The following is a 56,675-nucleotide window of genomic DNA, read 5'->3' on the forward strand; positions in this document are numbered from 1 at the left end:
CCCTCTCATCTCAGTTTTACATTTGTTGCCTTTTAAATTTCTAATGGCGTTCCTTCTGGTCTTACAGGGCAGGGGCATTAGGAGCCCATGTGGCCTTCTCTACCCCATCCATGTTTATATTATAGTCTTGTGTGCTGCATTAGAGGCCTCAGCCACCTCAGGCCCAGGGGGTTGTCGCTGTACGGACACGCAGGAAGAGACTGGCCTAGGCTCGGTCGCTCTCCTCTCACCTTGTTTGGAAGAGCGGGAGATTCTGGTCCCCGACTTCTGCTCCCAATTCCGTTCTCTGGGGACTCCTTCGATCCGAGTTCCAAGGTGCTGGGTCTGGCTGGAGCAACAGCAACGGGGGAGCTGCGCCCTTCAAATCCTGCCCCCACAGCTTGGCTCTCCAACGTAGGGGCTGCTGAAGCGTCTGCAAAGATCAAACCGGTCAGGGGGACGCCAACACCTCTGAGCCACGTGGCGATTTGTATTTCACTTGCACGGAGAGGTCAGACAACGGGTTAAAAATTTAGGGCCAGATCCCCCGCTGGCCCCACTAAAGCCTTTATTCTGTAACACGAGCGCCATTCCAGGTGTTCAAGCCCAGAGGTTTGCAAGGGGCCTACGCTTTAAGGCTTGAAGCACAGTATGGCCGATGCCACATTTTACCCGATCACTGTAGTCTCAACCCACATCCCCCACCCCATGGCCATGCAAACCAAACAAGCTCTGCGGGGAAGCTGGCCCTCCAGGATCAATGTTACCACGTGCTCTGCATGTGCCCTACGCGGAGTGCCTTTGCACATATCACGCAGTGGATAATCTCTCAGGAGATCGCCAAGGGCTCTGGGAACCTGAGTCAATGAAAGTTTCAGAAGAGCCCTGCAAGGAGGGTACTATCAGCACTGTTTTGCACATGGGGAAACTGAGGCACGGAGCTGTTAAGGGACCTGCTTAAAGTCGTACAGTGAGTCAGCAGCCAAGCCAAGAAGAGACGCCAGATGCCCAGGCCTCCGCTCTAAGCAGTAGGCAGCACTCTTTAGACCTGCCCTGACTCTAGTCGGCTTGGTCCCTTTCCTGACTTACTTATATTACAGTAGCACAAAGAGGATCAGATCGGGCCTCAAATGTGCATGGCGCTGTACGGGAGGCAGACAGAGTGTCTGGGGCAGGGACCATTTATAACAGGAGTCCCAGTCACAGGGGCTGACATTTTTCCCTGGTGGGTGCTCCATCCCCGCTCCGGCCTCAGGTCCCGCCTCTTCTCCATCCCTCCCACCCCCACCCAAGGCACCCCCTCCCTCTCCCAGCTGCTCCCTGCTCTGCTGGCAGCACTGGGGCCCTGCCGAACAGCTGTGGCTGGTGGGTGCTGAGCACCCCCTATTTCCCCCTCCCCCCCACGCGTGCTTGAGCCTCAGAACACCCACGGAGTCAGCACCTATGGTCCCGGTGTTGCTCTGCACAGGACTCTCAGCCAAGTATCTGCCCACAATCCCGTCCCACTAGCCTGCAACAAGCAGAGCTCACCCCAGCGTGGAAAGCCTTTCAGAGGAGGGCTTGCTGCTTTCCACAGGATGCAGAGGGCATCTGCTCTCTCCTACCTTCAGTGGGGAGTCGCTGTAGGAAGTCCCTGGTCTCCTCTCCAGGGTGGCTTGAGTCGAACGCCTCCTCTTCGTCAGTGGCGAGATCCAGCGCAGAGTCCAGCCCGGCGATCACGCTTCAGGGGAGGAGAAACCTTTAACTAGCACTTGACAGCAAACTAACCCTGTAGCATTTTTGCTATTCAGCAGGATCGCGCCGCCCTGCAAGCCCCAGCGTTGTGTGTGGGTGGGAGCGTTTCATCAGAGTTCAGTTCAGCAAAGAAACGCCTGTCAGTGCTGGTCACGTGGGCTGTTTTTACCTTTGGCACCACACGTGTGATCTAGGAGCTGATTCTGCATCGTTTTCCTCTCCCACGCAAAACGTTACTTCATGGAAAAGTCAGTGGGGCAAAACAAGTGTGAGGCTCCAGACAGGGGTGGCTCCAGGCACCAGCGCAGCAAGCCGCGGGGGGCGGCGTGCCTGCGGGAGGTCCGCCGGTCCCACGGCTTTGGTGGTAATTCGGCGGCGGGGGACACTGAAGGCATGGCATCGGCGGACCTCCTGCAGGCATGCCGCCGAAAGCCGCCTGACTGCCGTGCTTGGGGCAGCAAAAACCATAGAGCCACCCCTGGCTCTAGATAAAAATTGAATAAATACTGCCTAGATCTTCCATAGATCTCAAAGCACTTCATAAATTATCCCCATTTTCCAGATGGGGAAACTGAGGCACAGACTGATTTAAAAAAAAAAAAAGTGATTTGTCCAAGGTCACCTAGCAGGCCAGCGGCCAAGCCAGGAATAAAACTCAAGTCTCCAGAGTTGAAGTCCAGGGCTCTATCCATGAGGCAATCACTGCCTAGCAAGGCCACAACACCACTGTGAGGAAGGGACATCTCCTCCTCCTTTTCCAGATGGGGAAACTGAGGCATGGAGGTGCTGTGACTTGCCCAGGTGACATAGCAAATTTATGACAGAACTGGGAATGGAACCCAGAGTCCCAACTCCCAGTGTCTGATCCAAAAAAACTAGACCACATTTCCTCCCTGGAAACAGGAACCTTTGCATTTGGGGAAGAATGGGATGAGGAGGAGAGAGGAGAGATGTTTTTAATCTTTTCTACCTCCCCACCCCTCCCCCCAGAAGATCCTTAAGGAAACAAGTAGTTTTGCTTATAACTAATTCACAACAACGTAAAAAAATTTCCCTGGCATGTGAGGTTGAAAACAGGAACCTTGCTCTGGTGACCGTGATCTTATCAGATCTACCGTCTACCTGAGCAAACCTACAGAAGCAGGGTCTTTGACTTGCCCGGCCTACGAATTGGGCCTGTTTAGTCTAGAGAAGACAAGGCTAATGGGGACATGATAACAGAGTTCAAACACCTGAAAGGGTGTGACAAAGAGGACCGCGCTCAATTGTTTTCCAAGTCCACTGAGAGTAGGACAAGAAGTAATTTGGTTTGTAGCAGGGGAGATTTAGGTTAGATATTAGGAAAAGCTATCGAACTTGGAACACAATAGTCTAGGTCAGGGGTTCACCGGACAAATGTTTTGATGGCCTCAGAGTGCGGCCACCAACTCTTGCTGGTGGCCACTCTCACACTTTTTCCTAAAATACTTAATTAGCTTTAGGAAAAACAAATAAATATGCACATAGACACGTCCAAATCATTGTACTAGATTTACTGCTAGCTAGTAAGTGTGTTGTGAAAAGTGAAATTAACAAACGCACAAGTATCACTTTTCACAGTAGACGTACTCAGCCCTGCCAAACCTGGGGACAAATTAAACCCTGGATGAGGGGCTGGGGGTGGCAGCGGGGGGCTAGAGTCTGGGGCCTGCTGCCTTGCAGCTGGAGCCTGGGACTGGAGGCCAAAGCCCCACTGCCAGCCCACCGCCCCAGGGCGGAAGCCCAAAGCCTGAGCCCCACCGCCCCGGGGAAGGTGGGGAACTCACCGGCTGCCGGCTCCTCCAGCGTTGTGCCCCAGGTGTTTCCAGAGGGGGACAGGGCTCAACCCCTGCTGGGGGCCCCAGCAACCAACAACAAGGTGGTGCATCCAGGAGCAACAGGGAGAGGGAGGGGCTGTTACTTCCCCCCCTTAGGTTGTGGCCGCAAGAAAAGCTCCTGGTGGCCACATCTGAGAAACGCTGGTTCTAGGTTTACTTACTTCTGCCTCAGCACGGGGGGCTGGACTAGTCCTCTGAGGTCCCTGCCTGCCCGCCCCACCTTTCTGTGGGTAACAGACAATGACTAGACACTCCTCCCAACACAGCGGCAAGGGCAGAGAAGACAAGCAACAGGAAGCCACTTCAGATTAAGGTTCTGGGCTCTTACCTGGAAGGCAGGGAGACCAAGCTTATTGGAGAGTCATTGTTTTCCAAGCCAGGAGATTCTGCAGCATCCGAGAAGTTTCCAGGTGCCTATAAAACAGCCAGCGAATTTCCATCCTGCGCACCACTGGAGCTCAATAGACACACAGCAGAGCAGGGGTCACCTTACTACCGCCCTTCTATGCTGCTGGGACAATGCCTTCAGCACGGAGTCAGACCAGACTCCGGGCACTTCACAAAAGCATTGACACGAGATAAGGACTGGAGTGAAAGGGAAGCTGCAGAACTGCTCAGCCCCAGAAAGGAGCCTCCAGCCACCACAAGGAGGATTTGGGAGCACACTGGGTGGGGATGGGAACTGGTGCCCCCGCCAAAAGACACCAATGCAGCTACAGCTAGCCCTGGGGACCAGGCAAAGACGGCCATGTGATCCATCTCCGAACGCATGCGCTGAGCCCAGCGCAACTGGGTTCCTAGCCAGTCACTGCCTATTCGGCACAGCAAGTGAAGGTTCAGTTCTCATGCTGGGGGTGTGCGGGTACCGGGTCCTGCTTACCTGATGGCACGGAGACCTGGGGGAACACGGGGACTCCACAGAGGTTAGTGGAATCTTCTTCAGCACCAACGTCACCTGGTTTGGCTTTTCGAGTATTTTCTTCACTAGATTCACTCGAGTCCAACCCACCTACGCATGGGATTAGCAGATCAGTGCTCATCGCCAGCACAGGCCGAATTGCACTGAATGGGTTGTTTGAAACAGGCAACTCCGCAGGTCATTCTACTCTGTTACACGGCTCCGTCAGCTGGCAAGGCCACGAGCACCACTACCACAGGATTTCAGAAAGGGGATGTTTCTCTCCCTGGGCACCTGGTACAATCGATGGTCAGGGTTTAGACACCTGCCTTGATTACAGCTCCATGGTGCGCAAGGGAATCTATAGTCACCAGAACCACGATTCGGCAACCGCGCACTTCACAAGACATCCAGCTAGCCGGCAGCAATCCCACCGTGCCTCCTTATTACTTATTACTACCGCCCAGTAACCAGGGATTCCACACAATGCTACCAACCAGTTAAACACCTGGCCATCAATGCAGTTTCGTAAGCTAGTCATCCACACCCTTCTCGTTTCACTGTCCATTTCTGCAGCACCACCGGCCAGGCAGAGACACGTTCAGCTAATAGCCTGCAGCCAGCCAGCTGGCCATCCTCCCTGTCAAAGGGTCGGCAGGATGCTCACACCTTCTTGTCAACTGTTTGAAATGGGCCATCTTGATTATCACTACAACATTTTTTTTTCTCCTGCTGATAATAGCCCACCTTAATCAATTAGTCTCATTAGAGTTGGTATGGCAACACCTATTTTTTCATGTTCTCTGTGTATCTATCTTCCTTCTGTATTTTCCACTGCACGCATCCGATGAAGTGGGCTTTAGCCCATGAAAGCTTATGCTCAAATAAATTTGTTAGTCGCTAAGGTGCCACAAGTACTCCTGTTCTTTTTGCTGATACAGACTAACACGGCTACCACTCTGAAACCTGTCCCCAGGAAAACTGGTTTTCAGTGGAACAATTTTTACACTAAGTATCGGATTTCTGTGGAAATCGGTTTTATTGTTGCTGCAAACCTGAATGCCCATAAAGAGTTCAGGTTTTGTTCAAATACTGAAACATTTCATTTTGGATAGACCTTCGTGGTGCCTCATGGGAGTTGTAGTCCAGCTTCTTCATCTCCCTGTTCTCCTCTATAAGCTGGGCTTTCCAGCCAGACTACATATCCCATGCTGCATCACACCCAGGGACGCTCATCAGGCACCATCTGCTCTCCCCAAGAGGTGAGACTGGTGCATCATGGGAGCTACAGTCCAGCCAGGGAGCCCAGTTAGAGGAGAATGGGAGCATGAGCACCCAAACGACAACTCCCAGGAGGTACCGCAGCACCATTGCTGAACCCAGTTATTTCAGGTTTTGATTTTTTTGCTGAAAAGTCAACCTTTCTTCCCACAGGGAAAGACCCATTTTCCGACCAGCTCGAGCAAACAGTCGCCCACCTAACCAGATGCTTCACTGTCAAGTGGAGAGAATGATTCTGACCCCACTTGGGTGGGCAGTCGAGATTTTATGAGGCTAAATTAACTGATGGTTGTAAGCGCGTGGAGAGCTGAGACAGAGCCTGAAACCCTCCTTTCCTCCCCCTCTCTTCTGGTTTCAGTCTGTCGAGCATGTGGTTCGACAGAGTCAGGGCAGAAACACCCGGGTTCCTTACAGCGATTCTACCTGTTTCCTGGGCGTGGCCATGTGCTTGTGTTTAGAAAGGGGGGTGAGGGGGTGGAAGCCAGGCTTTGGTGGCGTTTGCTTCTCCTCCATGCAGGATGTGAGTCAAAGAGCAAAGAGGGGACGGAGGAAAGAGAAAAGAGCTAGCACCAGGCTAGCCATGCTAGCATCCCAGCGGCATCTGGGTCATACAGACTCCAGCAGCCAAGAGGGTCCAGAGCGATTAAGTGGGAACCAGCCAGTCTTAGTAAACATGAGTAGGGATACGTTGCATTGTCATCCCAGGACCTCAGAGCCCTTTATAAAGGGGGAGCCAGCATGATCCCCTTGTCAGGAGGCCCAGAGTCTAAGTGAGTTTTAGCCTGATCCCTTCGGGGCAGGGAATCACACCTTCTATTGGGAAAGAGCCTTGCACGTGGGGAGCCCCACCAGACCCAGAGAGAACGAAAGTGACTTGCCAAAGGTGACACAGCGAGTCAGGACTAAAACCCAAAGCCCCCACTCTAACCAGAGGTCATGCCGCACCCTCTACCGAGTGTGACGTTCTTCCCCAGGGCAGACCATACACATCAGCCATGATCGCAGCTACATTCAGAGGCCTCCCTTCCTGGTAGGATTTTGGCTGTCCCAAGAGACCAGCATGCTAACGGGAGCGAGGAAGGGGCCATACTTACCACCACCTGCCCGTTGACTTGAACGATCTCATCCCCCGGCAGGATCTGGCTGCAGTGGTCAGCTGGAGACTAGGAGGAGAGGCAAGGAAAAGACCGAGCGGAGTCAGAACCGTGCTTGCTGGGAAGCTGAGAAAGGCAGCAGCGCAAGTGGCTTGAGCCTAATCAGAGTTAAGCAGCTCTCAGGCTGATGTAAGTCAGAGGGGCTCAGGAAAGGGGGATTAACCATTAACTTGCAGGCCTGATCTTTTGGGTAATTCCTGTTGGATCACAGGCATGAGGAGACAACTGAAGCCTTGGCCAAGGTTAGTGTGACACACGGCCACAAGTCAGCGGAGTTGGAAGGACTCAGCCAAGTCCCGTGTCCTAGAGCTGGTTCAGGAAGAGGGTTTAGCACCTTAACAAGCCCAGGGGGTTCTGATACTCAAACTAGATTTTGCTCATCATGGGCCAGCGTAGGACGGTTTAAGAAGGGGGATACGTTGGGACACCAGTTCTGAGCCGTCTCCCTGCACCTGCAGGCTGGAAAGACCAAATCAGAAGCCATCTCCCCCTCCCCCAAATCTCTCACCTCAGTGGCGGTTCCCGCTATGAAGTGGAGGCAGGAGTTGGTGGATTTGATCTCGATGCCCTGCAGAGAGGGAGAGACAGAGTTTGGAAGCGTCAAACGAGTCCCCAGCGTGAGCCAGAGGCAGAGGCGAGGATTGTGGCGGAGAAGCGGACTCACCAGACTGTCCTCTGGCTCGGTGGGCACAAGGTCCACGCTCTCCAAGATGGCGGTCTGGTTCAGCAGGGCTGCCGGGCTGCAGCTCGAGATGTTCTCACAGATCCCCGCGAGGTGCCTGCACTGAAGGACAGCGGGAGAGACTCATTCCGCCAAGTCCTCACGGCTTCTACAGAAGGGCAGCAGCGACCTCAGGCAAACCCCAATATGTGTTCTTCTGCACTGAATCCACACACACACACACACACACACACACACACACACACACACACACACGTACTTACAATCAGCAGGATCTGGTTCTCTCTCTCAGACACTGTGCAGTCCTAGAAGAACAAGAGACACGCGATAAATTAGGCTGATCCAGCTTCACATGGATGGGGGAATCACGTAACACAGCCCCAGTAGTGGTGCTGGTGGCTCCTCTCCCAATGCCCCCGCCCTGTGCTAGGGGGTGCCGTGCCGCCGGCCTCCAGGTGAGACGTAAGGTTGAGGCTGTGCAGTCATGAAAGACTCCTCAGCCCTGGTTTTTAAGCGCAGTAGCAGGATTAACCCCGGCGCCCTGGCCAGCTTCCAGAGCAGGTTGTTACATTCCACCAGCCTCAACTCCTCCAGCTGTCTCCAATGGAGACGCCATTCTTCACTCCTTCCCGTCAGCGCCGCCTGGCTCCTCCCAGAGAGCGGCTGCATGTGGCAGGGAAGCCGGTGTTTGGGGGAGGGAAGGCCTGGCCGATCACATCTAGGCCTAGAGAGCACATTGGGATCCTTGAGGCCAGGCGCTGTGGAGAGGCACTATCACCCCTTCCTCTACAGACAGGGGGATTGGGCCCTGCAGGTCGGCTGACGGTGCTCACGCTCCCAGAGACGGGTACTCTGCCAGAGCACAACCGTCCCAGGCAGCACATGACTCCCCGACACAGTCAGTCTGGGGAGTCACTGAGCCCTCACACGACCCCGTACAGCAATGGAGAAAGGATCCAGGAGCAGAGGAGCGGGCAGTGCTGTCGGAGGGACTCCTCGCTCGAAGGACAGACCTTTGAGAGACGACTTTCGGCTTCCAGGGGCTTTGGATGAGGCCCCGAGGCCACAACTCCAGCCTCTTCTTGTGAATTTCACTAGAAAGTCAGAGAGACTCAACAAGAGGAGAATGCCAGGGGATGGGAGTGGGGAAAACACCCTGGGCATGGGAAACAAGCCAGGCCGCACACACGGCTAGAATGTGGGGCAGCCACTGGGTTAGGCACACAGGGGTATCTGTCCACAGGGCAGTCGGTGTTTGGAAGGCTCTGCCCCCTCCCGAAGGGAGAAGAATCCATTGTTATGGGATGGGGAACGGGGGTAATGGGCGAGAGATGCCTTACGGAGGCCATTCTTGCTCACACACAGAGTTACACCAATCTCCGGAGCTGGGATCAGAAAGGAATCCACCCCCCAGGGCACAATGGCAGGGACCTCTCTGCTTAGCATGGCAGAGGAAGGGGTGAACCGCAGCAAGTTAGCACAGCCTCGGCATTGAGCTCCCTTCTGTTGCAGGGCTGGCACTGGTGGATCGTGGCTCTACTTTTAGGTTATTAGTAGGGTCAGTTTCTTCCTGCCCCACAGCCCTACACCCACCACCTCCGGTCCCTGCCCCCCCCAGACCCTGGCCCCCCAGACCCTGGCCCCCGGCCCTCTGCCCCCTCTCCTGCCCCCGCTCCCCCAGACCCTGTCCCCAGGAGAGCCGCCAGCTTTTCTGCCGCCCTAGGCGGCAGAAGGTCCCGCCCCCGAAATACTGCCGCGGTCGCCGCCCCGCAAATTGTAGCGCCCTAAGCGACCACCTAAGTCGCCTAATGGGTTGTGCCGGCCCTGCCTATCCCCTGGCCCTCCACCCCCTCTCCTGCCCCATCTCCCTAGACCCTGCCCCTGGCTCTCCACCCCCTCTCCTGCCCCTGCCTCCCCAGACCCTGTCCCCCAGCCCTCCGCCCCCTCTCCTGCCCCCGCTCCCCCAGATCCTGTCCCCCGGCCCCCCGCCCCCTCTCCTGCCCCTGCCCCCCCAAACCCTGTCCCCTTGCCCTCCACCCCCCATTTACAAACCATTAAGGTTTCCCTGAGCCTCCTTTCCCATCTCTCTCCATGTCACAGTCTCCCCTCCCCCATCTCACAACTACCCTTCCCTTCCTCGCTTCCAGACCCTGTTTCCAAAGCCGGAGAAGCCTCCCCCAGAGCCCATTCCAGACACGCCCTCTCCTGCCGCATTCCCCCCTGAGCAGGCCAGGATCTTCAGGGAATTATTAGCTCCCAGTACCTGTGGCTCAGCCGAGCAGCCTCCCCCGAATCTCTGGCTCAGCCTGTTAGTCTCTCTCCTCCCTTTCGCTCAGCTGAGTCTCATGGACAACTGAGCTCCCCCCAGCCCGGAACCTGATCCCAAAGGGTGAATCACAGGGTTATATAAAGAACAGTTCCCCACCCCCCCTTTGATGTTGTTTATCTCCTGGTCCCTTCCCTGCTCACACTCTGGTCATTTTCTCTTTCCCTTCCCCTCTTTGCAGCTGACTGAACTGTGCCAAGCCAAGGGTCCGATCGCGGATGCACCCATCCATGGCTCTCATCTCCTATTGCCCTTGTCCCCCTGGGCAGTACCTCAGAGGCACCGAGCCTTCCCCGGGCAAGTCAGGTACTCGCGCCCCTTCGGCCAGCTTTGAATCACTGCCATAACCTCTCTGTAAAGCGAGGCCGTTCCCGAGATAGATACCGACGCGGGCTCAGGTGACCAGATCGCATACACTCCAGGCAAAGCGCGGTCTCTCCACTTCCAGACCTCTCTCCAGGAAGCCTTCACAGCGTGCTTGCAACACTAAAACCTACAGTCCCTCCCTGACCCTTCCTTGATGGGCTCCCCAGGGTCCCCATGGACTTGCCCCTAAATTGGGTTCTTGAAGGCAAGGCGCATGCCTAGGATTTGAACGGGCAGCACTGGTACCTCTTGCTGGTAACTTTCTACTCTAGCTGGAGAGCCCTGCTGGGGTCCAAGGAGTTGTTAGAGGAGTCAAAACATACTTGGGACACCATTGGGCCCTGTGGACTACAAAGGCATTGCTGGCTAGAAGGCATGCCGAGACCCGAGTCTGCTTTTACCCTCTCGCAACCTGCGAATCCAAGATGAAGGAGCACTGCAGAAGACTAGCGAACAGAGGAGAACTGGAGGATGAAGGTAGTTAACAGCACTCCTTCCCATGACCCAAATACCACCCCTCCGACCCCCCCCCCACAGCAGCGACTTGCTTATAGACATGACTCTAGTGGTTAGAGCAGGAGACTAGGAGCCAGGATTCAGGCATTTTAGCTCTGACACATTGTGTAAGTCAGTTCATCTCCGTGCCTCAGTTTCCCCATATACACGTGTGGGTGACCCTGACTTATTTAATAGGGCTTCATTCGTGTTTGTAAAGCACTTTGAGAACTGTAGGGAAAAGGTGCTATTGAAAGGCAGGGTATGGTTATCTGTTCCATCAGCTGACAGTTTATTATCTCCAGTCAGATTCCTTCTTTTAAACAGTCTCCATCCTTCCACCAATATCCATTCATCTAACTCAGCTACCCGCTAGCCCATCCCTGCCTGAGGGGACAGTGCCCCGCATCTGATAAAAACACTTTGGAAGGACAAATCGTTTGCCTATGAAATGAACCATATTGCACGAATACAAATCATAATGCAGAAGGATATGGTTGGGTTCCTCTATAAGCGACAAGCTCCAAATTGGACATTGGGCTAGTCTATCAATACACTCAGCTTTATCCCTGAAAAATATACTGTAGAACCAGTGCAAGGTTCACTTGTCTGTTCAGAAGTGGCCCAACGATTAGATGTCTGGACACACTAAGAGCAACAGGAAGGTCTCCAGTCTAGATTTAAATTGTAATGAAAACACACATTATTAAACAACAACATCTGCCTGAAGCATTCCTCACAAAACACTGCAGCAGGGGACTGCCCCAAAATGCAACTGACTTTGAAACAAACGTGAAACAGACACGAGCAATTTTCAGTCTCTGAGCTGAGGGAGATGCACAAACAAAGAGGGACAAATTAGAGTATGGGAAAGAAAAGCTTTAAAATCCAAGGGGCTAATAACACAGTTTTAACACAATGGTTAAATGGACAGCGGCCAGGATATTTGCTGCTCAAGCAGGGTGCCGAGACAACGAGAAAATGTTTTGAATTGAAATAAGAACAAATAAATAGATTCGCCAGTCCCGCTAGGAGCTCACACTCTCCTGGGATATGGGGGTATTCATCAGCCAAGGAGGAACATTCTGGATGGAGATCCCTGATGAAGTTTTGGGAAACATCTCACTGATTGTTTGCTAGTGAGAAAAAAGCGTGTGTGGCATGTGAGTGTCGGTCAGTCCTTACATTGTGCCCATCACCATGGTATCTGGACAGCCATCCTTTTCTGCCCCTCCTACTCTCACTTCCTAGGTCCTGAGACATCCCGGCATGACATGAGTACTGAAGAGACGTCGCCCTTATCTGCACATCTCAGGGGTAACACACAAACACGCCAACCCTGCCACAGTCTGGCTTTGGTTTCTTGGGATTTTTAAAACCCTCGTTACTGACCTTCTGTAGGATCTGGGCCAGCTCTCCGCAGAGCGAGACAATGTCCCGGCTGGCTGAGTAATCATTCAGGTGAGAGAAGAGATACCTGTGAGGTGCGGGAGTGAGACAGTCGTCAGGTCAAAGAAAGGCAGGAAAGGAGAGGGCCCAATGAGCCTCAAGTTAATCGAGGCACCGTCCTCCCCGTGGGCCAGGGGCTTAACACAAGCGAGGAAGCTTCCAGGGTTTTATGGTGCTTTCTGAAGGGGTCCCAATTGACCACAGAGCTAATCGCCTGCAGTGGGCAGCTGCCGGGCGCTCAATGGCCTGCGTGGAACAAGGTGGGAGTCTCAATCTTGTCCACACCCCATAGAGCCACCTCAGCAAAGGAGCGAGCAGGCTGTGGAGACGGAACTCCCCTCTGGCTGCAAGAGGGGGTCCCTCCAGGGCAGAGGCACATGGGCAGGGGATCCTTGTCCAGCCACTGCCCATGCTGTGCCCGTTCTCTGCACAGAAGGCTCCGGGCTGGCATGCTGCTGTTTTCACCATCACCAAGAATAGTGTGGTCACAGCACCGCCCTCCCGTCCCCAGTCCCTGAATGGAGCCTCGTCCCTCTGGGCTAACAGACCATCCTCCTCTGGCCAGGGAGACTGGCTGCCTTGCATCCAGTCCTGGCAGCATTGGTCCGGCGTCCCTTTCCGCCTCTGTAAAGAGTGTGTGTGCAAACCCCACAGACACAGAAGGCCTGTAGCTTGCGCCCTGTGCCATTCGGCGATACCCTTCCTCATCATGTGGGATCCCTCCTTACATGGCCCTGGCCTTCCAGCCTCCCCAGGTGCTTTCCCTGGCCTCTGCAGACTGGGGGAGCAAGTACCTGTTGAGCCAGGAGAAGAGCCCCTTGGCCGCCGTGATCAGCTCAGCGACGCAGGCCAGGAGGTCCGGGGAGGGCGTCTCGATGGCCTCTCCATCATACGCGGTCACCTTCCTGCGGCTCAGGATGAGGGTCTGGGTGGTCCGAGCGACTTGCTGCAGCTTCTCCGTCAGTGTCCCCAGGCTGGTGGTCTCCAGCTCGTAGTTCTGGAGAACAATCCAAACGAGCTCACCCTGGAGCGGCTCAGAACGAAGGCTGTGGATGGCAGACCCCCCAACTCTGTGCTGCTCCCTGATACTGCCTGGGGGGGGGGCAGGATCCCCCACCCCCCCCTCCCCCGAAACCCCGAGCTCCCCCCCTCTGGGAAGCAAGACTGCAGGTCAGACGCCGGGAGGGAACCCTCACACCGTCGCTCACCGCAGATCGGGAGAGGGCCTCACTCCAGCCTCACAGCCTCACTCACCAGCGCGCACAGCTGCTCCACAGCTTCCAGAATGAGCTCCTGATGGCCAACACGCCTCAGGCCCAGTTCCTCCAAGCGCCGATAGGACAGCTGCAGCAAATCGTTCCCGCTCAGGGACCACGTCTCAAAGGGATACTGCTGCAGCGCCTTGTCCAGGCCTGAAAGGGGCAAAGGCAGCTGCTCCCAGATCGCCCATGTCCAGACCTCAGCCTGGATTCCCCCTCTGCTGACAGCTCTGCCAGGCCTTCCTGTCCTCTCGCCTTCACCTGGGCTTAAGCCCTGAAGCATGACTTTTAACAGCCCTTCCAGAATAGCATTAACTCGTCTAACTCCAGACATTTCTTGTTATCCACCAAATGCATCCAAACCCCTTTGGAGTCTTGCTAAGGTTTTGGCCTCAGACGCATCCTGTGGCAAGGAGTTCCACCGTCTAGCTACGTGCTGTGTGAAAAAATATTTCCTTGCGTCGGTTTTGAGTTTGTCCTCTTTCTGTTTCACTGATTGGCCCCTTGTCCTCGTGTCAGGAGACTGGGAGAACAGAACCTCCGATCTACCTTCTTCCCCATCCCACCAAGTGTGTAACACCAGTTACCTTCCCTGGCTGCCAGATCTGCTTCCTCCCTACTGGCAGGTCCCCATGGGGCTGCATATCCACCCCGCCAGTATGTGCACCTCCCTGCATTGGACTGTATATCCTCCCCCAGGAACGTCTCTCCTCCCCCAGGGCAGGGATCCGGGCCGTGCCCAGCCACGCCATGCCAGCAGGAGTGTAACCCGCCTCTGCCAGAGCCCCCAGAAGGTTTCAGTCGCTCCTGCTCCCAGCAGCACTTGCACAGCTCCTCCTGCCAGCGCAGACTCTGCCCTGGGAGCGGGCAGCCGCCTGCCTGCCCGAGGGGCTGGAGTGCACCCCCTGGCCATAGGTGCTGGAACTAGGGGTGCTACCACACCCCCTGGCTTGAAGTGGTTTCCATCATACACAGGGTTTACGTTACAGTTTGGTTCAATGGCTCTCAGCACCCCCCCCCCCATACAAACTTTGCCAGCCCTGGACCTGCCACCCCGCCCCACTCACCTCTCAGCCACTGCACCACCTGCACAGGGCTCCAGGCGCCGATGGGCTCCATGCCCAGCTCTGCTCCCCAGCTGGGACTTCCCTGTTCCCGGAAAGTCTGTCCAGGGGCAGGACTCCCGGACACACCTGAGCTGAGGCAGCCCCACCAGGTAACTCCCAGCCGGCTCTGGGGTTGGTGCAGCTGCCTGTCGCTCAGCAGGGAGAGGCCCGCCCCCTCTGGAGGACCCTTGCTCCCCTCCCCACGGGGAATTCCAAGCTCTTAGCAACCCAGCTCAGAGCTCTGCCCAGCCTCCAACCCCCCAGTCTCACTGATTCAACAGGCTTACACACCCTGTTCCCCCAGGCTGTCTCCTGACTCTCTTAAAGGCACAGACCCACAGTAGGTTGTTTACCTCGGCCCTGGCCACTGAGGGAGTGTTCCCTAGTGGGCAGAGGGCAGGACTGGGTGCTAGGAGCTCCAAGTGCCATCAGATTCCGCATCTGATCATGGGCGAGTCACTAATACAACACCTGCTATCTCGGCTGACGCGCCCGGCACGGAAAGGAGGACTTGCAGAGCAGGAGCGGCTACAAGTTGAGCTAAAGAAGCAAGGTCCCTGAGCAGGGGCTGTCACAGGTAGCCTCTGCAGCTCTGGCATCTGTAACACACGCTCACCATTGACATTCCGTGCCTCGGTTTCCCCACCTGTAAAATGAGAATAAGTACGACTGGCCTACCAGCTCATTGCAGGGGGATCGTGAGAGTTTAAGTCAGTAAAGTGCTTTGAGATCCTTACATGGAATGTGTTGTAAAAGTACAAAGTATTATTACTAACAGAGTGTGGCTAAACATCGCATCCTCACTCTAAATATTAAAGCAAACACTGTCCTTGCTGACTGCATATCCGGGAGCGTGTCCTACTGGTTCACGCAGAGGCTGGCAATCAGAAACTCCTGGATTCTATACCCAGCCACTGTCTCAGTGCGTGACCATGGGCTTCCCTCTCTCTAAAATGGATTCACCTTGGTAAATACTTGGAGATCACAGAATCTTAGAAATGTAGGACTGGAAAGGTCCTCGACTGGTCATCTTGTCCTATCCCCTGCACTGAAGCAGGACTAAGTATCACCTAGACCAGTGGTTCTTAACCTTTACTGCGGTCTGCACCCCTTTGGTTCTCAAAATATGTTCTCGCACCCCTTAAACCTAAAAAATATGTTCTCGCACCCCTTAAACCTAGATATATTTTTGTTTGTATATTACAGTAATCGTTAAAAAATGTATAATGTTAATAAATACATAGGTTTGATGAATCAAAGTAGTTGTACTTATGTGCCTGTGCTTAATTTGTGTTTTCGATGATTTACCTTCTAAAAAAATCTGGCCTGTCTCGCACCCCCAGAAAGGGCATCTCGCACCCCAGGCGAAGAACCCCTGACCTAGACCATCCCTGACAGGTGGTGTCTAACCCAGTGATACTCAGACTGAAGCTCACAAGCTGCAAGTGGCTCTTTAATGTGTCTCCTGCGGCTCTTTGCAGCACATGATATTAAAACACCATGTGATTGAATTATTAACCAATCTAAGTTCTTAACCAATCAGAATGCTTTTACTATGTTATTAACCAATTGTAGGTGATAAAATAATAATACTGGGTCTGTCATTTTGCTGTGAGAATCATATATATATATATATATATAAATACACCTCTATCCCGATATAATGCGACCCGATATAACATGAATTCAGATATAACATGGTAAAGCAGCGCTCCAGGGGGGTGGGGCTGCGCGCTCCAGCGCATCAAAGCAAATTCGATATAACGCGGTTTCACCTATAATGCGGTAAGATTTTTTGGCTCCCGAGGACAGCGTTATATCGGGGTAGAGGTGTAGTAAATGAAACAATGAATTCACACTACTGTGACTCTGAGGTCTGATCACTGGTCTAACCTGTTCTTAAAAACCTCCAGTGACTGAGATTCCACAACCTCCCTAGCTAATTTGTGCCAGGGCTTAACTACCCTGTCAGTAAAGAAGTTTTTCCTACTGTCCAACCTAAACCTCCCTTGCTGTAATTCAAGCCCATTTTTTCTTGGCCTGTCCTCAGTAGATAAGGAGAAAAATTCATCACCCTCCTCTTTATAACAATCTTTTACATACAGGGTGACTGTTATCATGTCCTCCCTCAGTCTTCTCTTCTCCAGACTAAACAATTTTGTCAATATTTCCATGGAGATCATGTTTTCTAGACCTTTCGTAATTTTTGTTGCTCTCCTCTGCACTTTCTCCAATTTGTGGAGGGCGGTGCCCAGACCAGGACACCGTACTCCAGTTGAGGCCTTATCAGCCTGGAGTAGAGCGGAAGCATTACTTCTCGTATCTCGCTTACAACACTCCTGCTCATACAGCCCAGAATGATGTTTGCTTTTTTTGCAACAGTATTACAGTGTTGACTCATATTTAGTTTGTGATCCACTATAATCTCCAGATCCTTTTCTGCAGTACTCCTCCCTAGACAGTCACTTCCCAGTTTGTATTTATGCAATTGATTACGCCGTCCCAAGGGTAGTACTTTGCATTTGTCCTTATTGAATTTCAGCCTGTTTATTTCAGACCATTTCTCCAATTTGTCAAGATCATCAAAACACCTGTCACAAGAGTTAGCAGTGCACATCCCAGATCGTAACAGACAGGGCTGGCTCCAGGCACCAGCCCAGCAAGCAGGTGCTTGGGGTGGCCAAGGGAGAGGGGCGGCACATCCGGCTCTTCGGCCGCAATTCGGCAGCGGGTCCCTCAGTCCCTCTCAGAGCGAAGGACCAGCCGCCGAATTGCTGCCGAAGAGGCGGCGGTAGAGCTGCCGCCGAAGTGCCGCAGATCGCGATCGGGGCCCTTTTTTTTTTTTGCGCTGCTTGGGGCGGCAAAAACCCTGGAGCCGGCCCTGGTAACAGAGTCAGTGTCCTTGTTTTCAGATCCTGTTGCATTATTGCACGTCAAGGGGGTGTTGTTAACGTCCACAGATTAGTCAGCACAGCACAGACATCAGTCAGGGTGTCATTTATGATCTATTTACCTTAGGGTTTTATACGGTTGCCCAACATCATAGTATCTGAGCTTCTTCCACGTAAAATCAATAGCAATAGCAAACTTCATGGAGTCTTTAGCATTTCTCCCTCTTTGGGGTCTAAACTGTGCTTGGTTTGGTTTTTTGGGGGGGAGTTGGTAGATGATCGGGACCAAAAGGGGTGTCTGAATTGTAAGTGTCACTTATGGTGGAATGACTTTCCCAAAGAGCAAGGCTTCCCAACACTTCCTAACTATATATCCCTAAAGATGGTCAGATTCCGGGTTCACCTGATCTCCTCTGGAAGGCTGCACCCTCGCCGGATCCCCTCTCACTAACAACCCCAGGAATGGCTAAGTGTGATCCCTCACGTTGTTGCACACACCCTCACTACAGATCTTCAGAAGCTGGTGAGGTCTCCAGAAAAACTGTCCTCAGTCTGTTCTCAGACTCCGTAGTATCTCATAAATAGAGCTGGAATCCAAGTCGCTACGTACAGCTGCTCCTTCATTAAAATGGTGGGCACAGCGACATGCACAGTCCAGCTCTCCAGGGCCTCTGGCAGGGAAGGAAATAAGCGTTTCACAGAGGAGCATCTGTCGTCTTGTATATAAATCCTCCCCATTTAGTGTGAAGTGCTTTCTAGTGAAGTCTAAGGTTTTTTGCACCAATGTAGCTATGCCAGTGCAAACCCTCAGAGGAGATGTGCCATGCGCAAGCCCCACTTTATACCAATGCTACGCTTCTACACGTGTTCTCTGAAACAAACCAGCCCACGCGCCACACATGGCTAGGGTCAGCTCTCTGTGGAGTTTGCAGCCCTTGCTTGTGCATTGCCTCATTTCGATCAGCTATGCGAAAGGGGCCCAGACCTTCCCCGTCAGCACAGTCCTTCTCCCAGGCAAAGCTGCTCTCATATCCTGCCGTCACTGCAGCCAGCCATGCAACAGGCTTCCCCTTCCCCACCTGGGCACAACCACCCTCCCCTTTCTCTTCTCAATGCAATTATCCAGGCAGGTAACAAGGTCCCAGACCTTCTGCTGGGGTTACTCATGACATCCCCTTCTCCCTAGAGTCAGCCATGCCACGGATTACATTCCCTCTCCCACTACTGCTCTCCCCTCCCCACTATGGGAACATCAGGCGTGAAGAGTCTCACGTCAGGCGTCCAAAATCAGAGGCCACTTCAGAGAACTTTGGCCCAAATCTTCCCATCACAAAAGAAACTCATCGCTCAATGGACAAAAGGCCAATGAAATTCTGCCTCTAACACAAAGCGGCCATGAGGCAGCTGGTGAGGAGAGCAGGTTTGAGTTGGACAGTCCCAAGGACGACCCAACCCAAGGATTCTTGCTCAGACTTAGCGTGACTTTTCCAGATTCCCTGTTGCGGGAGACAGCTCTGGGCTTCCCCTTTGTGTGGAGACAGCTCTGAGGGGCCTGGCTTGCAGACTCTGCTCACACTTCCAGGTCAAACCCTTGATTCTAAAGGAAACAAATGTAACCTGTTTGCTGCTGCTATTCCCTGCCCAGGAGCAAGAGGAGGCCCCTGTAAGGATGCTGGGGCTGGTGCATTTTAAAATGTAAGGTTATCTAAAACCAAAAACACCAGTGAGGAAAGGGGAGGTAGCCTCGTGTAGTGGTTAGGGCACTAGGACTGGTCAACCAGGAGATATGGAGTCTGTTCCTGGCACCATTATGAATTTGGCCAACTCACCGCTCGGTGCCTCAGTTTCCCCATCTATACAACAGGGATAACGACCTTGCCCACCTCACGCGGCGTTGCGAGGAGATGTTCGTATCTGCTTGTAAAGTGTTTTGCAATCCTAGTGAAGCATGACAGCGGAGGACAAAGTAAATGTTAAAGCCACTCTCCAGCTGAAGCACTGGGAAAGACCGGACTCATTTCTGTGGCCATTGTTTGGTTCTGTGGAAGCAGCGCCCCCCGGAGTCCAATTCTCCTGATTGCATTGGGAGTTCCAATTGAAATGGGAGTTCCAACATGGAGCCGAGTGGTGACACTTGGTCTCCAGCCTCCCCTCTGCAGCACAGGTTCGAAGGACTGGCGTGTTACCTCTTTCCTAGTACCCTGGATGGATGCTGCACATTCCCCCCACACACACACCCTCCTTGGCAGTGCACGTAGCCGCCACCTTAATCACCCCTCCCCAGAGCCTCACTGGGTTCTTTGCTCTACAGCCCCCTCGGAGGCAGGATCTCCGCTGAGGAAAGAGGCCTGATCTGAGCATAGGACTGGGTGCCAGGAATGCTAATCCCTGCTCTGACAATGATTTCCTCTTTGACCTTGGGAAAGTCACTCACCCGCTCTGTGCCTCAGTTTCCCCCTCTATAAATGGAGATAATACTTGCCTATTTCCCAGGCGTACAGGCTTCATCCATGTTAGGCCTGGCTGTGCCAGTCAATGACAGTCCCTAGATAATGTCCGCAAAATACTCAACTCTGTTCTCCAGCTCCTCCCCCGCCCCCCCAGTACAAGAACACCCCTCCCCCGTTCGGTCTTGTCAAGTCCTCTCCCACATGCACACACCCGCCCAGTGAGTCCCCTGCCCCCAAGACTGCCTCACCCCCCACACACTCACTCTGCTCTTTGCCCTGGTGGTCTGCAGATCTCTTAGTTACACGGGGGAAGGGGGGGGGAAGCTTTTCCCCTTAGCAGCTCCCCATTCAGGGCTGCTAAGGCCCTGTTCAGGGCTCTTCAGGCCAGCCCAGGAGTCCCACAGAGGAAGGTAGAGTTGCCCACTTTTTCTGTTCTTTTACCCTTCGGAAAACATTGCTGCTCTGCTGAACGAAGGGGCAGGTCAGCTTGCAAGATGCGCCAACAGAGATGCACCTGACCCTGCAAAGCCTCTCCCAGGCAAGTCGACCTTCATCCCCTGAGCAGGCCCCACTGAAGCCAGCTCAGCTCCCCAAAGGTTTTGCAGGATCCGGCTGTTGCAGCCAGGGCCAGTCGCTGACGGGATCCAGGCTGGAAGAGCCACATGACTCCTCTGGGAAGTCATCTACAGACCCCTTGAGCACTCACCCAGCAGTATCTTCCCTCCTGTGCGGTTGGTGGTGCTGCAGATACTGGTCACCCTGCAGGGCAGAGCGCAGACTGTTTGTAGCATGCACGTGGGGTGAGATCTGCAGGGGGAGGAGGAGAGGTTTGCTTGTAGTCAGGCGAGGAACGGAGGAGGGGGTGAAATCGCTGTAAATACCCTCTTGTGGTGGGGGTTCCTCATGGGTAGAGGGCATCAGTTCCCCAGAACAGAAGGATGGTCTTGTAGGTAAGGCCCTGGGCTGGGATTCCGGTTCCCAGCTCTGCCACAGACTCTCCTGCATGACCTTGTCACCTCATCCCTCCATGTCTCGGTTCCCCACCTGTCAAATGGGGCTCACAACACTTTCTTCTATTTCAATGGCAAGCTCTTCGGCGCAGGACTGTCTCTTCCTCCAGGGCGTAGCACAAACAAGCCCTGATCTTGGCCGAGGCTGTTAGGCTCCACTAATACAAACCATGGCAAAGGGAGCCCATTTCACAGATGCTTTAGAACTGCGGCTCTTAGTCCCTTAGGGCCAGATCTTTACGCACCTAAATACCTTTAACAATCTAGCTCCCTAGGAACTAGCCCTGGGACGGAAAACCCCGACATCCCATCGCTACAGGGCATCACACCCTAGGAGCCTCCTGAGGACATGCCGACAGGCGATTTGCTTTCAGCCGCTTTAGCTGCACATTCCTTGCCTTGTTATGGGGAGACACCCGCATTTCTCGCCATTCTGACTCCAGCAGGGAGCTTTACCCCACCCACTCCACTGCAGGCTGGGAGCCCTAGAGCAATTGTTCTGAGCTCAGGTTTTGCATCCGTAGGTGCTTTATTCTGCTTTTGTAAATACAAAGGGAGGATCAGGCAGGGATAGAAGGGGCTGGGCGTCTGGCTGATTGTCCAGCTCCACACTCCAGTATCTGCAGGGGCGTTTTCCAAACCTTTCTAATCAGAGAGGAGGCTTTGGCTGTATTCTTTAGGTTTCTCTTCAGAGTAGCAGCAGCTAAAGCATTAGCCCGGGACTCCAGAGAGGTGAGTTCTATGCCGAGTTCTGCTGCTGGGTGAGTTTGGGCGTCTTTCTGTGCCTCAATTTCCCCATCTATAAAATGGGGCTAATTACACTGGCCTCCTTTGATGAGAAGTACTAGATGTTATTATTAGACGTTCCCCTCAAGTGAAGGTAATGCTGGTGGAAGGTGCAGTACGGACAGGGACGGGTGGCTGATATTGCCTATGCTTGATCGCACTTAAACCTTATATCAGCATAGCTCTGTCAGCCAGGGGGAGTGAAAACCCATACTCCTGACCAGCGTATCTAAAAACCCCAGTGTAGACGCTGCTGTGTCAATGGAAGAGGGCTTTCGGCGCCACAGCTAAGGGCTTTCGGGGAGGTGGTGTCCCTACACCAGCAAAAACCTCCTTCTGTCAGTGCACGCTGAGTCTATGCTATGCTAGGGGGCTATGCCGGTGACATAGCCTATACAGAGCATGGGCACCAGCTTCTCGCACTCTGCCCTGTGGCGTGCCTTGGGCCTGCTCAGGAGCGCCCCCCTCAGGCGGTGAGAGGGGAGTTCAGTCAGTCCTTGGCCTTTCTGCTGCTCGGACCCACAGGGAGCCGCTAGCGCCGGGGGTGGTTGTGAGTTTTGTGACGCAGACACCTGCAGAGCTCTCGCTGCGAGGAAGGCTCACGGCACTACCGTGCGTGCTCTGCAGATCGAGTGACTCGCCCACGGTCACACAGGAAGTCTGTGTCTGAGCTGGGAAGTAGGCGGGGCCCCGTCTGGTGTCCAGTCCATTAGACCACACTTCCTTCCACCCACCCCGGCTCCTACTGTCCTCCTCACCCTTTCCCAGAGCCCTTGGAGCTGTTTGATGGTCTCTCCTTCACGCCCCATGTTCTTTCAATGCTGGGATGCTGACTGATCCTCTCTCGGAAGCCATCCCACCATTGGAAGGACGCAGCTGTCATGGGATGGACGAGGAATTCAGTCTTCAGCTGCTTCCCTCTTCGCTGACAAAGGGGAATTCATTCTTGATGCTCATCCAGTTCTGGACACGCACCTCCCCCAACACATCACCAATGAGCTCTCACCTTGACCTGGAGGTTCCATCCTCTCCTGGGCCTGGAGGGGAAGATGCTCTCTCCACGTTCCTTCAATCCGGGGCTTCCATACACAGCTCCTCCTGCCCTGCAGCAATTGTCTGCCCCTCTTCCCCAGGGAGCGAGGCCGGATTATCAGCATCTGCCACTGGGCTTCTGGATTTCCCGGGCTGACTCAGATTAAGGCTGCTGCTGTCATGAATTTGACCCCAGTCTACTGCTGGGATTGTTTTCATGAGATAATCTCCAGCTGTCTAAACTGATTGGGAATGCAGCAGGGGGTTGGGGCAGGGCGGAAAGCGAGTTTCAGCTTGGTGGCGCGATTAGAAAGTTTCCATGCACTGAGGCCTGGACAGGCATATCCCACCGCAATGGCTCACCATAAGGTTCAGACTTCATGCCAGATCCCTGTTCCCAGGTCCCAGTGCTTTAACCACAGCACCAGTCCATCCTGCATCTCACACCTGCCTTTCCCACAAGGCAGCTGGATCCCAGCCAGGCGAGGGTGCCCCCTGTTGGTACGATAGTGTAAGATGTTTCCATCCTCATCTCTCCAGATCCGTAACCTTCAAGCGAAGCCCCCAGCCGTTCTCTTGTGCCCGGCGTGATTCTTTGCTTCCCTCCTGCGTGGCGCCACGGCCCCTCTTTAGCGGGCACTGGAGGAGATTGCAGAATGATATATACAGTATGAAACGCTTTCGTGCCCGGCAGATGCCTCTCCCTCTCAGCGTCTCTCTCGCACGTGCTCAGCGAAGCAGCGAGCGCTGATCTCTTGTGACAGCTGCTCCCAGGGCTGGCTGTGGTTGGGATCGTCATCAGGGCGGGGGTGTGTGTGTGTGTGTGTGTGTGTAATATTTAAAAGCTCCACAACACAGCTGCCAGGGAGTCTTGCTGCCTGGCACTCAGGGACTGGAGTCTAACACAGGTAAGTGATCAACAATGAAACCCATCCCCATTGCATTGAGAGGAAATTGTTTCTATTGGGGGAAGGACAGGCTGGGGTCCAGGAACTGGTTGAGAGCGGAGGGGAATTTAGACAGGGATTCCCCTCACAAAATGGGGTGCGGGAAACACATGCTCCTCTCACCCCCAGCCTGGGAAAAAGCCATTAGCTGCAGCTTGGGGTATAAATGCCAGTACTGGGGACTGGGAAGGAGCTCTAAGGGGAAACACTAATGACGTGGTTCTAATCCCGGCCTAACGATGGAGCGCTCAGCCATTGGGCTGGGGTGGGGGTGCATTTTGGAAACACTGGGTTGGAGCAGGCTGGGGGACTGAGGGGGGCAGGCTGTTTCCCAGTGATTTCCGTGGGCCAAAGAACACGTCTTTACGGCTGTTCATCTGGATGGAGACTGCTCTCTGCTACCCGGTTCCTGAACACCCTCCCTGATCTTCAGCTCTGCCCATCTTCCTCCTACAGCCGGAGGCAGTCAAGGCAAGTCTGTGAAGCTGCCTGACTACAAGCAGAAGGCAGCACCTGACATCCACCCCTCCTCCTCCTGGGAGCTATGATCATCCGCCTCAGGCACTTAACCCCGGGATACTTCCGCTTGCTCCAGGTAACACCCACCTCCCACTCAGTAGGGCTGTTGGTTTGCTTGGATGCTCCAGCCAGTCCATGAGCCTTTATCGATGCCTCTGTTCCCCCTATTCCTCACTGATCTTCCTGGGATGCAGTTCCAGGGCCTGAACCCTCTCTTGTCCAGTGAGCAGAGCAATCCCGGGGCCTGGGGCGCTTTGTAGTGGAGCTCTGATAGGGTTGATCCCTTTGCTTCTCTCCTCCTGCCTGTCTTGGTGTTTTAGACACGAAGCCGAGAGTTAGTTCTCATCGAGTGCACCAGTCCTCCCTGGCCTGTCCAGGATCAGTATCTGACATCCCCGGAGCCTCTTCTGGGGGAGAGGGAGGCAGCCAATTGCCACACAGCAGTTAGGAGAGGGGAAATTTTAATCAAGGATGTTGGAGCAACTCCCCACTCTTCTGAACAGAGCCTGGGGCATGTTCATGTCCACACGGAATAGCCAGGACTTGACGGGCCCACACCCACTAAACTGCCTCCAACTCCTCTGAGTGAGGAGTTGAGCCTGCTGTGATTTGTGCCTGTGAGTCCGGGGCATTTTAAACATCTCAGCCCTGCTGTTTAGGCTGCTAAGCCACCCCCGGCCCCCAGCTCATAGCTCTGTGAACAACGGTACTTACAGGTACAGGGCTCGCAGCTTTGCCTCAATCACCCAGACTCAGTGGCAATCGCTGCCCAGCTCCGGCAGATCGAAATGTGAGATGCTAATACCTCCCCCGACCCTGCCCCTGCCCCATCAGCTCATCCTGAGCCAGGTCTGGCAACAGGCAGCCTGTCCACGCTGGCTCCATGTGTGCCAGGCACGCTCTGTGCCGCCTGAGCAGTGATGCCCTACATAGGGCACTTTGCGTAGACACACGTGAGCGGAGAGCGAATGTCCCTGCACCACTGATCATGCAGCATCACGCAGGAGAGGGAATTGCTCTCTGCTGTCCATACCAGTGGCTGGGATAAGGCCAGTTTGCCGATTCCTCCTTCAGTCCATCCCAAGCACGCAGCCTTATGCAGCCAGGCAGGCACTGTCACTGTCTTGCCCTGGTTAGTCGCTGCTCCAGCAAGAGAAGACAACTCAGAGCAGCTCAAGAAGTGTGGGCTAGTGGTTAGAGCAGGGGACTGGGAGTCAGCATTCCCGGTCTCCATCCCCCACAGGGGCATCATCGGCGGCGCTGAGCTCTAACTGCCCCTGCTGTCCGGGGGTCTATTGTGTATGATGGCAAGCCCTGCCTTGGGAGGCTATGAGCATGCATGGGGAGGGAAGTGGCAATCACCCACCAGGTGTATGCAGGTTTCAGATCGCTAGCTTCAGGCTAGGAGCGCTGCTGCTTTGCTCACAGGGGCGTTTGCCTAAATGGCTCCATGTAAGGAGCGGTGCTGAGCATTTCAGCTGGTAAAGTGCAGGGTGACGCCTGCCCCACAGGGCATTATTATGGCTTCACTGGCAGTACCTGCAGAGCAGCTGGTTATCGTTCCCGTCATCCCCCATTTGAAAGGGACAGAACCACTCCCGTGAAAACTGTTGTAGGATTTGTCTGCCTGTTCTCCTCCCCGTTGCCACTGACGACACTGCACCACAGAAAGTGTCTCTTTGGAAGAGCTGGTTGACAAAATGGGCAGGTTGCGTTTCAGACCCAGACTCTGTTCTCGGGGCCACAGGGGCCTGGATTCCCCATCCCAAATGGGAACACAGCTGAGAAACAGACCCTCCCACTAGAGCATAAGAGAAACCCTGATCAGCTGTTAATCTGAGGCACAGTCACTAACGAGGGCTGAGAGAATGGTTCTGCACAGAAGGGCAGCGATGCCTAGATATGTTCAGCAACAGGGTTCACTCCGCTAGAGCACAGAGTTGAAGAATTTACAGCCAGCCTCTTGGTCAGAAGTGACAGCACCGGCCGCTCGCACACTAAATCCAGTCATTCAGGGAGCCAGGCATGGAGAATGCTTTCTAAGATTTCCTGGGGTGGCTTTGAATGGACATAACTGGGTATTAGCCAGGAGTCAGCTGGTGTTCCCTGCTGTCTGCATCCCAGGAAAGGTGTCCCCTGGAGCAGGCCCCTAGCTAAAGGAAAGCATGCACTGCACATAGAACTGGAGCCATTTCTAATTGGTGCAGATCACTGAATAGACTCCTGCCATCCACAAGGAATATGGGGTTACTTCAAGTTCACAACCCACAAGGGTTGATGGGGGGCCAGCTTCCCTTGTCCTTCAAGCATTGAGACGATCAAGTCCCTCTCCCCTGAGTCTGCCTCGCCTGTTCTAAAAAGCTGCCTTTTCTCCTCTCATAGATGCAGCTGACCGGGGGGCTGGAGTCCGAACCTAAAGACCGTCTGGTGAATCACTTGGCTCTAGTCCTGGCTATCATGGGGCTAAGTCTGTCCTACTACAGCGTCCGCCAAATGACCGAGCCGGTTAAAACCCCACCAGAACAGTGAGGCTCAGACATGTGGATGGAGTGCTCTAGATCTGAGATTCCAGCAGCTCTGAGGTGGTGGTGGTGGGGACTAGGTCTTGGGTCTGGCATTCACTCTGTGACATCATGCTCGTCCTGCTCTCATACTAGGGTCAGCTACATCCTCCTCCCTTGGTCTGTAGTGGAAGGTTAGTCGCAGGCTTCCCTCGCACTGCTCTCCTGGACCCAGGCTAAGAGTAGCTAGAAGCATCTCCCAACTTGCTTTGTGCTGGCTTGAAAGGGATCGCTCGGTACATGCTCTCTGGCCCGTCCCGCTTTTCCTAGCCTCTCACTGTTGTTGCTGTCCAGGGTCCTTGAGTAGGTGAAGCAAACACACCTGTCACACCCCTTCCAGAGTTTCTCATGGAGTTACACCAGTTTGGGCCAATGGATTTCATTGCGAAGTCCTACCCCATCCACTGACCACCCTAGCACCTGTCCATGCTCCGCCCTTCCACTACATGCAACTAAGCTACTAAATGAAAGGCTAGACCATCTCCCTGCAGCTCCACCAGAGCTCATGACAGAAGGCTGGGGAACCTACTTCCATATGGGAGGCCGGATTCTAAACTTCAGTGGGAAGTCTCCCACTTTACACAGAAGTGAGATCCGACTCGGGCCCTGTCGGAGACAGAAGACAAGACTCATTCCCACAGGTTGGACAGATATATATAAAGTAGGATCTGCAGGAACTGAGGCTGAAAGGGTAGAAGGCATCCTCCCAGGCCAGGGGTAGAATCCACCTTGGCAGCTTACCAGTCACCCTGGCTTATGAGACTTCCAGCAAGAGGTTTCCAGACAGCAATTTCCACCTCACTGGCTGCACTTGTGTGTCCCTCGCTAAACCAGTGCGATGGGGTATGACAGGCGGAATGCGCTGCATTGATAGCAAGAGAGAATTTTACACATGGTTGACTGAGCCCTTTTATCATCTCCTCCCCCCACCCAGCTCAGCCAGGAGCAGTGCATCATAGGACAGCAAAACAAGCTGGAACAAGGTCATTGCCAATTGCTGTTATATAACAGCGCACACAATGAGATGGCTGGGACCTAAATCATGCTGTTAAACTACAGATTAGAAAGGGGGATTTTCAAGAAGTCCAGACTGGCCGACATTGACTACTTAATTGCAGCAATTGCGTGAGGACACTTTCATGGAGCAATTAGTACATGTCTCTCCCCCCCCACCACCACCAGGGACAGGTACACTTCACCTTCTCAGACAGCATCAGGCTAATCTTCACACCCATCACCTCTCTGAAAACTTCTACCGCTGTGGCCCACCTGCTAGGTTTAAGCTGCTAACAGGGAAGTCTAGATGTTAATACAAGACATTTCTAAATTTTGATCATCTATCTCACCCTCCCTTATACCTGGGGAGGGGAGAACAGAGGAAATAATTTGGTGTATGTTAAATAAATCCCTTTATATTAAGTGACCTGCCTTGTCTCATCCTTTTGCCATCCCACCTCCATGTGGCCAGTAGAGTATACACGGTCAGGTGATAAAAACGTTACAAAGATCTGGGGTGGGCTCCCCACCCTTGGGGGAAAAAAAAAAGAAAAGAACTGAAGATGTTTAATCTCCACTGACGCACTGTGGTGGCCGGCATTAGCTGAACTTGCTTTGCAGGGACTTACAGCAGACAGTGGCATTCCCCACATTCCACCCTGCAGACCAAGCGATTATCCTAACACAGGCTATGTGTTTTCTAGAAAGCGCCTCCCTGTTTGAGGGGCTCAATAAAAATGCAATTCAGATGCTCAAGCCAAGTACCCAGCTATGCTGTGGCAGCATATTGGCATGTGCCAGCCAATATTATCCGACATCTGGTGGAACAGGGCTGAATTTGTTAGTCCCCTACTTGTAAAGTGGGTCAGCGCGGACTCTGCCTACCCTCTCTATGAGCAGTGTGTCCCTCCTCTTAGGCAACTGATCTCACCCAAAACAGCTCCCCGGCTGGAAGGAGATCTCCAACAATCAAATGACTCTCAGTGGGTTTTAAACAGTTTCATATGCAATTTGTATCCATCCCTAGGAATGTGATGAGGTTAGGCTCAGCTGGGTTGGGGCAGTCTTTCAGCACACTCCTCTTGATAGAAGAGAAGGGAAGGAGCTTAGTAAGTCATCCTCCCATATCAGGGAAGAGTTAACTAGACGCACGAAGAGGGCAGAAAGGAAATTGTTTGAGATGTTAGAACATCTGCCAAAGGAAATATATTAAGAATAAATATAGTGTGAATTTAGCAGTGACCAAGCTGGAGGCTGCTCAGACCTCTTTTCTAGGCGCCCCACAAACAAGGATAGGCGACTTCAACCAACTAATTCAACCAGTCATAATGAACGATCAAGCTGGTGGGATTAGCCCCAGTCCAGGTAGCTGGTTGGTGAAAGGGCTGTTTTTGCTAACAATTCAGCTCAGCTCATTTTCCAAACTGAGTCCCTACAACTCAATCTGGATCAAACTGGCAAGGAATGTTCTACAGCTCATTCAGCAGCTGCCAGCTTGATTGTTAAAATAGTTTGATGGGTGATTTCAGAGGTCACACTCTGAGCCAAGAGCTGCATCCACTGCTTAAAATACCAACAGAGAGAAAAGACTGTAACAATCAGGTCGCTATCACAGCAGGACGTTCCTCATCCTTTCCCTGGACCTCTGGCTGCACTGTATGTCCATGTTGCCAATGAGAACATAATGCACAATATCTGCCAAAGCAAGAGGGTCCAAAGGTCTCCACTGGTCAGTGCTCTACTCCTTGCTGAAGAATTAATGAGAACAGCTGAGTTAGTTTTTATGCCTTGTTGCAGGGAGAGTGTTTTTAAAGACACTTGCTGAACTCAGAAAAGAAGCTGCCACAAAGTGGGGCTTTAATCAAGGGCACTTTCTACTGGATCAGAGAACAATCTCTGGGCCTCCGTATTCAGCCAGATTCCTCCATCTCAAGCGGTTGAGTCTGTACTTCTATCTTCTTTGGAGGAATGTAGGATCCCATCCCAGCTGCTCTCTCTGCCTCCTCCTGGGTATAAGGCTCCTCACTCAGCTGCTTCAGTCTAAAAGAGAAAGAAGAAACCCGAGAGAGGCACATGGGTTCCGATCTTTAATGTTCCCCCTGTAAGCTGAGCACTTTAAAAAACGATCACAAACCCAAACCAGCTAAAGCCACATTTGACACTGCCAGGACATCCAGACTAAGTCTCAGGTGCTCAAATTTCAGAGTGGGATTGAAGAACAGCAGTGGGAAAGCTATCAATGCTGCACCACCTGTTCTGTGACTGGATGGACACTTTTAGCCACCAGCTGAATTAAACTATCTTTAGAAGACTGGAGGAGCCATGAAGACTGGTGGGGTGGGAAGAAGAGATGGAAAAATAGATTTTTCAAATAACTTTTTGAAGGGAAAAGGGAGTGGAGGGGTTTCTTATTCATAAGAACCCCAAATAAATCAGATTTTTTTCATACTAATAGTCTAAGAAAAATATGCCCTCATAACAGAATTTACATTACCTTTTTTTGTGAACTTTAGATTTGAAATGTTCCTTCATGCTATTCAAATCTACAAAGTATCGCCTGTCGGGAGAGAAGAAAGAAGTTCAGGCAGTTGAAAACAATAGCGCCCTTTCCATGAAAGGGTCAAGTTAAGAACTAAACAGGAGGCTTTGGAGACTCAGACTGAAGAAGACAGGGTTGAAGGCTCAGGATACCAAAGGTCACTATTGACCAAACATTTTTGCTATCAGAAGGTGGGGAAAGGGGCCTGATGAAGTTAAGTATTTGGTCCCGGGCCCCACTGTGTACACATGGGGGAAGGCCGGCTGGGGCGCCTCTTCCCAGTTAGCCCAGCTGGGGCGCCTCTTCCCAGTTTGCCCGGCTGGGGCACCTCTTCCCAGTTCGCCCGGCTGGGGCGCCTCTTCCCAGTTCGCCCAGGGGACTGGGCCCTCTGATTTCAGGTCGGGCCCTGGGAACACTCCCCTCACACCCCACAGGCCGTGGGCGGCCCCTGTGCCTGCTGTGGGGGATGCACTGCAGCTGGGCTCCCATGCCCCCCCACGGGACAGGCGCAGCAGGAGGGGCAGAGGGACCGGGGGGGGGCCTGGAGGGGCCATTGGGACGCCCCCACCCGCCCCCCGTTCACGCGCAATGCCCCCCCCCGCGCGCACACTCTCTCACGCACGCGCAGTGCAGGCAGTAGTGCTGCGCGCTCCCGGGCATGTCGGGGTCCGGCTCCTGGTGCAGCAGCCTGGCCGCGTTGTCCGGCCGCAGGTCTCCGTGGATCTGGTCCAGGTCCCGGCGCCGCCGCTTCGCTTTCCACTGGCGGGCCAGGGAGCGCGCCTTGTGCGAGCCCGTCTGACGAGAGCTCCGCGGCGCCATGGGGAGACTGGGAGAGAAAACGGAACTGCCTCGTCCTCCCCTACTTCCGCTTCCGGCCGGCGCCGGCTTGTGACCTCATCACAGAGCGACCCCCTCCTGGCAGGGGAGCGAGCCCAGTGCGCATGCGGGAAACGCACAGGGCCAGAGTGGGAGCTGAGCTCAGGGCAGACAGACGGAGGCTAGAGACACCATCCCTGCCCATCCTGGCTAATAGCTACAGATGGACCTGTCCTCCATGAACCCTGTTATAGTCTTGGCCTGTACAACATCCTCTGGCAAGGAGTTCCACAGGTTGCCTATGCATTGTGCAAAGAAATACTTCCTTTTGTTTGTTTTAAACCTGATGCCTATTAATTTCATTTGGTGGCCCCTACTTCTTGTGTTATGAGAAGGAGTAAATAGCATTTCCTTATTTACTTTCTCCACACCATTCATGATTATAGACCTCATCATATCCCCCCTTAGCTGTCTCTTTTCCAAGCTGAAAAGTCCCAGTCTTATTAATCTCTCCTCATACAGCAGCTGTTCCATACCTCTAATCATTTTTGTTGCCCTTTTCTGAACCTTGTCCAATTTCAATATATCTTTTTTGAGATGGGCTGACCACATCTGCACACAGTATTCAAGGTGTGGGCATACCAGGGATTTATATAGAGGCAACATGATATTTTCTGTCCTATTATCTATCCCTTTCTTAATTATTCCCAGCATTCTGTTCACCTTTTTGACTGTCACTGCACATTGAGTGGATGTTTTCACAGAACTATCCACAATGACTCCCAAGATCTCGCTCTTGAGTGGTAACAGCTAATTTAGACCCCATCATTTTATATGTATAGTTGGGATTATGCTTTCTAATGTGCATTACTTTGCATTTATCAACATTAAATTTCATCTGCTATTTTGTTGCCCAGTTGCCTAGTCAACCTCCTCTGATTGGCTGCTTTTTCCTTTTCTGCCAATCAGGGCTGCTGTGGGAAGCAGGCTCTGCTCTCTCCCCCGTCCCAGCAGGCCCCATTCTTACAGGAGGCAGGTAAGAGAAGACAGAGTTTGGTGGCTTGCGGCAGTTTTCTACTTCCCTGTCCTCTACTCCTGTGACAAGGGGAGGGCTCTTGTGTCTTCTCCTCTCCCTCCCTGGCCTGTGTGAGGGGGGTGAACTGCAGGAGGAGCAAAGGTCAGCCAAGGTTGTCCCACCTCCATCCCTTTTGACATCTAATGGCACTGTGTTTAAACATGGCAGCGAAGAGACGGAAAGTCGACACCGAGAACCATTCGTTTAAAGCAAAGTGGACCGACACTTACTGTTTTATTTTGCCACAACGTCCAAAGGGTCGACTTTGAGGTAGTTTGTTTAATTTGTACAGAGACTGTGGCTGTTGTAAAATGTGGGAACCTCAAATGGCACTACGAAATGAAGCACATGGATTTTGACCTCAAGTATCCACTGGGCTCCCAATTAAGATCAGACAAGATCGCTTCATTGAAGGATACATATTTTCTGAGCACAAATATTGTTTCAAAGGCTACTTGTGCTTAGGAAAAGGCAACTGAAACGTCACTGAGATATGTGTGGATAACAGCAAAACACAGGAAACTTTTTGCAAATGCAGACCTTATTAAGCAGTGCATGGTTACTACAGTTGAAATCCATTTTGCAGAGAAGAAAGACATTGTTGACGCCTTCAGACAACTGCCGCTTTCAGACACAACAGCTATTAGGCATACTGAGATGATGGCACAAGACATTTTCAAGCAATTGTGTATGAAACTGAAAATTTTCCATGGCAGTGGAAGTGTCCGATGATATCAGGGACACAGCACAGCTAGCATTGTATGTCCGTTTTTTTATGGAGAGAAATTTGGGGAGGAGTTGTTGTCCTTTATACTGCATAACAGTTGCACGGCAGGCAAAGATTTGTTTAATTCTGTTCAAACTATTTTGTCTAATAAAGATCTTGACGTAACTCAGATTGTGTCAGTTGCAACAGATGGCGCTCTTTCCATGATCGGCACTCACAGAGGGCTTGTGAAACGCCTGCAAGATCTGAACCCCAATTTGATTTCCTATCACTGTGTAATTCACCAAACAGAACTTTGTGCGAAGCTTAGCGATGAGTATGCAAATGTATTGTCAATGGTGATTAAAAGTGTCGGCTTCCTTCGGTCCAAGTCATCACTGCAACACAGACAGTTCGAAAGCTTTCTTTCAGAAGTATCTGCCGATTACAATGACCTGTTGGTTCATAATGACATCTGCTGGCTGAGCAGAAGGCAAGTACTAAGAAGGCTACGGGAAATTCGAGTTCATGTGGAAGAATATGTACATAACATTCCAGGGAAAAAGACAGAAGAGGTACATGCATTTTTGAGGGATGCCGCAAGCATGAGTATCCTGGCCTTCCTTGTTGATTTGACAGCCCACTTAAATGATTTCAACTTAAAGCTACCAGGGCAAAATCACAACATAGTGGATCTCCACAGCAGTGTCACCTCATTTCAAAACAAACTGAGTCTCTTCAAAAGTGATTTGGAAACTGGGGAGATGCTGCATTTCCCAACGCTGCTAAGCTGCCGGGACATTGCAGACGTGACTCAGATGGCATCATCTCTGGACAGACTTCTTCAAAACTTCTCACAGAGGGTCCAAGAATTTGAAAGTATTAAAGACATCTTCCTGTTTGTAAGGAACCCATTTGTGGTACAAGAAAATGGCACTTGGGTGTGATCAAGCAAAAGCATCCTTTCCAGATGTTGAAAAAGCAAAACTATAGCTGGAGCTTATTGATTTACAAGCGAATGAAGTGCTTAGGGTGCAGCATGCTGAAAGTACAGCTGAAACTTTCTGGACAACTCTTGTGCTGGACTCCATGTATCCACACTTGCGGAAGGTGGCATTTAACATTTTGACTATGTTTGGCTCGACCTACGTGTGTGAATCAGCATTCTCAACAATGAACAAGATTAAATCCCGTATCGCTCTGTTCTGACTGATAATCATCTGTGCAATTGCCTTCGTCTTGTATTGACTGAACTCACTCCAAACTTCAAGGCCCTTGTGCAGCAAAGGACCTATCACTTTTCCCACCAATGACGATTAGTATAATTATACATTATTCACGCATATTTTATTTTAAATGTGAACCTCTGTATAAAATTACATTTTCAGTAGTAATACTACAGTTTTAACAGGTATTTCAGAGTAATTGTTCATGAGTCTTTTTTAATACATGTGTAAGTGGGTGTGTATTTGTTATTGGAAAGACTTGAATCATAAAAGACAAAGAGTTCATGTGTACTAAGTGTTATTTTCTTTCATACTCTGATACTTATTAAATAAACCACAAAAGTTTCAAAGAGTTTTTCTATCTCTATATATACACATATATGCCTACAATAATCTTATTTGACAAAACACATTCAAAACTTAAAACAGGTGTCTGAAAGTGTTTTAATGCTAATATTTGCCTCTATTTGACATTTTCTCTATGTACTTTCTCAAAGTCTCAGATGTAATTTATTACATCTTTCTTGGAGGTTATTTTTAGGTTATACAGTGGTTTGATTTTATTTTTAATTTAATGCACTCAAAATATAAGCAATAGGCCCCTGGGTATATTATATAGAATTGTATGTGTTCGTTGAACAGTGGCACTTGGTGTAAAAAATGTTTCTCTGAAGTCCGCACCTTGACTGTACCTTGACCAATAAATGTGGACCTTGGCAAAAATAATTGACTACACCTGGTCTAAACACTAAGCACATTGTTATAACTCTGATACCTGTTTTAACAATACTAACACACAGGTGAGCCAGACGAATTCCAGCTATGTATTTGTCGGTGTCCAGGTGAGGCATGATTACCTGTTCTGTTCATTCCCTCTGAAGCATTGGCCACCGTCCGCAGACAGGGTACTAGATGGACCTTTGGTCTGACCCAGTATGGACGTTCTTATGTACTTCACTTTCTGCTTGAAACCATGATGTGCCCTGCCCCTTGCTGTGTATAAACAGCTGTAGCCTCCCACCCCAGAGGTGGGCATGCCTGCATGGTGGACGAATGATCTCTATAAATAAACTCTTTAAGGCAGCTTGGCTGAATGAAAAGTGATACAGACATGTGCAGTTAGTAGGAGTATTGCACCCTTATATTGAATGATCTTGAAAGCCCGAAAAGAAAACCCTGGGAGAGCTAAACACGCTCAGTGAGTCTAACTTTGGCTTTCCATTTCGGTGAAATCAAAAGCAGGCTTTTGTGGGATGGAGGCATAAAGGGCCATCACCAGGTCCTGTCTGACGTGTTTAAAACATTTGGCAGGAAATAAACCTAGAAATGTGGTTGTGGATTTTGATTTTCGGAGGTAATAGTGTTTGATTGGGGTGTGTAAATTCCCCTGCAGTGTCTGCAACCTTCTACTTCCCCCGCAAGGGGAGAATCTGATACTGACTAGAGAACCAGTGATCCAGCGTGTTCTGCTCTCTCTGCCCAAGCAAAGTGAGGGTCAAAAGGTAAACAGCACAAATGGTGAAAGGGTTTTAACCTGCGGGTGACCTTTGGAACGGGGAGGTGCATGGCTGCCACTTGGGGTGAGGTCACCGCTGCACTGAGCGGGGGGGTTCTCAGCATGACTAAACTCCACTGGAGGTGGGTGTCTTAATGGCATGAAGTGTAGCAAACCTGGAGTCGTGCATTTTGGATACACCTGTCAATCCACAACAAAGGAGCGGCCGTCAGTCAGCTAGCCACCCGTGATCACATTACCTCTCTGCTTAGGAATCAATAATACATACAGGCACGTTGCGATGGCAGACAGACCTCTGTCATTAACACAGTGCAGCTCAGGTAGGGTGACTGAACAAAAGACACCCCCATACCAGACATCAGGGTCTTGCCACTCCGGACCACCAGTGGCCGTCTGCCTCCATGTCCCTTCATCTCATGTGTGGCAGGCAAGAAGCCCCTTCCTCGTAGACCGCAGCTAGCTGCCCTGCTTCTACTCCAGCTTCGAGTTCTCCTCCCTTGTTGGCAATTTGCATAGACCCAGCTCCAAAAAGCTTTCGGTCCCTGAGCAGAAACTAAATACGTGAATGAGAAGAGATGGGTTCGCAGGGCCGGCGACTCCTAAGGAATAATTTAGCTGCCGGACGCTATTTTCAGCTGGTTGCTGAGATACTGTGTTCCAGGCGCCCCTTCTCGGAGGGGATCAGTTACAGGCCACAAACAATGAAGGGTAACGCAAGAGCTCAGCCAAGCTGGGATGACACTGTCTGCGGGCCCCGGGAGGGGATGGGAGCTGTGCAAGCACCTCACCCTGGGAGCTGGAAGCCTCTACAGGGGCAGGGGAACAGATAGTAGGCAAGAGAGAGACCTTTGTTGCAAAGGGACATAGATGCTGACTGGCCAGGCATAGACTCGGGGAGTGGGATGGAGAAGGTAGCTGTGGCCCAGGAGAGAGCCCCCTTTGGGAACAAGACAGAGGGGATGGATAAGGGGCTAGAGAGAACCTTTTCTTGGAGGCAAGATCTGTGGGGAGCTGAAGGACAGGGGACAGCCCCTCCAGGATCAGGCAGATAGAACTCCCCACAGGCCCACCGGCCCCATGTCTAGGAGCCCATTGGCATTCTGGGTCAGACCCGGATCAGATTCCTCTTTGTGGTCTGAACTGCATATCGAAGGAGGCCCCTGCAATTTTAATGAAGACACCAGATCCCAGCAAGCACCTGCCGGTGCCAGGCAGGAGTCCAGCATCCCGTCAAGTCCCCGATTCCCCGCAGAGCCCTCGGAGCGCCGGGGGTAACTGTGCAATGGCACCCCACCCCTGCCCTAGGCACGCGGGGCACAGGAGCTGAGCCAAAGGCTGCCAGACACTACACAGACAGAACCGCCTAAGCCACAAGGAGCCTGCTTGTCCGGGCCTCTCCTGCTACCAGCTGTAGGAGCGCGGCTGCCACTGGGCCTCCAGACCAACCTCCCAGCTGCCACCATGACGCAGGGATTCTGGAAAGTCTACAAGTCCAAAGTGCTGCAGAGTCTGGGCAGCGAGGGGCAGGAGGAGGAGTTCAAGGATGAGGTAGGGACGGCCCTGGCAGGGGCCTCTGGTCTCTATCGCTAGCCATAGGGGCAGGCAACGGGTTCCCAGCGCCACCCGCTCTGGTACCCTGCACCCCCGGGATCCCCACCCAGCCCCCAGCTCCACCCGCTCTGGTACCCTGGGATCCCAGCCCAACCCCCAGCTCCACCCGCTCTGGTACCTGCACCCCCGGGATCCCCACCCAGCCCCCAGCTCCACCCGCTCTGGTACCCTGCACCCCCGGGATCCCCACCCAGCCCCCAGCTCCGCCCACTCTGGTACCCTGCGCCCCCGGGATCCCCGCCCAGCCCCCGGCTCCACCCGCTCTGGTACCCTGCGCACCTGGGATCCCCACCCAGCCCCCGGCTCCGCCCGCTCTGGTACCCTGGGATCCCAGCCCAACCCCCAGCTCCACACCCTCAATCCCTTTGGCACCAGCCTCTCCCAAGCCAGGTTGGGGTTTATTCATCGATTCCCAGACTCAGAGAGTCACAGTGCACAGCGCGGCTGCTGCTGCTGCCACGTCTAGTCTCTGGCAGGACAACTGCCGTTGGGGCCCCTGTTGCTGTGGTCACAGCCAGTGCAGCAGCCACCACGCTACCTGCTGCTGCTTTCCTTGTGCTGTTCCTCGCTCTGCTGCTGCTGCTGCAGCCTGTGGCAGCCAGTCCCTCTCTGGCGCCCGGCGTTTGTGCCCCGTGAGCCGCCAGCCACTTCAGACGCTCTGCTTGGCTTGCCCGCCCTACCCCGGTTTTTGGCAGGGCTGCTGGGATCTGCGTTCTGAGCACTGATGAATCATTCAATTAAAAAGAAAAATCACATCCGAGCAATTTGGAGAGTCTCGGGGTGGGGCAAAAGCGTTGGGGTTTGTTCCCTTCAGCGCAGAGAAATCCAAACCCAGCCCTGGCCCTGTGAAGTCAGCACTGCTTGTTACAGAGCAGGGAGAAGGACCAGTAGGGGTGGATACAACTCCAGAGCTGGTGGGTGCTATACAGCTGTGAAATGAGGGAAACCCATTTCTAGGGGTCGCTGAGCTCGGAGCAGAGACAATTCTTTTAGCATGGAGAGACCTCACCTGGTCACTTTATCTTCAGTGTGGCCAAATGGCGTGATCTTTGATGTTTTCCTTAAAGCCCCAGCTCCTGGAGTCATGTGATAACACGAGACTCTCCGCTACCATCTAGTCACATAGGGTGGTTTGAAGCAGGCCCGGATTAGCCAATGTGAACTCAGTGCACTTGCACAAGGCCCCCATCTCAGGGAGGCCCCCCAACCACTGGAAAAAAAATTGGTTATAGTAGAAGTGGGGGAGGATCGAGCGCCACCCACTCAGGTTTGGCCCAGCCCCCCCTAGACAGAACCTGGAGCCCATGGCAGCTGCCTGGTTTGCCCACAGCTCGTCTCTAACTAACTGAACTGTCTAGGTGAAGGCAGGTGGGGAGACCCCCTTTCCATCGTGCGCAGGGCCCCCGAATTCTTTAATCCCGCCCTGGTTTGAGGGCTTGGCCTGATTCTTTGGAGAAGGTGAGCTGCAGAAGGGAGCTTCTGTTCAGTAGGGAATAGACAGGCGATGCCACCACACCGAGCCTGGGTCAAACACTCCGCTAGGACCAGGGCCAAACGACTGAGGAATTCTGGGGGAAGCTCCTTGCACGGGGAATAGTTAGTGCATGGACCAGACCAAGTCCAGAGGCAGCAGCTAGAGGAGGAGGAGGAGAAAAAAAATGACTGGGGGGAGGGGAGTCTAGGGGGTGTGAAATCCTGTTGCTAACTCCACTCACCCAGGGACAGAGCCAGCCAGTCTTTCCAGGTGCTGTCCCTGCAGCTGTTCACGCTGCCCTCCTCAACACGCGCCGCTGCCCCATGGCTGATGCTGTGAGTCTGTTTCAGGGGGATAACCCTGAGCTGGTGGAAACCACAGATGCCCCGGTTCTGATGGAGGAGGGATCGAACCCCATCTCCCAGCTGGCCAGAAGGGTAAGTCCTCCCCTCTTAGGCGCTCCACCTGCCTCCCAGAGCGGCCAGCTCTCTCTTAGCATCAGACCTCTGGCCCCAGTCACCACCCCCCAGCTGAACCAGCCTGGGGCTTCTCTGCTTACTGGGATTGTTTTCAGGAGTCTCTGTAGGTTCCAATCTGCCCTGGAGATTTGCCTGGCTTTCTGTCACCCCCTCGGTGCCACCGCATCGTAGGGTTGCCAACTCTGACTGAAGTTATTCCGGGAGATTTTTCTCCCCCACCAAAGTGATGTAATGTCATTTTCTTAAAATAGCCCATTAAAATCTCCTGGATGGCTTTCAATAGTCACCGTGAGATGGATGCCGATTCCGGGAGACTCCCGGCCAGTCCTGGAGGGCCGGCAACCCTACTGCATCTGTGGCAGCCCAGCACTGCAGCACGGTTTGCCTTGCTGCAGCATGTAACAGGGGCTTTGTCTTCACCGCAGACAAGGGGCAGGTGGGTCCTCCTGTAGTGGAACGAGGCGAGGCCAAACCCTGGGCATGGGGGCTCTTGGGTGGCCCTCACCACAGCCTGGGCCCCATCTCGGGTAGGATGTTACAGCGGAGAGCTCCGCGCTGGGAAGAAGGCAGCGGAGCTGTAGCCCGGCCGAGAGGGCAGTGCTCCAAGGGGAAAGCCGGATGCGGGATTAAGCACACAATAACGTATTGCGGGAGAGCAGCGGAATCAAACCAGGCTATTATAAGGAGGCCTCAAGCCCTCTGGCTCTAATACCAGGGCTCCCCCGGCCGCAGGTTTCTTTAATGAATGTGAATTAGCAGAGACAGGTGCGTTTGATTTGACCGTAGCCTGGTCTTTCTTACACGTGTCCTTAAAGAAACAGACCCCCTCCAAAGGTAGACAGCAAAGCACCAGTGCTAGTGCAGAGCCCGGCCTAAGGCGAAGAGGTCGCAGATAATAGAAAGGGACAGCAGATCTACAACCACAAGTGGGAAAAAAAGTCACTTGAGTGCCCAGATCCCCCTCAGGGGCATTGTGCCTGGCTGCTGGAGGCCCTGATCACTGCCAGGCTTGGGGGATGCTTCCACCCAGTCTGTTGTCAGATCAGAGCCTCAGGTGCTCGGAGAGCACCGAGCACTCTAGAAATTAGGTGCTGTGTTGTGGCCCTGGGTGCCCAGCTGTATCCAGGCACCCGTTACACTATCTTCCCTCCAGCGTCAGCGATCCCCTCCCTGGCCCAGCCGCATTGGCTCTGATCAGTCTCCAGCCAGCCCTGCTCGAGCTGGTCAAACCTTCGCCCCTTTGCCACCCTGATGGCAGAACTCCCCGTGGGAGGCTTCTTGCTGCAGTGGGTGGCAGATGCCCATAAACAGGTGGAGGGGGTGGTTGAGTCTCTTGGGGGACAGGCAGTGTGAGTGTGGAACCTGGTCATGTGCCGTCATAATGTCTGTGCTGTCCTTATAGTACCGAGGTGGCCCAGTCCTGGACCCGGGCCCCATGGCGCCAGGTGCTGTACAAACAGACCAGAAGGCTGGTTCCTGCCCCAAAGAGCCTACACCCAGCCTAACAAAGACGAAGGGCAAACGCCCACTGGCCTGTGGGCTCCCGGGGTCTCTGCCGGCTGTTCCTCACCCACACAACGGCCAGTGAGGTCACTCAAAGGGGGGGCATGGAAAACAAGGGGGCAGTGGGCATGCAAGGGCTGAGCGGGGCAGAGACCCCTCTTCTGAATCTGGTGTCCGTCCCCTGCCTAACCTGGGACGAGGGGCTGGAGTGGAGACAGGCACTGCCCTTTTGGGGGAGGGGGGAGAGAATGCTGAGGGTGACAGAGGAGGACAGTGATGCTTTGTGGGGTGTGTCCGTGAGGCTAGTCTGTGTGTGGAGGAGGAGAAGGCAGAGGAAATACATTCCTGCTGCGTCAGTCCCATAGAGCAAAGCTCTGGGGCCCGTTGACGTTCCCAGGGGCCCACGTGAGCTCGGCCAAACCACACTAGCTCCACTCCTGCCTGGACCTGGGCAGCGTCACTGACCAGTGGTTTCCCTCCCTCTGCTCTGCAGGTCCAGGGAGCTGGCGCCAGAGGCTGGAGGAGCATGTCGTCTCTGTTCAATAGGGAGGATGAGCACAAGCTGCTGACCCCCGAGCCCTGCGCTGACCAGTAAGACTGACGCTCGCGTCTGGGTCGTAGCGTCTCCACTGGGCTCCCGTCCTTCTAGGCAGTGCCTAGCTAGCCAGGGCCCAGCTTATGGTAGGGCTGAGGGTCTGCCACAGGCCTGAGGACCAGGACGAGGGGTGGCTTTGGGGTGAGACTGCAGGCAGCGAGGTACAAGCGTGTCTGGGTTTCGCCCCCCAGAGCAAGGATGCGTGTACGGCCCTGTGACACCTGAGCTCTCAGCCAGGCAAGGGGTCCTCTCAAGTCACAGTGACCCTGTTGTCATTGCCCGGGATTCCAGTGAGGGCTTAGGACTAAACTCAGCCCTGCTGTCCATGGATATCAGTGAGAGCTACACCTGCTTACCCCATGGCTGAGTCTGAACCCGAAACTGTGTCCTACAACAGCCCCCTCGGCTATCTTCCCACCCCTGCTTCTACTAGCCAGGGGACATGATGCACGGGCCACTCAGATGGCCGCAGGTGAAGGCTGAAGGCAAAAGACCCATACCCTGCTGCTGTCTTGTCCTGGTCATGTCCATGTGGAAATCTGTTCCAGTGCTGGATGCAAAGTGTTTAGATCTAGAGGCATTTCCCAGGAGCCGGCGTAGGAGGAGAGAGAAGAAATGACCCGGAGATCCACCAGGTGCCTCAGTCACACTGTAGAAAAGTTACCCAGTTCCCATGTGCTCCTTTGCCTGTGTGGAGACTGTTCTAGCCTCCCACCGGGCGGCCTCAGTTCAGCCCCAAGAGCCGGCAGCTTTGCAATAAGAAGCTGCCTGTCCCACCCCATGGGGCACTACGTGTAGATCCTCCCGGGCTAGGAGAGTTCAAAGTCCCCCGTTCCGAGCATCCGCCAGTCATGTAGGCAGGGTGATCCTTGAGCCCAGCAACCAGCTGTTCATCCCAGTGCCCACATGGCTTCCGCTGTGTCTATAAAACCCAGAGCCGGGCTAGTGCCTGTGTTCTGGCCCTGTGCTAGGAACGGGGGCTGGCGTTCGGGTAGCCCCAGTGCCTTAATGAGAAGCCACCCCGTTCCCAACCAGGCTGGTTCAGTAACATCTGCCGAAGGGAAGCCTGTGGCTCCGGGATTCTTATTAAACTACGGTCACGTCTGTGTGAATCAGCCTCTCTCTCGCGCGCGCTCTAGCAGCCTGACAGACACCAGGACTCGGCCTCCTGTCTCTGCCGCTCCCTGGATCTCCTTGTGTGTCTATCTGTGTCTCCCCTATACAGGCTCAGTCTCTTCCCTGTATGTTGCAATACTGCCCAACTCCCTCTTGCTGCTCATCTCTCCCTTTCTCTCCTTGACGCTCTCCCCCGCAGCATGTGGCGTCTGGTTTTCCTCTCCTGCGAGTGTCCGGATCTTTATGCTCAGACGCTCCCCGCCCCCTAATCTCCCCATCTCTTGCTTCCAGCCCCCTGGCACCGAAGCCAGCGGAGTCGCCCTCTGCAGAGAAGACGACGTCAGGGTTCTGGGATGTCTTTGCCACCAAGTGGCAGCAGGCCTCTGCGCTAGACAAGAAGACGGCCCCGCCTGAGTTCAGCGAGCCAGCGGCCCAGTTCAGCGGGGCGCCAGGGGAGCCCCCGGGAGAGGAGCCCACCTATTCTAACAACGGCAGCGACCTCCGGGAGCCAGAAGAGGGCGCCTTCAAGTGGGGCTTCCTGGTCAGCAAACTGGCTGAGATAAGGAATAAAAATGCCCCCAAGAGTAACTAGAGCGGAAGGACCTTTCCCATCAGCCTCAGCACAGGGCCTCTCACTCACTCGAGAGGAGAGCACCCAGCATTTCAACTCTTTCCATCACTGCAAAGGATCCAGCAGCACCGTCAGCCTAGAACACCCACAGTGTGGCTGCAGTATCCCGCCCCCCACCCCCAGGATCTGTCCCTGTGAGCTAAGGAGCTGGATGGTTCAGTGGCTGATACCCTCTCCCTCTGGGGATCCCAGCCTGCCCTGGGGTGGAGAGAATAGAGCATCTCACCGGCTTTCCCGCTCTCCGAGTTCTGTGGTTCACACGGGGACATTGGTCGCCCTGGGCTTTGCTCACAGTGACACCAGCTGGGCCTTAGAACGTGGCTGGGCCCAGGGAATCCAGGGTTAGCCTGTCCTGGAGCCTTGCTCCCCTCACCTTGGGCCAACAGCGGCACTTGGGTTGGGAGTGCAGAGCTCGGGGTAGCTCGTACCACGTGGGCATCTTAAAAACACGGTGGAGGTCCAGCCAGCACCCATCATGCCCAGAAGACTCAAGTAGGTAAAGCATTGAAACTCAGCTGAACACCCCCCTGGATCACCCTGGTGCAGCGCCGGCCTCTGCATAGTATGGATGAGGTCCCCGCTGCTGGGAAGCCCTTGTCAGAGCGAGGTCTCTCCTAAGCTCCTCCCTTGTGTTCTGTACCGTTTGCACTGTCAAGGAGAGATTCTGGGACCACTCCAGTTTGTGACACATCTCACAGGGCTAAGCACTCCCTACCCGTACTGTACAACATGCTTGCAGCCTAGTGGTTAGAGCAGGACCTGGGCTGCCTGATCTGCTATTGACTTGAATTGAGTGACTGTGGGCAAGTCCCGTAATCTCTTTGCACAACATTTGAAACGTGAGCAAGAGACTATCTATCTGCTACCTCCCAGGCATGGTGTGAAGTGACTGGGCTGAGCCTGCCCCAGGGACTGAGCAATTCATGGACCTAGAGCGCTTTGTGATCCTTGCATGGCTGGAGTGGAGAAAGCCCAGAGCCCGAGGAGCTGCAGTTCTGTGTACTGTGATTTCCCAAATCTGGCAAGCCAAGGCTTTCAGAAGTGACCAGAGCCTGTGGGTGCCGAGCCTGGGAGCCCTTAAAGGGGCCCGGTTTGTTGAAAGAGCAGAGCACCCACCTCGGAAAAGCCAGACCCCCTTTAAAGGTGGCTCCAGCTGGATACCTGAAAATGAAGAACCAAAGATCACTAGGCACTTTAAAAAGCTTGCCGGGGTGGCTTCCATCCTAACTCGTGTAACCAGGGCAGCTGGGCTTTCAGACACTTTCTTTGGCCAAAGCCTGGATAAGAAGGAGCAGGTTCTTGGTGCCTCTGGGTTAGTGTTTGGCTAAGGAGTGCCAAGAACTCACCCTCCAGCAGGAAGAGTTCTGGAATTAGATGTTCATGGTGGCTTGTGAATTACTGATCCACAGCTCCTTCTAAGGCCTGGATCACCCAGCCGCAGGGAACCGACCCAGCCAAGCTTCCCCGCATGAAACTCTGTTTCTGCGACTCAGACCCACCATCACACGTGGACGGGGGCTGCAGTTGGACTGGCCGGGGCATTTGCAGAGCGCGCGTGAGTGAGGCGTTTTCCCGCCGCTGTGCCTGTTTAACACTGACGGTGTCCTTTGCAGTGAGTTTCAGCTGATCTTTATCATATGTAGACGTGTATAAAGTAAAGATCCCTTCCCTCCACCCCCTTTTCCACATCCCGAGGACGCGGCTCCGCCTGGGATCATTTCTTTGTGGCATCTCTCCGGCGCTCAGAGTCAAGCTAGGGGCTGCCCTGCAAAGGCCAGTCACACTTTTGCAAGCAGAAAGGGCGTCACATTTTTACTCAGTATGGCTGCAGAGTAGCTGAGCCCAGGGGGGCAGCGTTTAGCAACAGGGCCAAACGTCCCCTTGCTCTACTGAACAGCCTAGTGGAAAAACAGCCTGGAAAACAAGACAACCTGGGCCAGATCCTCAGCGTGTGGAGATTGGCGTAGCACTAGTGATGTCAGTGGAGCTCTGGTTATTTACACCCGCCAAGGATCCGCCCCCCCCCCCGAGGCCGAATGAGAGGAGTTTAGCATTCCCTGCTTAGTCCCTAGGGGATAAGCTGCTGCAGGCAATAAAGCTCCAATGGAAACTGGCGCTGAGCTGACCTGAGAGGGACGTGCTTAGGAGCATGGCAGAGGGAGAACATTCACCATGTCAAGGGCCAGGTAATTCACAGAGCTCTACCTACATTATGCCTGTAGATACACAACCTTGGAGTCCATGTCGGCCGCGTAAGGACAGCGTAGAGCCACCCATCTCAGAGGGGATTAGCAGTGAGATAGTCCATGAGGTCCATCTCCCCCAGCTCAGAACTGATAACCTAGAGGGGCAGGCTCCCCCCCCCATACCCCGCCCATGTAGCCCCCTCTCCTGAACTACTTTCCAATGGGGGAACACAAGAAAGAGAGAGACCAGCATAGCGGGCCGATACACTGCGAGCCACTCGCCCACCAGGTTCTCTCGGTCTCTGGTCTGGTGTCGGAGAGTTGGCTACCGAGAGAAATTTAAGACAGATTCAGTTCCTGCCTGGGCTGCATCGCATCCTTTCAAACATCTCTACAATCGTGCACAGGCCAAACAAGCCCTGCTCCCTCCTGGGGAAGAGTTCACCTTCCCTGCACCCAGAGATGAGTCATGACTGGTGACAGCAGAGGGAGGGTGACACACAATGTAAAGGTTCTGGTGGTATGCAGCGGAGTTCAGGGCACGGCCTATAAAACCTGGCAGAAATCGGGGGGGGACATAACCCCCACATGTGCCCCTTGCCCCATGCACAGGGCCAGCTCTACTGTTTTTGCCGCCCCAAGCAGCGCGCCGAATTGCCACCGCGGACAGCAGGGGCAGTCCGTGTGCCGTTAGGGCTGCACGCGCGTTTCCGCAGCGGTGGCAATTCGGCGGCAGCTTCTGTCTTCAGCTGGAAGACAGAAGCCGCCGAATTGCCGCCGCAGGCAGCTGAACATAGAAGCTGCCACCGAATTGCCGCCACCGCGGAAACGCGCGTGCTGCCCTAACGGCACACGGACTGCCCCCGCCGTCTGTGGTGGCAATTCGGCGCGCTGCTTGGGGCGGCAAAAACACACGGAGTGCCGCCCCTTGCAGAGTGCCGCCCCAAGCACCTGCTTGGAATGCTGGTGCCTGGAGCCGGCCCTGCCCATGCAGTCCCTCTGTCTGCATCTGACACTGAGATCTAAGAATTTCTTTTTCTTTCTACACAAAGAGCAAGGCTTACAGAGCACACGAGGAAGATCATATGCCCAGGGAAAGCCACCTCACCAATCAGAGCCTCTCCGGCCTTCGTTCTTCTCACGTCTGTTTTGCCTATGCATTAGAAAAAAGAAAAGGGATAAAGACCAGGCAGGAGCTGGGATCTCTGGGGGCTGGAGCAGGAGTAGCTTTAATGTAGCACGGGGCCTTGTTAACCTTCCTGCTAGTCCTGGGACATGGTGGGAACCCTCTATCCGGTAGTGCCCCACCCCTGCAATTTCAGGTTCAGAGAATGTGGGATCCCACCCAAACTCCTGGCATGGGAGCTGGCCAACGAGGTTCTACAAAAGCACCTCCACCCCTCCGTATTGCCCCATCTCCACTTACAGAGCACAGACCCAGCAAGCCCCTTGCCTCGCCTCTCAACTCCCACTGCTGGCACCAGCGCAAGGGGGATAGATTCCACATGAATCCTGCAGCCTATACATTAGCTCCTGGCCCAATTTTACATCCTCCCCCCGTCTTTAATTTCTCGTTAACAATATAAAGCCTCCCCCAATTCTGCGAAAAAGAAAGAACATCAACATGGTAAACTTTTATTAAAGTCACCCTGACATGGTTGTTGTTCCTAGAGCACCCACTAGGTGTCAGTAAGTCTACAGCATGAGAAAAGAACCCTGAAAAGAACAGATCCAACTCTTCAGTTTTCATTCATAGAGTGCATGGCCAGAGAGGACTATTGTGGTTTCCCAGCCAGACCGGCCTAGCCCAGCTCCAAGCAGGCCTCGGTAAGTGTAAAGATAGAGTGACCAGATGTCCCCATTTTATAGGGACAGTCCCGATTTTTGGGTCTTTTCCTTATATAGGCTCCTATTACCCCCCACTCCCGTCCCAATGTTTCACACTTGCTCTCTGGTCACCCTATGTAAAGAGCTCGGTAGCTAGAACACCAGGGACAAGCCGGAGAGTTCAGAAGTTCCAGCTGATTAACTTGAAGCATCATCTGATCCTCATGGCTGCAGCAGGGAGGATGTAACTTTCTGCAAGAGAGCGGCGGCTGGCTCGCAGATCTCAGATTCAGGGCTGCCAGGCAGCTCCCAAACACGAAGCAGAAAGGTGTTAGAATAGACAGTGACTGTCCCAGACAGTTTTCAGGGTGGAGAGAGGGCCCCCTATACTAGTGAGATACTGATTTGTAATCAGTAAATCCAGGTGTTAGTTGTGAACAGTGCAGGCCATGCAGCAGAGGCACCCGGCTGTAAGAAAGGACAGCTCAAGCAATACCCGGATTAATTGCTGTGACTCTGGTGCAGTGCCAGGCCCCAGTGCCACAGGCATACAGACATGTGGCCCTAGGAGTTGGCAGGACTCCCGTACTGTGGGTCACATGCCGAGCTGTGAGCAGGAAGCACAGTGCAAAGCCAGAAGCGTGGATGGCCAGCGCTGTTGAGTGCTTGGCCTCCCAACCTGGCAGCTAGGTGTGGCAACGTTTAGGATAAACAGGGCTGCGCTGAACCAGATTGAGGCCCAACAAACTCATAACCCAAGACACAGAACAGGCTTGGGACTGCTCCAGTTTTCAGTCAATCATAAGAGGGGTTCCTTTCAACCCACCATCCTGGCTCTCCACCTCTTTCCACTCGGAGTACTGTTTCCCTCTTAACTGCCCACACCCAAGGGGCTCCCCTTCCATGGCCCACCCGAGAGAACCACTCTCCCGTTAGCCATTCCTCCCGGCCGGTTACAGGCCTTTCCGCTAGAGCCGGCGGTGGGGCTGGCTGGGAAAGTCCTAGAGGCATGAGCCCCCCCTTGCGTTCTAAGTCAAGCAGAAGGTGTGACCCCAAGAGGCAGCTGGGAGGCAGCTGCCACTGCCCAGGTGGGGGGCGGGGGATGAGCAGAGGACATGAAAGGAGTCGGTTGGTTCAGCGCTCCCCTGAGATAACCTGACTCCTCTTCCCCTGCAGATTAAAGGGAGCCATTTATCACAGCAGAGCTTCTGGAGCACAGCGGGCGCCAGGGCCCTCCTGCACCTGGAGGAGGAGGGCACAGGTCACGGGGGTGATGGGGGCTCCTGAAAGGATGAGTAAATCATCCCGCAGAGCGCTCTCAGGCAGGTTCCTGTCAGGCTGGAATCTGCACGGGCTGGGAAGGATCATTCTGCTCCTGGGAGCTCAGCTCCGCCCTGCGGGGGCTGGGAGGGGGAAGCAAGGCTAGGGATGGTGGCCAGTAGAAGTTGCCGAAAGCAAGGCTGCTGTTGGGGGGGGAAGGGGCCGCAGGAGGGCAGAGCCCAGCCCCCAGGAGGGAACTGGCCCACCAGCCCCGGGCAAGCAGATTCTCCAGAATGACGCTGAACTCTGCCGAGGGGTGGGAGAACTGGTGATGCTCTGTACCCTAGCCTGAGCATGGCCCCGATCCCAGCATGCCCCACTGCCATCCAGGCACTTCCCCTCTGTCGGCTCTAGCGGGAAGAGGCACGTCAATGGCTCAGAGCTCCCCTCAGTTCACACTCACTCTGTTCCCACGTGGAGTGCAGGGGGGAGTCCAGAGAAACGCAGACAGGACGCAGCTCTGACATATCCTCGCCATTGGGCAGAGATCACACGCGGCAGGATTGAAAACACAGCCGGCTTTATTCAGAACTTTTCAGATCCAGCCAAAATGAAACAATTTCTCTTGAAAAAAAAAAAAAAGAAAGTTTGGCAGCGTGGGGGGCTCCCGGGGCTGGCACAGCCAGGTCCCACGGCTGCCCACACCGCTGGATCCCGTTCTCACGGTGCAGCCATACACCTAAACACACCTGAGCCTGCTAGTGTCACGCCAGTGCCTACGGCCATTCCTGGATTGCTCAGCAAGGGAGGAGTCCACGCAGCCAGAGGGTCCATTTCTGCCCTTATGATCTCATCTTCTGCAGAGCTGGCTGCATCGGTGAAAGGGCCAGGCCGAGAGCGTAGCAGCAGAGAAAGGGTTAAAGGGCCAGTCAAGGGGGACGCAGGGAGTGGACAGTTTGTCTCCCCTTCCAGTCCCATTGCTCCCATGCTCAGGTGCCAGCGCCAGTCCCAAGGGGGAGCTGCTCCAAGCCCCCTCCCCCAGCACAATTCCTTCCCCGGGCACATTTTAAAATATCATTCAAAAGAGGAAAGTTTCTGTTGAGCACACTGGCCCTGAGAGGTGAATGTCACCCGCACCCCCTCCCCCGCTCAGCAGGATTAGGCCATGCATTGCTGGAAGCACCTGGGCCCCCCCATTTACATGACAGTCCCCAGTTGGCAGCCCCAGTGCAGAAAGGCGCTTGTGGGTAGCTGCACACACAGGGCAGGAGCACGGGAAGCGCCAGCTCCGGGCATCTTCACCCCCACGAGCGTCTGGTTCAGCCAAGGGCTGAACGATCTGCCTGGTTCATGCCCCAGGCCGCCTCCTGCCCGTGCTGAGAGCGACAGGGGGGTTGCCATTGCCTTTGCTGGAGGCAGGACTGGCGGGTGTGACCAGTGCCGGGACGGGTTCTGAGCTGGAGTGGAGATCGCCTGCCCCCAGCCCTTGAGACGGGACGGGGTCTCTAAAGGACCCTTCCCTCAGACCGTGGACTCCCTGGCCATCGTCCAGGCTCTCTGGCAGCCGTAGAGCCACTTGATCACCCGGGCGTTGCGCTCGATAATGGAGACGGTCGAGCAGCGCCGTGCGCCCGGCTCCTCCGCATCAGGCCCCGCTTCACAGCCGCTGGAGTGGGCCGGCCCGCTGTGGTCCGAGCCGGCCGAGCCCGCGCTCCCCAGGAGCAAGGAGGAGGCCGCGTCCCAGCCAGCAGGCCCGAACCTCTCCCTGCCCAGCACCTCCACCAGGTCCCGGTCCAAGCCGCAGTAGTTGAAAAACCTCTCCTTCTCCGAGAGGGGCAGGGAGCAGCCTCGGGCCAGCTCCCTCTTGGCCTCCTTCGGGCCTGGCCCCGACTGGCTGCTGTGTGGAGGCTGCGCCACAGGGCTCGCGTTCGGGCTGAAGATGCCGCCCCCTGGGCTCTGCGTTCTAGCAGCCTCCTTCTCCACCGGCACCCACACCATGGGGGTCTCGTCTCTCTCCGGCCCCTGCCGCCTGTCGCCCAGGCCCCTGGAGGAGGAGGGGGAGCTGGGGAGTTTGTCTCTCAGAGGCCCCTGGAAGAGCCGCCTGACCAGGCCGGAGCCCTTGGCATTCTCCTTGTTGATGGCCGTGCAGTCCCGTTTCTGCCGGTAGATGATGAGCGAGTCGGGCCTCAGCAGGCGTTTGCTGTTGCCCCTGCGCGCCACGGGGGACTGGGGGGACGGCAGCAGCTTCCAGGGGCCGTTCTGCTTGGGGCTGTCTCGGCCCAGCTCTGAGCTCTGACAGATCTCGTGACACTGGTGGAGAGTCAGGCGCCTCCTGCTACGAGGGGAAGGCCACGGGGGGCAGCTACGCAGCACCGGCTCCTGCCGGCTGTTGATCACTTGCTGGGTTTTGACGTACTTGGCTTTGTCGGCTTCCAGCCTCTCCACGGCACTCGGGGTGCGGCCCCCGCTCCCCACCTCCATCTGCCTGCGGAGATACTCCGGGCCCCGGTTCAGCAGCCCCAGGGGGGATGTGCTCCTTGCAGGAGACACAGGCCTCATGGTCTCGTGCACTTGCACCTCGGCTCTCAGGAACAGGGCACAGCGACCTGCAATGGGGGGCCCCTCAGGGGAACCATAGCGCGAAAGCCCCGAACCCCAAATCCACACTGTTCTAAAGCCAGTCCTTCGAGTGGGCCACAGAACACCGACGCGGCTCTTCACCCAGAAGCAGGAACCTGTATCCAGACAGGACAGCAAGAGGGGCTCTCTGGCACCAGCTTCCGTATCCGCAAGGAGCCAGTCCTCAGTGGCCGTGGGGAAGGTGCACTCAGCTCCTGGAAGGAGAGGAGGGAAGTGGTTAGTCATAGGAAAGTTGTTGCCACCACCACCGGCAAAGGGCCCTGCATGGGTAACGGGCAGCTGCCAATCATCCGCAGGCTGGGGCAGGACCTGGTCCCACCGCAGGAGGAGTTCTGTTTGTGGGGGAACGGGGACGCGGATAATGTAGCACCCAAGCGTCCCCCAGAAGGACCATTTTGAGCAGGAAGCATCATCTCAAGTGGAAGCCACCCTCCAGCTGGGTCATTCACACACACACACGCCATCTCCCCCTCCCTGGCACTGTGGGCACAGAGAGGTGCCCCGTCCCCCCCACCAGTGTAATATGGCACCCAGGCTACAGCCCCCCCCAGCTCCACTCTGCCTGCTGCCCAGCTGCTGTGCATGGCTGTGGAGGATGCAGTCAGGAGGAGCCTGTACCCAGCACAATCTTCTCCCCAGCGGGCAGCAGTGTGTCCAACTCAGCTGCATCAGCCAGAGATGGAGCAAAGGAAGACCCTTCGGGCGAGGCCCCGCAGCCAGAGAGAGCCTGGATATGGCAGCAGGGGATGGGGCAGCCCAGAGCTGCTGCCTGCTGTGTCGCTCTATGGGAGATCGATCAAGGATTCAGGAGCGAGAGGAAGACAAGAGCCCCGGGGGGGAGGAGTCTGTTCAGGCCCCACCCCCCCCACAAAATGGGACTCCCTCCCCCCCCCCCATGTTGGGGGTAGATGAGGGTTCTGGTTTGAGCCTCTTCCCCTCACCATGGCAGAGATGGGCACCCAGACAGTCCAGAGCCCAAGACAATGGGGGTAGGGGAATGGAGGAGAGGAAGAGGAGGAGAATGCATTGGCGAAGGGGCAACCCAGAGCTGAGGAGAGGGGGCAGTCGGGAGCAGGGAAGGAGCTTGATTTTCTTGCCCAGTAAAGGGGCCGGGCTAGATGCCCTTGTGAACCACCCGCCCCCATGGCTGCGTTCAAGGCGCCAGGAGGAAACCTAACTACCGCATAGGGCCGCTCCGCAAAGGAGACCCTGACGAGAGGGAGGGGGGCACCTTGGAGGAATGAGGCAGCCGGCCGGGGCTGCAGTTTCAGGGAGGGTTTTGATGCCACCTCGAGACACGTCGTGCGGTTCAGAGTGGCGTGGGTCGGGCTGCTGAGGGGCACAGTGATTTTTCAGGTGGGTGCGAGTTTCCCCCTCTCCCCACCGTGACAGCCCCTGATCCTCTGAAGCCCAGCAGCAGACAGGAGGCTGGAAAAGGAGACGTCGCGGGCTGATCTCTGCTGGGATACCCCCGTGCTTCAGGACGAGTAGGAGCCAAGGAGGGCACATGGCTAGCTCAGATGCACAGCAAAGGGACTGGGAGAGGACGGGAGACGGGCCTTTTTCTAGACAGCAACAGGCCTCTAGGTGGGACTAATCACTGCAGGAAGGGGAAAGCACTGAACAGCTTGTGAAGTCGCCTGGGTTATTGCAGAGCTTCCAAGAGCAACTTAAACAGGAAAAAATACCGGAGCCAGCCGCCTTATCTTTATGTGCCCAACGGTAGCAGAACAAAGACAATCCGGACATCAAGTGCCGCAGAGCCACCCCTGCTTCCCGGCAGCCCCCAGCACCGCCGGTGCTACCTTCGGGAGCAACGGAGGAGCCAGGTTGCAGCAACTGGGAGGGGAGGAACCAGACGGCAGGAGGTGGAAAAGCCACAAGGGCGTTTCTGGCTCCACTCGCCTTCCGTGTGGCTCAGAATAATCACAGCGTCTGAGCGGCCCCGGGTTGGGACGGGCTCCCTTCTGGGTTTCCCTTTTCAGAAAGGAAAACAAGAAAAAGGCTTTTTTTAATCTGTCAAAGTCTCAGCCAACTGACACACTGACTCCACAGTGGCTGCTGAAGGCTAGAGTCCCCAGGGAGGCAGCATGGCCCAGCGGCTCGAGCACTGGACCGGGAGTCAGGAGACACGGGTTCTACTCCCAGCTCTCACCTGCTGGGTAACCTTGGGCATGTCACTGCCCCCTTTGTCTCCGTGCCTCAGTTTCCCCATGTGGCTCGACTGTTTAGCTTGTCAGCTCTTTTGGGCAGGAGTTGGCTCTGACTGGGTGTGTGTGCAAAGCCTCCAGGTGCTACTGTCATATAAACAAGCACCGGTCTAGTTGCCCAGGATAAAGGGTCCCAGAACCAAAGAGCCTCATCCTGGAACAGATGGGCCAATCCCAGAACCATTCAACTTTGCTGGCTCAGCTCCCAACCACCTCTCATTCACACCAAACAAGCCAGCGACCAACAAGACTTAGAAAGGGCAAAATCCCCCCCGGTTTTGCCCCATGACTAATTCCTAATTCATAGGAGGCCCTAAATGAACAGCCAGAGGTCACTGCTGGCATCGTGACCACCAGAGAGCCTTTATTAGCCTACTGGGAATAACGGCTCTTATTCACCTCCCGACTGACCATCCATCCATCCAGGGAAGGACTAGAACAAAGCAGCGTCTGAGCCTAAGGGGCTGGCTAATGAGGGGCCAGGGTGGGACCAGGGCAGTAAATCTGGGGCTGAAGTTGACAGCAGCTAGTGCAGGGGGCCTGGAGTCAGATGCAGAAGCTGTAAATGCCCCAAGCAGATGGTTTCCTTTAACAGAAGAGACACAAATGGCCCCGAAGAGCTTCTCAGTCCAGCAGTGACTGATCGGAAGTGAATGGTTAACCAGCCTGCCTACCCCAGGCAGTCACCATTCTCTGCCCATTGCTGGAGACAAGCCCGTCTACACTCGGAGCTGGATTCCCTCCCCCACAATTCCCCTCCAGCCTGCCAGGGAACACTCAGGACAAACCCCCAGCTAACTTGTCACATGAACACTTAGCCCTTCTCAGCCGAGGATCTCCAAGCACATGACAAATGAGAACAAAATAAAACTTTTCAACATCCCCCGGAGGCCTGTCGGTCTCATTCCCATTTTACAGGCAGGGAAACTGAGGTATGAAGCAGTTAAGCAAGTTGCCCGAGATCCCAAAGGAAGTCTAGGGCAGAGCCAGATCTCCCTGGAGCCAAACTAACAGAGACCTCTGAGACGAGAAGCAAGAGTCTGGACTGAGAAAGAGGCAACAGCTGCAGTTTGATACTGTGGTGTTCGAAAGGAAGGGATCAGCATCCACCCACCCAAACCCTCCATCAGCTGAGCCCTGGTTCCATCTGCCTTTCCTGCCATTTAATCCCACCACACACCTCTGACCTGCACGGTCACGGTAAAGACCCCACATGCTGGAGATCAGTAAGACTTTCACATGGAGACTTCATGCCACCCAGGGAGAGGCTGCCCAGGGTCTGGCGTACCCAGTTCAGTCACACAAAGAGGGGTTGCATAATATAAAGGCACAGATTCCCAAGGGGCATTTCTGATGCAAAGGTTCACTGCCTTGATCAGTCCTGAGCGCAGGAATTTCAACTCCAGCTCTCAGGGCAGAGATCAAGTCAGCAGGGAAGTTAACAGACCAGCTCCAGAGCGGTTATTAGAGCCACTGGGGAAATCGAATTTCCAGCCTGCAGGAAATCCCTCTTTCCACATTTGCTTTCATCCCAGAGGAGGAAAAGTCAAAACGGTGAGAATTTTCATGAAGCAAAAAGTTGGAAAGTTGAGAAATTGGGAGAGGAAACGTGTTCTATCAGAGTGAAACACTCGGTCAAACCGTTTCCTTTCGCGTTTTCCCAATTAAAAAAACAAAAAAAATCCACATTTTTGGTTCCCTGGTGCCGCTCTAGCTGCCTGCATCCATCTGTCGTCTCTGGTCATATACTTAGATTGTCAGCTTTTGGGGGCAGGGAGTGTCTCTTTGTCCTATGTTTGTACAGCCCCTAGCACAAAGGGCCCTGGTGCACTGACTGAGCCCCTCACATGCTATCGCAAGACAAATAAATAACAGGTTTTTTCCCCCCTAGGGAAATTTTATTTCAGTGCAACTCCATATTTTGCCCGGAAAGTTTTCTACCAGCTCTCCCCAGTATACTCTAGATAGACGCTCCACAGCAGATCTGAGTCAAAATGCGATTGTTCCTACCACTACAACACTTGCCTTGGGTACAGCACCTTGTGGGTATCCGTAAAGCATTTTACGCACCTGAATTAAGCCACACAACAGTCCTGTATGTAAAGACAGGTAAGGATCACTGCACCCACCTATGGGGTGGAACACAGCAAGTCTTGAACAGCGCACAGCAACACTACACCAACGGCTGGTGTAGGAAAAGAAGAATGCTGCGCAGGTGAAACTGCCAGGGCAGAGAGAGCGTTCCAGAGTTAGAATATGGCCAGGACACCAAAGAGCAGCTTTTCAGCAGAGCTCAGCTTGTTGATGGCTGAATGCCCTTGAAAAACTGGCCATAAACAGGAGCGGAGCACTTGAAAACCAGACACACACATGCCACATGAGTTGGGACAGCAGCAGCCAGAGCATGAGATGCCTCATTGCCAGACACCAGAGGGGAAAACATGCATCTGAAAAGATCACCCCATGCACTGCTCACTAAGGGGAGACTGACTGTAAAGGCTGCTGGAAGGCTCCCCCCTGGGGGCTTTCTCCTGTGGATCCTAACACAGCACTGAAGCGAGACCAAAATTTCTCCAGCTGGGAGCTTAGATCCCATCCCGTGTTATCCCAGGGCCACTAGGATGCAAGGAAGGGGAAACAAAAAAAAACAAACCTGCTATAAAAAGCCCAAAGAGCTGAACTTCTGCCTCCCAAACATAGCGCTATAAATAAGCAGTTCCAGGGCAGACACTCGCCCGCCTCCCTGGCACGTGCCCTGCAGAGACAGCTCAAACACGGGGCAGCCAGATCTCAGCTCCCCAAAGCAACCAGCACTGGCCTCCAGCCTCCCTCTGGAAAGCCACTGAGGCCAAGAGCCGGACGCCCGAAGGTGGCACCCCGCTCGCCAGGGCTGCACAGAGCAAACAGGGCTCCCAGGGGAGCCCACAGCAGGGCATGGCCTGCCCCAAGGGACAAGACACTACGCCCTGCCCACAGAGCCTGGCACTGCCATGCATCCCCCGTTAGGACCTCCCAGGGCCGGTATTAGACTGGCTGGAGCCCAGGGCAGAAAGCCGAAGCCCGAGTCCCGCCATGAGGGGCTAAAGCTGAAGCCTGAGCAGCTTAGCTTCACGGGCCCCAGGAAATTGCCCTGCTTGCTACCCCCTAACGCCGGCCCTGGGACCCCCCCAGCCTTGCAGCAGGAATTCTGCTGAGCTGCGCAGTGGGGCTCTAGGGCAGGGCAGGAGCGGGGGCTCCAGCACAGAGCGGCAGGGCAGAGGGGCACTCACCAAGCCCGGCTAAGGCATCTCCAGTCAAGCACCAGCTGGTCCTGCCCTGCCAAGAGCTCCCAGGGAACTGAGCTCAGCCAGGGCAGGCAGCGGCTGGTGGATATTCACTGTCAAGGGAGAGCCAGCCCCTCCCTGTGCATTAACCCCTTCCCTCCCGCTCGCCCCCAGCCCGTTAACCCCTGCCCTCCCCCCAGCCTGCATTAACCCCGTCCCTCCCGC

At 54.3% G+C, this 56,675-nt stretch overlaps 4 protein-coding genes and 1 long non-coding RNA gene across 5 annotated transcripts in view; 2 read left to right on the forward strand and 3 right to left on the reverse strand.

Moving 5' to 3' along the window:
• CNKSR1 (connector enhancer of kinase suppressor of Ras 1) overlaps positions 1-14,598 on the reverse strand; it is a 21,936-nt gene extending 7,338 nt beyond the window's left edge. The window contains exons 1-12 of the mRNA XM_026657199.1: positions 14,547-14,598; positions 13,475-13,632; positions 13,015-13,217; positions 12,164-12,248; positions 7,848-7,889; positions 7,567-7,686; positions 7,411-7,470; positions 6,843-6,911; positions 4,450-4,578; positions 3,898-3,983; positions 1,584-1,699; positions 231-412 (exon numbers count right to left, since the gene is read on the reverse strand). Of these exons, the coding sequence (XP_026512984.1) occupies positions 231-412; positions 1,584-1,699; positions 3,898-3,983; positions 4,450-4,578; positions 6,843-6,911; positions 7,411-7,470; positions 7,567-7,686; positions 7,848-7,889; positions 12,164-12,248; positions 13,015-13,217; positions 13,475-13,632; positions 14,547-14,598 (1,302 nt within the window). The remainder of the gene's footprint in view (positions 1-230; positions 413-1,583; positions 1,700-3,897; positions 3,984-4,449; positions 4,579-6,842; positions 6,912-7,410; positions 7,471-7,566; positions 7,687-7,847; positions 7,890-12,163; positions 12,249-13,014; positions 13,218-13,474; positions 13,633-14,546) is intronic.
• Positions 14,599-23,607: 9,009 nt separating this feature from the next.
• On the forward strand, positions 23,608-29,505 carry LOC112109249. The gene is made up of 3 exons (XR_002908299.2): positions 23,608-23,662; positions 24,158-24,296; positions 26,603-29,505. It is a non-coding gene; the product is annotated as an uncharacterized LOC112109249 (long non-coding RNA).
• Positions 29,506-29,612: 107 nt separating this feature from the next.
• On the reverse strand, positions 29,613-31,185 carry ZNF593 (zinc finger protein 593). The gene is made up of 3 exons (XM_024203685.1): positions 30,939-31,185; positions 30,272-30,334; positions 29,613-29,817 (listed from the first exon to the last, which is right to left on the reverse strand). Exons 1-3 carry the CDS (start codon positions 31,133-31,135, stop codon positions 29,688-29,690), a joined length of 390 nt encoding a protein of 129 aa, XP_024059453.1. The 5' UTR covers positions 31,136-31,185; the 3' UTR covers positions 29,613-29,687.
• A 5,931-nt stretch (positions 31,186-37,116) lies between these two features.
• Positions 37,117-43,025, forward strand: CUNH1orf232 (chromosome unknown C1orf232 homolog). Its single transcript, XM_024203617.2, has 4 exons — positions 37,117-37,203; positions 39,091-39,177; positions 41,216-41,313; positions 42,725-43,025. Exons 1-4 carry the CDS (start codon positions 37,117-37,119, stop codon positions 43,023-43,025), a joined length of 573 nt encoding a protein of 190 aa, XP_024059385.2.
• A 6,025-nt stretch (positions 43,026-49,050) lies between these two features.
• FAM110D (family with sequence similarity 110 member D) lies at positions 49,051-56,490 on the reverse strand. Its single transcript, XM_024203681.2, has 2 exons — positions 56,457-56,490; positions 49,051-51,171 (listed from the first exon to the last, which is right to left on the reverse strand). Exon 2 carries the CDS (start codon positions 50,894-50,896, stop codon positions 49,859-49,861), a length of 1,038 nt encoding a protein of 345 aa, XP_024059449.1. The 5' UTR covers positions 50,897-51,171; positions 56,457-56,490; the 3' UTR covers positions 49,051-49,858.
• Between the last annotated feature and the right edge of the window lie 185 nt (positions 56,491-56,675).

This window comes from Terrapene carolina, unplaced genomic scaffold (genome assembly GCF_002925995.2).
Source record: "Terrapene carolina triunguis isolate 2854851 unplaced genomic scaffold, T_m_triunguis-2.0 Scaffold236, whole genome shotgun sequence".
Taxonomy (NCBI): Eukaryota; Metazoa; Chordata; order Testudines; family Emydidae; genus Terrapene; species Terrapene triunguis.

Coding starts and splice junctions, on each gene's coding strand:
- ZNF593 (XM_024203685.1), bottom strand. CDS start 31,135: ATGGCGCCGCGGAGCTCTCGTCAGACGGGCTCGCACAAGGCGCGCTCC. Junction 30,335..30,938: donor CACTACTGCCTGCACTGCGC/GTGCGTGAGAGA, acceptor CTCTCCCGACAG/GCGATACTTTGTAGATTTGA. Junction 29,818..30,271: donor TCTAAAGTTCACAAAAAAAG/GTAATGTAAATT, acceptor TTTCTCTTTTAG/ACTGAAGCAGCTGAGTGAGG.
- FAM110D (XM_024203681.2), bottom strand. CDS start 50,896: ATGAGGCCTGTGTCTCCTGCAAGGAGCACATCCCCCCTGGGGCTGCTG.
- CUNH1orf232 (XM_024203617.2), top strand. CDS start 37,117: ATGACGCAGGGATTCTGGAAAGTCTACAAGTCCAAAGTGCTGCAGAGT. Junction 39,178..41,215: donor TCTCCCAGCTGGCCAGAAGG/GTAAGTCCTCCC, acceptor TCTGCTCTGCAG/GTCCAGGGAGCTGGCGCCAG. Junction 41,314..42,724: donor CCCGAGCCCTGCGCTGACCA/GTAAGACTGACG, acceptor TCTTGCTTCCAG/CCCCCTGGCACCGAAGCCAG.